Source organism: Ovis aries, chromosome 15, assembly GCF_016772045.2.
Source record: "Ovis aries strain OAR_USU_Benz2616 breed Rambouillet chromosome 15, ARS-UI_Ramb_v3.0, whole genome shotgun sequence".
Taxonomy (NCBI): domain Eukaryota; kingdom Metazoa; phylum Chordata; class Mammalia; order Artiodactyla; family Bovidae; genus Ovis; species Ovis aries.
Genome location: NC_056068.1, coordinates 63,284,441 through 63,356,307, shown reverse-complemented (window position 1 = coordinate 63,356,307; position 71,867 = coordinate 63,284,441). Strand labels below are relative to the sequence as shown.

Sequence of the window (71,867 nt, the reverse complement as noted above, 5' to 3'; positions counted from 1 at the left end):
GAATATCTAGTCTCAATGGTCTTCATAGGTCTTTCTCCCCTGCATCCCTCAGGCTGACTCTGGCTAGCCCCAGCCCAGCAGATGCGGTAATTCATCCATTCCACAGACACATGTTGATTCTCTTGGTTGTGCCTGGCACTGTGACAGCGAACACTACATTCAAGAGCCTGATAAGATGAAATATTCTTTGACTTGGGACCCAGGAGCCCTGATTCTGCCACTTATTCACCAAGTGACTTTGGACATATACTCAGTCTTCACTGGGCCTCAGTTTCCCCATCTGTCCAATCAGGGCCTTGACCTTGAAGATTGCTAAAACCCCTACAGAACCCCCTGAAGAAAGACAATTCTGGCACACCGGGCTCTCCTAAAATTTCAGTCCTCAACCTCGAGTTTTTATTTTCTGTCTTTTGCCTTTACTGCTGGCTGGCTTACTCTTGCTGTAATTTATTTAACTGAGCCATGCCGAGCAGTTTGGAACTGAGTTTGCATGAATCACTGTCCATAAAATCAAGTTAAGTGGATTTCATTCCACACAGTGCACCTGTGTATATACTCGGGGAGAAGAAGCTGGATTTTCTTGGCTCTTGCAGACCAATGTTGGAATTGCTTCTTTATAGATATAGCATTCATCCTGTATTTATAGTCCATTGTTATAACAGCCTCCTTCAGAGACCTGAAAGTAAAGCGTTGGATGCAATTTTTCCTTCAGATCATTTTATATAGCTGTCCTGTTTCTCTATCTAGCTGAAAATACTGACATTGATTTCCTCTATTTTATCAGAGTTGGCAAATATCAGATTCAACTTCATTCAGTCATTCAACAACTATTTATTGAGTGCTATGTGAAGTCATACTGAGCTAGGTATAGGGGTGGGGGTCAAGGGGAGTGTCCTGCTGCTCAAAGACCCTACAAACTATGAAGTTTTAAGTAACGACAATGCGAGAGAGTGTTTCCAGGCAGAAAATGGGAAATTTGCTGTGTTGCGTGGAAGCAGAGACCATCGAAGGTGAGTGATCTGGGGAGGATTACGGAGAGTTTGGGGAGGATATTGAGCTTGGGAGGGGGATTTCTGTCTGGACCACTGCCCACATTTCCTTCCTCCCTAGCTCCATCCAACAAAACCTGCACCAAAATCATTTCAGTTTACCATTTTGTAAGAGGATATGATTAAAGAAAGAAAGGTTTTGAGTGGAGATGAGCATTTTTATAGGAAAAAATAATGCCCAAAGGGTCTGCTCTGGTGCTTGTGAAAATACTTTTTTGGAGCCAGTATGAAGGATTATAAAGGGATTTATTTCATTTTGTAACACAGCCAAAAGCACCGGCAGACTGTGGCTAAAATGGTGGTGTGAGGGACTGGCTATTTGGATCTTTGTTCTTATATTCTACCTTGATAGAAAACATGCAATTTTTACTCTGCCACAGAATAAACATTTTACAATTTTCCAGGCCGATTTCAAGTGATTTTGGAAATGCTATGACCTTGACCCCTGGGACTCTGGGAGATTTATTGGGATGCTGGGGAAAAGCACGGTGGGGCCTCCCACCTCCACTGACACTATGCTTATGGCCATCTGGTCTTTTTGAGAAAAATGGGGTCGCTTCAGGGCACTCAGAGCCAATGCTCTGGGACAACCCAGAGGGATGGGGTGGGGAGAGAGGTGGGAGGGGGTTCAGAATGGGGGGACACGTGTACCTGTGGGTGATTCTTGTCGATGTATGGCAAAAACCACCGCAATATTGTAAAGTAATTAGCCTCCGATTAAAATTAATTAATTTAAAAAAAAAGAAAAAAGAAGTGAGGGGGGAAAAAAGACTTTAAGCTTTGGATGCACCTGTATTTGTACCCAGGCTGCAAGAAAAGTTGCTTTGCTTACTGGCTTCTGTATGTTGTGCTTTCTTAAGTTGAGACACACCCACGTTTCCAGGCAACCATTTAGGAATTTTGTATTTCCAGAAGGTGCTTAAGCCTGAGTAGTCTCTGCCCTGGACAGAGACCCTGAACAGCACCACTTCTGCCCTGAGGAGTAACATAATGGTCTACAGAGCCATGCTGTCCCAGGGAAATACGCTGTGAGTCATGCGTGTGATTTTCTAAGGAAGAATTTACTATTTTAAAAAAATATATTTATGTATTTATTTGCTGTTAAGTCCTGGGTCCTGGGTCTTAGTTGTAGGGTCTTCAGTCTTCATTATGGCATATGAGACCTTTAGTTTGGCATGTGGGAGCTAGTTCCCTGACCAGGGATTAGGCCAGGGGCCCCTGCATTGGGAGCATAGAGTCTTAGCCACTGGGCCACCAAGGAAGTCCCCATGTATGTAATTTAAAATTTTCTAGTAGCTATATAAAAAACTAAAATGAAATAGGTGAGTTTAATTATATTTATTTGACCCAAAATATCTAAAATATGAAGATTTCAACATACAATCAATAGGAAAATGATTGAGATATTTTCATTCTTTTTTATTCATACTCAATCTTCAGAGCCTCATGTGTATTTTACGCTTTAGCACTTCTCAATTCAGACCAGCCGCATTTCAAGTGCTCAACATCTACATGGCTAGTGGCTACCATGTTGGACAGCACTGGTCCAGAGTTCTCCCACAGACTCCGTGAAGCCCTGGAGGGTCTTTTCTTTTAACCTTTGTAGGCAATAAAGAGCCCAACTTTTTTTCTTGCCTACGCTAGGTTTCATTCCAATCCCAAAGAAAGGCAATACCAAAGAATGCTCAAACTACCGCCCAGTTGCACTCATGTCACACGCTAGTAAAGTAATGCTCAAAATTCTCCAAGCCAGGCTTCAGTAGTACGTGAACTGTGAACTTTCAGATGTTCAAGCTGGTTTTAGAAAAGGCAGAGGAACCAGAGAGATCAAATTGCCAACATCCACTGGATCATGGAAAAAGCAAGAGAGTTCCAGAAAAACATCTATTTCTGCTTTATTGACTATGCCAAAGCCTTTGACTGTGTGGATCACAATAAACTGTGGAAAATTCTGAAAGAGATGGGAATACCAGACCACCTGACCTGCCTCTTGAGAAACCTGTATGCAGGTCAGGAAGAACTGGACATGGAACAACAGACTGGTTCCTAATAGGAAAAGGAGTACGTCAAGGCTGTAATATTGTCACCGTGCTTATTTAACTTATATGCAGAGTACATCATGAGAAACGCTGGGCTGGAAGAAGCGCAAGCTGGAATCAAGATTGCCAGGAGAAATATCAATGACCTGAGATATGCAGATGACACCATCCTTATGGCAGAAAGTGAAGAGGAACTAAAAAGCCTCTTGATGAAAGTAAAAGAGGAGAGTGAAAAAGTTGGCCTAAAGCTCAACATTCAGAAAACGAAGATCATGGCATCCGGTCCCATCACTTCATGGGAAATAGATGGGGAAACAGTGGAAACAGTGTCAGACTTTATTTTGGGGGGCTCCAAAATCACTGGAGATGGTGACTGCAGCCATGAAATTAAAAGATGCTTACTCCTTGGAAGAAAAGTTATGACCAATCTAGATAGCATATTCAAAAGCAGAGACATTACTTTGCCAACAAAGGTCCGTCTAGTCAAGGCTATGGTTTTTCCAGTAGTCATGTATGGATGTGAGAGTTGGACTGTGAAGAAAGCTGAGCGCCAAAGAATTGATGCTTTTGAACTATGGTGTTGAAGAAGACTCTTGAGAGTCCCTTGGACTGCAAGGAGATCCAACCAGTCCATTCTAAAGAGATCAGCCCTGGGATTTCTTTGGAAGGAATGATACTAAAGCTGAAACTCCAGTACTTTGGATGCTGGAAGGGATTGGGGGCAGGAGGAAAGGGGGACGACAGAGGATGAGATGGCTGGATGGCATCACTGACTTGATGGACGTGAGTCTGAGTGAACTCCAGGAGTTGGTGATGGACAGGGAGGCCTGGCATGCTGCGATTCATGGGGTCGAAAAGAGTCAAACCCGACTGAGCGACTGAACTGAACTGAACTGAACTTAGGAATAGCTTGCTAGTTAGCCCTTCAGCTGTATGATTGTCTCTGCTGCTCTCCCAGATGGAGTCTGATACATTTCAGGGGCCCTCCATTAGGGTACCATCATCCCTCACCCCTATTTATGCTTCATTCATACCTTGTCTGTGTTTCATGCTCTGACACTTTCCGTACTTGCTTTATCCTTTCAAAACTTCCCTTTCCTGGGCTCCTTTTCCCTCAGAACCCTACGAAGGGTTTAGGGTATGACAGAAATAAGGACTAACAGTCAAAATAGACTGTGGGACTCTTTCTGGGTACTTGCACACATGAACCCACTTGAAAATTACGATCCACTTGCAGAGGCTGCGTGGCAGTGGGCCTGGATGGCAGAGCACTGGAGCTGGAGAAACTTCAGAGAGCTTCCGGTATGATGTTTTGTGTTTGAATTGAGGTACAATTTGTATAATATGAAATTAGTCTTTTAAGGTATACAGTTCAGGGCATTTAGTATGTTCACAACGTTGTGTGACCATCACCTCTATCCACTTCTAAAACATTTCCATCACTTCAAAGGAAACGGCAAAATTGAGCAGAAAACCCACAGTTCCCATTTACCCTGTTCCCACACATGCACACCCTTCCCCACTATGGATATCCACACTACAGGGGACCACTTGTTACAATTAGTGAAGCTGCATTGATATCATTATCACCAAAGTCCAGAATTTGTATTCGGGTTCTCTCTTCATGTTGTACATTCTATGGAATTTGACACACATACAATGATGTGTATCCACCACCGTAGTAACGTACAGAATAGTTTTAGTGCCTTAAAACTCCTCTGTGTTCCCCTTCATTGTGGTTTTGATTTGCATTTCCCTAATGACAAATGACAGTCAGCACTAGTCTAGTGGTTTTTAAGCAGTGCCTCCATAAGACCCCTGAAGGGCTGCCATGGTGAGGAAGAGAAGGCCAAGCATATAGCAGCGGTACTCAAGGCCCCCATGCCTTCTCCTGCCACAGTCATCCCCTTTGTGTCTATTTGACATTGACTTTGCATTGAATATTTTATTGAGCAAAGGGTTCTAAAGCTAATATAAATTTGACAATCATTTATCTGGTCCTACGTTTTCCACATCTTCATTTATCATATGATGAAACTGAAATCACAAGAAGCAAAAGGTGTTTAGCTAGTGTCTTGAAACTGGTAACTTCCAAAACCAGTAGTAGAGCCCTCTTTTTGACTCCTGGGCCCACTGTCTTCCTTTCTTTCTTTCTTTCTTTTTTTAATATTTGCATCAGATCTTCGTTGTGACCCATGGGTTCTCTAGTTGTGAAGCGAGGGCTTCAGTAGTTGTGGCACTTGGGCTCCAGAGGGTGGGGGCTTCAGTAGGGTGGCACACAGGCTTTCTAGTTGTGGCACGTGGGCTCTGGGGCACTTTGGGCTCAGTAGTTGCAGTGTGGGCTTAGTTGCTCCAAGGCATGTGGGATCTTAGTTCCCTGATTAGGTTTTGAATCCATGTCCCCTGCATTGCAAGGCAGATTCTTAACCACTGGACCATCAGGGAAGTCCCCAGTCTTATGACTATACCGCCTGCAGTTAATAACAAGAATAATGATAATCACCACATAGGAAATGCTTACCACGTGACAGGCACTCTGGTAGGCACTGTCGAATCTCGTAACACTATGAGGTTCACGCCAACATGAGATATATGTCTTCGTGGGTTGTAAAATCCCTCTTCCCCTCCATAGCTCTGCTCCAGCCATGCGACATTGCTGTCGCTCCGTGTGAAGGCAAGTATGTTCTGACCTCAAGACCTCCTCTGCCCTGCTCTTTTGTTCTCCTTCATGATAAACTCTTACTTTATAGTTTTTGTAGATCTTTCAAGGACAGATCATTGGTTTTTCTCAAAAGCTCCCGTAGTAGGTATTGCTGTATGTGTTAGTCACTCAATCATGTCCAACTCTCTGTGACCCCATGGACTGCAGCCTGCCAGGCTCCCCTGTCCATGGAATTCTCCAGGTGAGAATACTGGAGTGGGTTGCCATTTCCCTCTCCAGTGTGAATTTTAGTAGTAGTAGTTTAGTCGCTAAGTCGTGTCTGACTCTTGCGATCCCACAGACTGTAGCCTGCCAGGTTCCTCTGTCGATGGGATTCTCCAGGAAAGAATACTGGAATGGGTTGCCATTTCCTTCTCCAAGTAGGCATTGATATCTCCTTTTAAAATTAAGGAAATTAAGCAGAATCAGTTGTTTAAGGTCAAGCATGTCTCCATATTCATGTTTGTTCATTATTTTTAAAAATGTTTTAAAATCTCTATTTTGTGCCAGGCACTGTGGATAGGTATGATATGGGATAAAAAGATAAAATAGAAAGAAATGCTTGCTCTGAAGGAGTTTACAGATTAGTAGGAGAAGTGAAATGGAAATATGAACACAAGCTAAGAATTCAAACTGCTATACACAAGAATGCCCATGTGCAAAGATTTCGTTAGAGCTAGGTTCATCTGCATACAAAGCCAAATCCCCTAATAAACACATAAATGGCATAAATAAAACATTTATTGCTTTGTCACCTGAAGGAGGTCTGGAGGTTAACAGACCCCTGACTCTAGGATCATCAGAGACCCAGACTCCTCCTAGCCTGCTCTACCATGCTACAGCGTGGCTTCCATATTCGTAATTCAAGATGATGCTGGACTGCCAGCCAGTCTACTTGAGTCCAGGCAGTAGACAGGAGAAGAAGAAGGAGGGCTAAAATACAGCATTTCCCAGCTAAGCCAATTTCCTTCAGGCAACCTTCCCAGAGGCCACACTTACCATTTCTATTTATCTCACTAACTAATACATGCTCTCTTGACCTCAGTTAATTGCTGGGGAAGCCGGGAAATGATATTCTTTAGTTTATCTTTTTTGTCTCACCAAAGTAAAATAGGGATGCTATTCTAAAGAATAAGGGGAGAATGGAGCCTATCACAGCCTTTTATCGGAGAAGTGAAAGTGAAAGTTGTTCAGTCGTGTCCAGCTCTTTGTGACCCCATGGAATAGTTCGTGGAATTCTCCAGGCCAGAATATTGGAGTGGATTCCCTTCTCCAGGGGATCTTCCCAGCCCAGAGATTGAACCTAGGTCTCCTGCATTGCAGGTGCATTGTTAACCATCTGAGCCACCAGGAAAGCCCTTTTCAGCGCAAGTACCTTTTAATAGTAAAATTAATGTAAATATCTATAAACGGTGATTGGCTCAGCAAATTAATGGATTTATTAACATCATTTGTGCTTATATGTTACAGGGTTTTGAAGAATATTTAATGACATGGTAAAATGTTTATGATACTACATTGAGTAAAAAAAATTACTGTTGTTCAAAGAAAACAAGATACATAAGAACTATAAAAGAGGAATAGCTACTTGATGATATAAAAGAATTCTGGTACTGTACTTGTCTTTAAAAGGGTCCTTATCATCTGGTGATATATTTATGGGTGAAATAATATAATAACTGGAATATGCTTCATAAATGAAGGAAGATAAAAGGTTGGTGGGGGAATATAGATAAAACAAGAGTGGCCATATGTTGATGATTGTTGAAGCTGTGAATAGATTAATGAGGGTTTGTGATCCTATTCTTTTCTTTTATGCATGTTGAAATTTTCCATAATAAACAAATTTAAGGATAAAGTATAAGTCATTTAACCTCTGTCTCATTTCTCAAATGGACTAATAATAGTAATTAGCTTGCAGGGTGGCATGGAGCTTAAATGAAATGAGAGGGTATATAAAAATACTTGCGCATGAGTAAAGGCAGTCAGAAATGCCAATTACTCTCGTAAAGATGTGGCTGGCATAAAGCCAAGTTAGAGACAAAAGCCAGGTTCTCCAAATCTTTATCCCTGGGGTCTTTCACTCCCTCTGCCCACCCCCACTTTGACTTGATACTAACACTAGCTAATGAGAGTTAAGTGTTAGGCAAGTTCTAAGCTGATCAGGGGTATTATTGATTCACAGCCACCCTAGAAGGCAGGTGCTACTAAAATTCCCATTTGATAGATGAAGAAACTAAGGCACTCCCTAAGCTCCCCAGGGGGTGGCAAGAGGTGCTGGCACAGCTCAGCTGTTCACAGTCAAGGGTGAGGCAGGTTCTATGATACGTTTTCCCAGGCTCCCGATACCACCCCTGTAGGTACCCATCTTCTTGATCTATACAGGAGGTCAATACGACCACTGTCACCCCTTTTACTGCCACAGGCTGGGTCACAGGCAAGGTACTCCACCAACCAGCCCTGCAGCCTTGGGCGAATGACTCCCTCCCAGGGCCTCAGAATCCCCTCTGTCCAAGGAAGCAGCTGAACACACTTGTTTCCAAGGATCCTCTGCCCCTGATGTTTTCAGAAGATAAATGTTAATAACATAATAATGACAACAGATAGCCTTTGTTGAGTGCCAAGTATGAACCAGGCATAACACTAAGCACCTTATAAGCTTTAATTCCTGTAATGCTTACAACACTCTTTATGAGGCAGGGTCTATAATTATCCCCTTTTTACAAATGCAAAGGTACATTCAGAAAGGGTAAATCACTTGCTCAAGGTCACCCACCTGGTAAGCAGCAAAACTGGGTGTTGAATCCAGGCCCCAGAGTTCAATAGGCAAGAGAAAGCAGCAGATTAAACGTCACGTCATTGCAGCTCTGTTAAGCAGGCTGCATCCAACTTAGAGTTGCCACACTAAATCCTGAGGTCCCAGACAAAGCCATGGGTCTGTGAAACTCAGGAAAGAAGACCCCAGTACTTCTCCCAAGGGATGAGGAAATGTTCTCGGCCTCCATTGTGAAGATCAGAGGGAACAGGTTTCCAACACCCCACTTAGGAGACACCTGACAGATGGTCGGATTGTATGGGCTGGTTTGATCTTATGGGTTCATTATATTTGGGATAGTTTTGATTAGTTCATGCCCAGGGCACTCCAGTTGCCAATTATTTACTATCACCCTGATAGAATGTCTTGTTTGCAAATATTAATATTTAGTAGTTGGACAATCTTCTCAAAGGAGTTTGGGGGATATTCTTAGAAAATGATAGACAGCTCCCTGGCTTGGGTAGATAACCAAGCAATGTGCTTCATGGCCCTTCAAAGTCCTGCAGAGGCCCCAGGATCTCATAAATACTCATAAATATTGCTAGATCGGTTGCCTGTTTGGAGAAAGTGATGTCAAAACCAGGAGAGAAGAGTTCTATAGTAGAAACATATTTTTGCCAGTTCAGCTTTGCCATTCCCTTGTTCAGTTACTCTAGTTTTCCTTTGGGGAACTAGCTCTCCCTCCCCACTTACTGTTGGTGGGACTGTTCATCAGGGTGCTCCATCCTCCCGGGCTAAAGGAGGACCATGTGACCCACGGAGGCTGCTCAGATGCTCACTTGGAATATGAATCCTGAATCAAGACACAATGACAGAAAACAGCACAGGTGTGCGCCAAACAGTGCCTTCAAGAGAGCCACCCTGGTTTTAAATATTTTTGAGACCCAGCCATTTAGCCTTTTTCTTCAATAGTTGTATTTTCTGAAGTTATCCAGAGTCTGTTTCTGGCTGTAACAAAAGCAACAACAAAAAAAGCCGAACAAACCCGAAACCCCTTACTCACATAAGGGTCAACATCAAATGAATGTCAGGGCTTTTTACTTAAAAGCTTTTAATCCTGAAAGACAGACCCTTCCTCTCTGGTTCAGCCTCCCCCGTTCCCAGGACCCAGGTCCTTCCATTTCCTTCCAGAGCTTCCCAGCTCAAAAAGGGCTAGAAAAGGGCTCCTGTCAATGTGCTAAGCTTTACCTTGAGGGATGAGTGAGGACACCCTTTAAATTACCTATAAAACCCTTTGATTCACTCAGCAGAGGTTGCCATGGGCAATTTGCTAAGCTTATTGATTATTTTCTGTTTAAATTAAAGTTTGATGTCCTGGAACAGGCTGTGCAGTGTATGGAGTTAATGGAAAAGGTTGAGATCCTGGGGAGAGACACTCGCTGGGGAAATGGAGGGTATTCAAGGGGAAAACAGAGAGTCTATGAAGAGGAGATTGTCAGTGCCAAGTTGTAGTAAATATGATGGCGATTAAAAAAGATAGAGAATGGAATTCTTTTATGGAGAAGGGTAGCTTCCTGGACCTTTAAAGCCTCAGGGAGACAGTGGGAAAACTGTATTCACTCCACAAATATTTGTTGCATTTGTGCTTGTAATATGCCAGGCATTGTGCTGGTCATCAGGGACAAACAGCATGGAAGGTACGATCTTTGCCCTATGCTTAAAATCAGTGCTTCTGAAAGTGTGGTTCCTGGTGGGACAACAACCCCACTGCCTGGGAATGTGTTAGGAGTGCAAATTCTCAAGTCCTACCTCGAACCTAGGGCTTCCCAGGTAGCAGTAGTAGTAAAGGACACACCTGCCAATTCAGGAGACAAGAGAGACCTGGGTTTGATCCCTGGAAGATCCCATGGAGAAGGGAATGGCAACCCACTGCAATATTCTTGCCTGGAGAATCCCGTGGATAGAGGAGTCTGGTAGGGTACAGTCCATAGCGTTGCACAGAGTCAGATACAGCTGAAGCAACTTAGCATGCACCTCAAGCCTACTGAATCAGAAACTACGGATGTGGGGCCCCGTCCCTTCCAGGTGAATCTAAGGCTATGCTAAGGCTTGAGAACCACTGCTCTAGACCCTTAGGGCTCGGAGGAGTGGAGCTCAGTTTGCATTGATTTGTTTTATGGCCAACATCTGTTGAGTATTTATCATTGCCAGGTTTTGTGCTAAGCATGACATATAGGTTTCATTTCACCCTCATGACAACCTTTTTTTAAAGGATGAAATGGAGGTACTCTGGAATTAAGTGGGACTGCTGGATCATCAAAAAAGGAAGAGAGTTCAGAAAAACATCTATGTCTGCTTTATTGACTATGCCAAAGCCTTTGACTGTGTGGATCACAATAAACTGTGGAAAATTCTGAAAGAGATGGGAATACAGACCACCTGACCTGCCTCTTGAGAAACCTATATGCAGGTCAGGAAGACAACAGTTAGAACTGGACATGGAACAACAGACTGGTTCCAAATAGGAAAAGGCTGTAATATTGTCACCGTGCTTATTTAACTTATATGCAGAGTACATCATGAGAAACGCTGGGCTGGAAGAAGCACAGGCTGGAATCAAGATTGCCAGGAGAAATATCAAGAACCTCAGATATGCAGATGACACCACCCTTATGGCAGAAAGTGAAGAGGAACTAAAAGCCTCTTGATGAAAGTGAAAGTGGCGAGTGAAAAAGTTGGCTTAAAGCTCAACATTCAGAAAACGAAGATCATGGCATCCAGTCCCATCACTTCATGGGAAATAGATGGGGAAACAGTGGAAACAGTGTCAGACTTTATTTTGGGGGGCTCCAAAATCACTACAGATGGTGACTGCAACCAAAATTAAAAGACGCTTACTCCTTGGAAGAAAAGTTATGACCAACCTAGACAGCATATTGAAAAGCAGAGACATTACTTTGCCAAAAAATGTCCGTCTAATCAAGGCTATGATTTTTCCAGTGGTCGTGTATGGATGTGAGAGTTGGACTGTGAAGAAAGCTGAGTGCCGATGAATTGATGCTTTTGAACTGTGGTGTTGGAGAAGACTCTTGAGAGTCCCTTGGACTGCAAGGAGATCCAACCAGTTCATTCTGAAGGAGATCAGCCCTGGAGTTTCTTTGGAAGGAATGATGCTAAAGCTGAAACTCCAGTACTTTGGACACCTCATGCGGAGAGTTGACTCATTGGAAAAGACTCTGATGCTGGGAGGGATTGGGGGCAGGAGGAGAAGGGGATGACAGAGGATGAGATGGCTGGATGGCATCACTGACGTGATGGACGTGAGTCTGAGTGAAATCCGGGAGTTGGTGATGGACAGGGAGGCCTGGTGTGCTGCAGTTCATAGGGGTTGCAAAGAGTCGGACCCGACTGAGTGACTGAACTGAACTGATAGAATTCAAATGCAAGAATTAATCTCTCTTCCCTACTGTCTCCCCAACACCTAACACAACTCTCTGATTCATCCTGTCTGGTTAAAGCCAATCTTCAGATAGACACAGAACCCTGGTTTTCTGCAGATGAATATATGGCAGAGTTGGGTTTTAGATGCTTGGGAAGTAAAAAAGGAGTAAGAAGTATGAAATGTGGGATGAACTGGGAGAGTAGCATTGACATATATAACACTACCATGTGTAAAATAGCTAATGGGAAGTTATCATATAGAACAGGGAGCTTAGCAAAGTGCTCTGTGATTACCTAGGGGTTTGGGATGGGGTGGGGGGAGGGAAGTTCATAAATGTACACATATAGCTGATTCACTTTGCTGTACACCAGAAACTAACATAGTATTGTAAAGCAATTATACTCCAGTCAAAAAAAAAAAAAGTGTTTAATGGACTTGGCAGAGGGCATAATGGGCCCCAAGGAGAAGCTAGTCAACAGTCCCACATGCACAGTTCTGCCTCTCTTATGGGAAGGTAGAATCCACAATCACCATAGATTGATTGAGTATAGGGAAATCTTGTCAATTCAGTCAAAATGAGACTTCATATTATGATACCTAAACCCAAGGTCTTTAACTTTTCCACTGTTAGTGTGTATTGGTTGCCCCACTGCTGCTGTGACAAAGTCAGTATTCGTTTCATGCAACCACTGAAGCAAATGACCACAAATTGAGTGGCTTAACACAAATTTATATCTTACAGTTTTGGAGGTCAGTTCAGTCCAGTCACTCAGTCTTGTCCAACTCTTTGCGAGCCCATGGACTGCAGCACACCAGGCTTCCCTGTCTATCACCAACTCCCCGAGCTTGCTCAAACTCATGTGCATCCAGTCAGTGATGCCATCCAACCATCTCATTCTCTGTCATCCCCTTCTACTGCCTTCAATCTTTCCCAGCATCAGGGTCTTTTCCAATGAGTCAGCTCTTTGCATCAGGTGGCCAAAGTATTGGAGCTTCAGCTTCAGCATCAGTCCTTCCAATGAATATTCAGGACTGATTTCCTTTAGGACTGGTTGGATCTCCTTGTAGTCCAAAGGACTCTCAAGAATATTCTCCAACTCCACAGTTCAAAAGCATCAGTTCTTCATTGCTCAGCTTTTTTTATGGCCCAACTCTCACACCTATACATAACTACTGGAAAAACCATAGCTTTGACTAGACAGACCTTTGTTGGCAAAGTAATATCTCTGCTTTTTAATATGCTGTCTAGGATTGTCATAGCTTTTCTTCCAAGGAGCAAGCATCTTTTAATTTCATGGCTGCAGTCACCATTTGCAGTGATTTTGGAGCCCCCCCAAAATAAACTGTCACTGTTTCCATTGTTTCCCAATCTATTTGCCATGAAGTGATGGGGCTGGATGCCATGATCTTAGTTTTTTGAGTGTTGAGTTTTAAACCAGCTTTTTCACTCACCTCTTTGACCTTCATCAAGGGGCTCTTTAGTTCCTCTTTGCTTTCGGCCAGAAGGGTAGTGTCATCTGCAGCTTTGAGGTTATTGATATTTCTTCCAGCAATCTTGATTCCAGCTTGTGAGTTATCTAGGCTGGCATTTCACATGATGTATTCTGCATATAAGTTAAAAAAACAGGTGACAATATATAGCTTTGACATACTCCTTTCCCAATTTGGAACCTCTCCATTGTTCCATGTCCAGCTCTAACTGTTGCTTCTTGATCTGCGTACAGATTTTATTGGAAGCAGGTAAGGTGATCTAGTATTTCCATCTCTTTAAGAATTTTCCACATTTTCTTGTGATCCACACAGTCAAAGGGTTTAGCATAGTCAATGAAGCAGAAGTAGATGTTTTTCTGGAATTCTCTTGCTTTTTTTATGATCCAATGGATGTTGGCAATTTGATCTCTGGTTCCTCTGCCTTTCTAAATCCAGTCTGAACATCTGGGAGTTCTTGGTTCATGTACTGTTGAAGCCTGGCTTGGGGAATTTTGAGTATTACTTCGCTAACGTGTGAGCTGAGTGCAATTGTGTGGTAGTTTGAACATTCTTTGGCATTGCCTTTTTTTGGGATTGGAATGAAAACTGACCTTTTGGAGGTCAAAAGTCTAAAATCAAGGTGTTGTCAGGCTATGTTCCTTTTGGAGGCTTCAGAGGTGAATCCATATCTCTCTTTTCCCAGTTTTTGGAGGCTGCTTGTATCCCTTGGCTTTTAATCCTCTTCTCCATCTTCTCTGCTGCCATTCTACATCTCCAACTGACTCTGAGCCTCCTTTGTCCCTCTTATAAGGACCATGGTGATTATATCAGGACCACCTTGATAATCCGGAATAATCTCATCTTCATATCCTAACTGAATCACATCAGCAAAATCCTTTTGCATTGTAAGATAACATATTCACAGATTCTGGGAATTAGGATGTGAATGTTTTTGCAGAGGCATTATTCTGTCTACCTCATTTTGTGACCTTAGGAAAGGCATTTTTCTTTCTGAAAGCCTCCAGTTCTCTCCAAAAATGGGGATCATTATAATTCTCAGTCTTAATCTTATAGGTCTATGACTGTAATGAATGGGCATGTCATTTCAATCACGGATGTAAATATTATTACTGCCTCAGTTTCCTCATCTGGCAAATGGGTATAAAAGTGGTACTTCTTTTTCTTCAGTTAAAACTATGTACTGCTTACTTGCCCTGAGCTACATGGTGGTCGTGTTGGTTTGGAAGGGACTTGACATGCATCCACCACAGAAAAAAACAGTAAGATGTAGTTACAGTAGTTGTGTAAGTGTTAGGTTTTAGAACCTTAAATATGTGTCAGCAACAGGCAGAGATGAGGCTGATTCTCTTGAGAAACCAACCATCTGATGACTCATATCATCATGCACTGTTTGGAAGAGAAGCAATAAGCCCAGGTCCCAAGATGCTCCAGCGATTGTGAACTTCAGAGTCTCCCCACTGAGCTGAGGGTCAAAATGAGCCTCTTTGCCCCCCATGGTAGGCGACAGGTAGGGGCTGTGTGTGCCCACTGGAGGCTGTTATTGCCAGGTCCCTTGATCTGCATTTGTTGGGGATCGAGAACAAAAAGCAGCAGCCGGGTCCACCAGAAGAGAGACATTAAAGTTGATTAAGTGAAGGGGCCAATTAGCGTCTGGCTTCATGCAGTGTGGAGTTAATTAGCCTCTACAAAACAACAACAGCTGCTTTAATGGTGGGGCAGGAGGCCCAGCAGAGGAGCCATGGGAAGCGAAGTGATAGGGTTAGTGCTTAATAACTTGGCTGCAGTGAGTCCTGCTCCACTAAAAATGGAGAACAAAGCCCTGGGCAAACTTTCCTGCCTGCTTGCAGACAGCGCCTGGGGCAGAGAACCAGACCCTTCCAGGGTCCTCCCCCTGAGGGGGAGACCAAACTCAGACCTCAGACTTGAGTTTCTTTCTGAGCCTATTAAGCACAGCCTAGTTTGCCTTCTAAATCACTATGCGACAGCTTTTGTCTGGATTCTCAACTTTATAATTTGCATTGTTACCTAATGATGATATTTTTTGCCTTATTCCAAAAGTAATATATATTATAGGGGGAACATTTGGAAAGTATATGAAAGAGGATAGAAATATCCCTCCACCCTGAGATAGATTCTTTTTATTAATTAACCATTTATTGTTCACCTGTTAAATGCCAGGACTGTTCAAGGTATTCAAAGTATCCATCAGTTTTGATTTTCTCCATGCAAATAGATATGCTCTTTTACAAACTGGACTCACTATGCATGATCTTTAATAACCTACTGTTTTAAGCAATATGTCATGAACATTTTTCCCACCTTGTTAAAATATATTTTTAAACAATTCAGCCTTTACGGTTCCACTAATTAAGCTACATTTTAGCTGTCCATTTATTGATGCCTTCTGCTTCCTCTTCTAACAAAGTTCTTGAGGGCATAGACACCCACTCTCTCTCTTTTTAAAATCACTATATTCCTAATGCCTAGATGATAGCCAGGCATAGGGTAGGTACTCACTAAAAATGTGATGGATGAGTCAGCAAATGGCTAAACAAATGCAACCAGTCACTTTTTATGGGTTGCTGAGATTGCTTTCATTTCTTTTCCATTATAAAAATGCTTTGTATCAGTTAATATTGGGTTCAACTACAAGTGACAGAAAGTCCCCCAAAGCAGTGACTTAAGATAAAAGTTTGCTTCTCTTTTGAAAAAGTTCAGGAAGTGAGTCCAGGGCTGGTCCAGTATTTTGCTATCCACTGGCATGGACTCCATTTAAGTTACCCCATTGTTCAAGATGGCTTGAACCCTGTCCAACTACATTCCAGCCAAAAGCAAGGAAAGGAAGGGAAGAGAAGGACATATACTCTTTCTTTAAGGACCCTTCCTGGAAGTTCCATATATGGCTTCTGCTTGCATTCTCATTAGTCAGAATTGGTCACATGAGCCTGTCTAACTGCAAGGGAATCTGGGAAATGTGGTCTTAATTATGCAGCTAACATTCAGGACTACTGTTAATGAGAAAGAAGGGGAAGGAAACTAGGGAATCATTAATTGGGATGGCTACTGGACTTCTGCACTGACCCCAACCTGTCAAGCTAGCCCTTCCTTTATGTGGCCCTTAACAATTCCAAATGGGGGTCTGGATATCGATCCAGTCAGCCTGGCTTCTTGGTCTCAGTCCTGGGGCCAGTGCACCAGGAAGGTTTCAGAGCTTTCATGTCTCTGCTGCAAACTTCATCTTGCCAGTTGACATAGCCATGGCCAAAGACTGACTCAATAAAGCTGCCCTGTTTCCCGGAGGATGTTTTTCCAATTAGTGCAAAGAGGAAGTTCCAGCTGTGAGGACAGGAATCGGGTTCTGTCCTGAAACACAGTGATTATTAGTAACAATCAATCAAATGGCCTCTGAGGACAATGAGAGAAAGCCAGCTCTCAAGGATTCTATGTGGGACAAGGAGGACGGGCTGCCTATAACAAGAGGTGGTGTGGCTCCATCGCAATGCTACCAAGCTCCTGAGACAGTGAGGGACTTTGTAACAAGGTTTTACTGCCTGCAGTAAAAATCCTGCCAAAACGCATTCAGAAACGTGCGGGGAGACATGTATTCATTATTGTGCCCCTAGCAGCTATCACAGGAAACCATCTGGGCTTGGTTGGCCTATAAATTTGCAGCTTGCAGTTGGGTGGGCTATGGGGACTTGGCCAAGTGGGAAGGCAAGGTGTGAAGTGGATCTGGCAGTTTCCACACATAGGGCTAGCTCAGAGTCACCATTTCTGGCAGCTACTTTTCTTTTAAATTTTTTTATTGTGAAATATATCACACAAGTTTTTGTGGTTCAGTTGCTAAGTTGTGTCTGACTCTTTGAACCCCATGGACTGTGGCTCGCCAGGCTCCTCCGTCCATGGGATTTCCCAGGCAAGAATACTGAAGCCAGTTGCCATTTCCTTCTCCAGGGGATCTTCTCGACCCAAGGATCGAATATGCATCTCCTGCATTGGCAGATGGATGCTTTACCACTGAGCCACCAGGCAAGCCCCAAATCACACATATAGAAAAGTGAAAAAAACATAAATGTATACTTTAACAAATCATTATAAAGTGAATGCATAGGCAAGCATCACCTTGGTCTGCCAGCCCGCCAAAACTTCCATGTGCCATTTCCTAAACACAGTGCTTTTTCCTCAAATATAACAACCTTGACTTTAATGAGCATATCTTCCTTGCCTGACTTTACTGTTGTCACTTAAGTATTCACCCCAAGATGGTATAATTCAGTTTGTCTATTTCTGAACATTCTGTTGTACAGAATCATCAAGTTCATATGCTTTTGTGTCTAGACTTGTTTTTGTGTGTGTATGCATGAGTGGTCAACATTATTTTTTTTAATACTTATCCATATTCCCCACAACTGAGCAACTAAGCACAGTATAGCATCGCGTAAGACTCTGGTTTCTGCATTTTCATTTCTGAATATTATTCCACTTACCTATTTTACCTCTTTGGAACATTTTACTGATCCTAGAATGGCACCCCACTCCAGTACTCTTGCCTGGCAAATCCCATGGGCGGAGGACCCTGGTAGGCTGCAGTCCATGGGGTCGCTAAGAGTTGGACACGACTGAGCGACTTCACTTTCCCTTTTCACTTTCATGCATTTGAGAAGGAAATGGCAACCCACTCCAGTGTTCTTGCCTGGAGAATCCCAGGGACGGGGGAGCCTGGCGGGCTGCCGTCTCTGGGGTCGCACAGAGTTGGACACGACTGAAGCTACTTAGCAGCAGCAGCAGCAGACATTTGGGTAGTTTTCAGGTTGAGGCTATGACAGACAAAGCTGCTGTGAACATTCCTGTATATACATCCTTATACATCTATGTGTGAGTTTCTCCACAGCTATGCTTCTCAAACTTAATTGTGTATGAAAATAGTCAAGGGCCTCTTAAAATTCAAATTCCTGGTCCGTCTCTCTAACGATTCTCATTAAGTTAAGTCTAGGGTAGTACCCACACAATTTCATTTCCAACATATTGTTAGGTGATAACAAGGGGAAGTTGAAAGCAACTTAAATGTCAGGTAATGGAAGAAGAGATATCATTTTGTCAACAAAGGTCTGTATAGTCAAAACTATGGTTTTTCCAGTAGTCATATATGGAAGTGAGAGTTGGTCCATAAAGAAGCTTGAGTGCCAAAGAACTGATGCTTTCAAACAGTGGTGCTGAAGAAGACTTTTGAGAGTCTCTTAGATGCAAGGAGATCAAACCAGTCAATCCTAAAAGAAATTGACCCTGAATATTCATTGGAAGGAATGATGCTAAACTCCAATATTTTGGCCACCTGATGTGAAGAACTGATTCATTGGAAAAGACCCTGATGCTGGGAAACATTGAAGGCAAAAGAAGAGGGCGGCAGAAGATGAGATGGTTAGATAGCATCACCAGTTCAATGGACATGAATCTGAGCGAAGTCCAGGAGATAGTGGAGGACATAGGAGCCTGGTGTCCTGCAGTCCATGGGGTTGCAAAGAGTCAGATGCAACTTAGTGACTGAACAACAATGAAGGAATGGATAAGTCAACCATAGAATATTGTGCAATTATTCAAATAAAGACAGAAGCAGCATGAATAAGTGAATTGAAATTAATTAATGAATTAGTATGATGCTAATTGAAAAAAAGACAATGAATTTCTGTTCATTAAAAGACACCATCATGAGGTTTAAAGACACATCTTAGCAAGGAGAAGATATTTTCACACATATGAATGACAAAGGAACTGTATTCAGAATAGATAAAGGACAGATAACATAATAGAAAAGGGGGCAAAAGATTTGAACAGGCATTTCCTGAAGTAGAAATCCAATAGCTAATCAGGAAAATGCAAGTTAAACCACAAGGAGATACCACTGCACACTCAATAGACTGGTTAACATTTAATTCAGATAAAGCCAAGTGTTGGTAAGAATGTAACGATGGGAATATAAAAGTGGTACAACCACCTTAGAAACTGACATTGTCCAGGAAAGATGTTACAAGTGCATACCCTGTAACATAGAAATTCCACTCAAGAGCATATATTCTAGATAAGATATCCAGCAAACCTTTTCTGTCAAAAACCAAATAGTAACGATTATAGGCTTTCAGGGCCAAATTCTGTCTCACAACTACTCAACTCCACTGAGCACTAGCTTGGTCATAAATAATACATAAAGAAATTGGCATAACTGTGTGCCAAAAGAACTTTATTTATGGACACTGAAATACAAAGACAAAAATAAATATATCTGTAAGAGAAGAAAGATGCATTGGAAAAATACTGGAAGGAATTCCAGTGATGATAAGAGTAGTTATGAATATGAGTGATATTTCCTTTTTTCTATTTTCTAAACCTTTGGTAATGAAGTTATATAAATTTATCATCAAATTGAGTTAAATAAGTTAAAGAGCCACTTCCTATTAGTAACTGACTCCTATTTTCAGTACCTGTCATGTATCTGGCAAGATGCTAAATGCCTTATGTATGTGATCTCGTTTAATCTCCAGAGCCCTTGTGGGAGGAGTGTTTTTTATTGTCTCCTTATGAATAAGAGGAGGAGGAGGAGGCTTAGAAGGGCAGGGACTTCCCCCAAGTTACACAGTGAGAGCAGAGCTGATGCACAAACTTGGCACCCTCTGGTCTTCAGCACTACACCAGCCTACCTCCACTTGCTAGAGCAGTGGGCTCCAAACTGGCACCTGGGACCAGTTCCATGGAAGACAGTTTTTCCACAGACCAGGTGGATCGGGGATAGTTTTAGGATGATTCAAGTGCATTACATTTATTGTGTACTTTATTTCTATTATTTTTACATCAGCTCCACTTCAGATCATCAAGAATTCGATCCTGGAGGTTGGTGACCCCTGTACTAGAGAACCATGGCATCTTTCAGAGGGAAATGAGGCTAAGAATGGTTAAAGTGCAGTTCAACCCGAAGAAAGTAGGTCATTAGCTTTCAGACGCCCCCCTTGGCCCAGTGCCTCTGATTCTCAGTCCCGTCTCATGTGAATGAGCCAGGTGATTTTAGATGGTGCCCGATCCTGCTGAGCCCCAGCTTAGTCTTCTATCAAATGCAACGACGCAGCCCACCTCGGAAGTGGTTGCATTGATTCATGAGATAATATATAACCCACGTCCTTCAAAAGGGAGGCACTTGTTAATTTATTTCCCTCCACCCAAGGACACAGGAAACTTTAAGAAGCCTTTTCCTGTCACTTGGTCTCTGGTTATTGTCCTGGGTGTAATGGAGTGGAAAACTCTATACATGGCTCCCTCTGACAGTGAATTTCTAATCTTAGAAAACTTAATGGTTTTTGTCAACCTGATTGTCCAGTGAGAGCGGATTAGGAGAATGACTTCCTTGTCACTGGGAAGTTGACTTGCTTCACAGCGTTTTTCCTGGTGCCAGTGGGAGGCATGATCGATACAACACAGACCTAAATACTTACCTGCGGTTTCAAAGTGAGGACAAAGGTTGGGTGTTCCATTTATGTGCCTTCCGCCATTTCCATGTAGACCCAGGCGTGATGTGCATGAAAGCGGTTTAGGCGGGCGACCCGCAGCTCTGCAGTCTGAAAGGCAGACCAGAAATCGAGCAGTTGCTTCCTCCTGACCAGCAAAGCACAGGCCCCTCAGGCTCAGGCTGGGTTTGTCTTTTCTTGCCCTGTTTTTCCCGTCTGGGGAAGGAGGGTCCATTAGTTACTGTCTGTGCTACAGGGGAAGGATGGCCTTGCTTTTTTTTGTATCAGGACATCCCAGACATCATGCACTGGGGCAAAAATGGATGGTGACTGCTAATGGAGACGCAGTTTCAAATCCCTACCCACTGTCTGCCTATCGCCGGGAGCATCTCTCACACCAGGCTACTCTCTAAAGCAGATGGAACTCAGGCAGCTTCAGCCAGAATTCAGTCACCCAGGAAAACTCCTGCCCTGTCCAGGGAAGCCCTCTCAGTCCTGGAGGGCAAAACAAAGCCTCATCTTATTTGAGGTGCTTAAAATGATGTCATTTCCTCAGGGATATCAGATGAGGCAGGTCCCCTGTACTTTTACTTCGTGCTACTTATTTTAGCTAGAAATAAATCAGTATTTACATCATTAGAATGTAATCTTCTTGAAGGCAAAGCTGTCTACATGCTTTGTTCACTGCTGAACCGCAGTGCTTAGAAACACTTGTGCCATGTGATAGGTACTCAGCAAATACTTGTTAAATACATGAATTAATAAATCAGTTATATATAATCACTTGTTTATGTCCTGTCTCCCCTGCTTATGACAGACCTCTATGAAAGAAGGAACTGTTTATCTTATTCATCCTCTGTTCTTAGGACCCAGATGAGAACCTGGCACATAGTGGGTGCTCAATAAACACTGAAGAAAAATAAAGTATTTAAATTTTTTATATTGAATTAATGATAACAATTTTATTCATGTAACAAATGGTATCACAGTTATTTTTAGAAAAAGAGAGTAAGGTAAAAGACATATCTCCCACCACTCTTAAGCAGCTACTTTAATTATTTTAACGTTTTTCCTTTCAGGGTTTTTCCACTGTGTGTTTTACACATAATTTTAATCAGGTCACTTTAAGTGCACACGTGTGCACACACACACACGCACATCAACAGCTGTCCAGGTGGCAGGGATTTTTATGAATTTAAGAGCAGGAAGGGAGGACTGGATGAATAATGTCTCTCTTATTGTTATAATTAATTGTTGGTCCTACAATGGGATTGATAGCATCATGGGAACAGCCAGTGAGAAACATTGCTCACTAAAGGTTTACCCCTGGGGTCAAGGCAAATCTGGCTATGGAAAAAATTTGCAGGTTAGAAATAATCCACAGGAAAAATGCTTCATTTTTATGCTCACAAATCAGGGAAACTTGCCATGGCCACTGCTAAACATAAACCGGTTATATACACTGCAGTGGGCTTAGCGGCTCAGGGCTCATTTCTCAGGCTTTTTTATTTGGATCATTATGTAGAAATCAACCCAGTTTCTATCTTTAAGCCCCTAGTGATACAGTGCCAACAAGTGACTCTGACTGTATTTATGGAAGTGAGGAAACCACTGTATACTTTAAAAAACAAAACAAATCCACACCCTGCTCTGTTATTTTCAAAATACCTTTTTGAATGTTTAGAGGAAAATGGGTCTACTCCCTTTAAGATGCAGCCCATAATAGTAGAAAGCCTCTTAGGTTACAATGAGGAAAATTCATGCAAATTCCTTATTGATAAATAAGGTAGGCAGGAAGTTGAGTGAACAAATTATCTATTGTTAGGGGAACTACTTTGAGGCTTGGATACAGACTGTGTTGACTGGAGGATAAGAGATTTATCTTGATCTGGATCTTTTGTCTTTTTTTCTGTTCCTTATCTGCAATAGCAAACAGGAGTAAACAGTGAAGGGAGGGGATTTATTTGAGATGAATAAAACAACGCTCTTTCAGGAGATGGTTCAGTGCAGCGGTCCCCAACATTTCTGGCACCAGGGACTGGTTTCATGGAAGTTAGTTTTTAAAAAAATCATTTTAATTAATTAATTTATTTTTATTTTTGGCTGTGTGGATCTTCATTAGAGCCCACTGTGACTCAGATGGTAAAGAATCCATCTGCAATGCAGGAGACTTGGGTTCGATCCCTAGGTTGGGAAGATCCCCTGGAGAAGGGAATGGCAACCCACTCCACTATTATTGCCTGGAAAATTCAAGCTACCAGGGAAGCCCTGTGAAAGACAGTTTTTCCTTGGATGGGGTGGGAGGATGTTTTTGGAAAGATTCAAGTGCCTTACATTTATTGTGCACTTTATTTCTATTATTATTATATCAGCTACACCTCAGATTATTGGGCACTAGATCCCAGAGGCTAGGGACCCCTGGTTTAATGGAAAGGCAGATGAACTGGGTGCTGGTTTCTAGCTCTCTGACCACCTTAATGTGTGCACCTGGTCACCCTTCTGGGAGCTGGGGATAACAGTGACCTCATCTCACCTTCACAAAGTTGTTTTGAGGATCAAATAAAACCCTGGCAGTGGAAGCACTGTGAAAACATGTAGTTAAATGGTTTTTAAATGAGCAGTAAGGCTCAGCATTGCAGGAGGAAGCCATACTATTGAAAAGCCCTGGTGAGGAATTTCAATATTCAAGCTCCAGCAGCCATAAAGGAGAGAAACCGAGCCCAGCTGAGAACTTGGGACTTTTGTATATTAGAGGCACAGAAGGAGAGAGAGCGAGAGCAGTTTTCTCAAGCATTCAAAGGATTCCCCTTGCATGCTAAGTCACTTCATTCATGTCTGACCCTTTGCAACCCTATGGACTGTAGCCTACCAGGCTCCTCTGTCCATGGGGATTCTCCAGGCATGAGTACTGGAGTGGGTTGCCGTGCCTTTCTCCGGGGGATCTTCTGGACCCAAGGATCAAACCCTGGGTCTATCCAGCTTTAGGAAGCAGGCTCTTTACCACTAGCACCACCTGGGAAGCCCAAAGAAAGAGAGAAAAGTTTCAGTAGTAACCGGCTGTGTGTGTGCTAAGTAACTTCAATGTCTGACTCTGTGACACTATGGACAGTAGCCTGTACTTGATAACAGTTGAGTTAAATGGGAAAGAGCATGTGTATTTGCTTCTACTTCTTTGATTTTTCCTTTCTATGATGTTGATGTTATTCGTAAAATGAAGATGGGAAGAGATGTCCATTTAAGCAGAAATTCTAAGAAAATTAGATTTCTAGGGTTAAATAGTAAATTTTGTCTTATTTTCTCCAGTTTTTAATAACTGAAACTGCTGGATCTGTTAAACAATATATTACCTTCAAACAGGCTTATTGAATTCACTTATCCATTCAACAAATGTGAATTGAGTATCCAGCTGAATGTACATGGGAGAAATAATTTGCTTCTCTTGGGCAGTTCTTATAGTGCCAAACCCACTGGGCATTGCAAAGTTTCCCAAGAAGAAACTAATAAAGAAATTTCAAGATCAAAGCACCATTCAGAATTCAGAAAAGAAACATCAAATGCAGTTGCAGGGACTGACGACACATATTTTCTGTTCCTTCCTGGACACACAGAGGGACTACATTCCCCAGTTTCCTTTGCATGTAACAACAGCCACAGGACTATATTCTAGTCAAGGAATAAGAAATTGCTCATCACTTTCAAGTTTGGCCCATAAAATCCTCTCCCACAATGCTCTTTCCTTTTCCAGCTGGCTAGAATCCAGGGGATCTCACATGTTGAAGATGGCAGAACCTCCATCAATCTGGATCTCTGAATGACTGCACAGAAGAAGCCTGCCCTGTGAGCTGTTCACCAAGCCAGTGCCATTATGAGAACATGAAGTCAATCTCAATTATGTTGCGTCATTAGGCTTTTGGGGTCTGTTGGTTCAGCAGTTATACTAATTAAACGAATTCATATGGCAACCAAGTCTTCACATTTTAGGCCTATAAGAAGGAAGAAATCAGGAACTGTGACAGATATCAGCAATGGGTGCTTTTGCTGTCATTAAAAATTTCAATTTAATTTGGTGCATGGGGATGACCCAGAGAGATGTTATGGGGAGGGAGGTGGGAGGGGGGTTCATGTTTGGGAATGCATGTAAGAATTAAAGATTTTAAAATTAGAAAAAAAAAAAGGAAAAAAAAATTTATTTGGCTCTATCAAAATAAATAAATAAATAAATAAAAATTTCAATTTTTAATGGGGTTCTTAGTCTGATTGTTCCAGGGACTTGCCTTCTAGGAGAATCATCTACACTTTTCTCTGCCTTGGTTTTTCCATGGCAAGAGAGTAGATATATAGATAGAGTTATACAGATATAAAGATATTTTTGAAGGTATAGTTTAAACATAAACTCTTTCAAGGGTAGATAAATGCAGATACAAAAGCAGAGTGTAAGGCATTAGAAAGAACCTGGCTTTTTGTATCTCTGATCATTTCTCTGCCAACTCAGCCTTGCCAGGGTATCCACAGTGATGTCTGGCTTCTGTAGCCTGAGTCTTACCCAAGCCCTGAGCCAGTGGGAGCCTGGCCTCGTACCACACCAGGAACCTGCTATCTATCAATGAGCAAACCTGTGCCTGAAAATAGGCTCTCCTCAGTTGCTTCAGCCTTCAGTTCGGATGCTTTGGTTGAAAGTGATCGAAAATGCAGATCAAGCTGATTTCTGCTAATAGGGAATTTATTAATATATGCAACTGAAAACCCAGGACCAGGGACTAGCTCCAGGAACAGCTGGATTTAAGGGCTCCAACAGCATCATTAGAAACTGTCTCCTCTTTGCTCTGCTCTTTTTCTTCCTTCAGTCTCCATTTTGCCTGGTCACAAATGCTTGCAGCAACATCAGCTATCTAAGGTGACTGCTCTTCTCTGAACCAATCCCTGTGGCCAGAGAGGCAGTGCTTTGATTGGCCAGGTTTGGTCATGTGGTCTACTCTGGTGGCTGGATGTAAGAACTCTACACAGATGGCAGGGACTGAAAGCAGGGAAGAGATAGCTTCCCGGGGGAATGGCAAGGGCTGTCACCAAGAAAGGGAGGATGAGTGCCAAAGAGGCAAACCTTACTGGGTACAGAGAGGTTAAGGTCATAAGCACTGTGCTGTGCCTTTCTGCCTCCTTGCTCCCTGTGGTGCTCACCCACCTCCCTGGCTCTTCTAGAACCTAGCGAGAGAGACCAGAGCCCTAGTTCTGAACCCCAGCAGCAGGCTACAACTCCTGTCCCACTTGCTTGATCCTTTTCCCAGCGTTGGTTTCTAGGTTTCCCTAATGCTGCAGGAGACCAGGGGCAGGGATGGGCAGCTTTGGGCTCTATAGCAGAATTCCTGCCTATGCATCTTGCTACTGGCTTCTTGCACTGCTCTTCTTTCTGATCCCTGGGGCCATGCAGTCCACATACACCATCTGCCTGCTCCATCAGGTTGGGTTCCTTGATCATCATCATCTGCCTACATTGCACTTGGGTTTTGTTCTTACTCTTTCGGACATAATTGTCAAGTTCTCAAGAGATGAGCTTCCATCTGTTTGGTCTCACGGTATCATTTCTGGTTCCTGCCTCCCTTCTTCTCCCAACCTCACTCCCACCTGCTCCCACAACCAGCCCTGCTCTGTACTTCAGACACCTCTAGATTTTGTCAGCCTGATCGGCTCCTAGGATGGGAGGCCTGGGCATCCAGCAGCTCTGAGAGGGACAGTCTAGTGTCTTCTGGACCTCCCTGGGCCAGAGGCACATTCTCTACAATTGGGCTAAAGCTCTGACCTTGTGACCCTTCTCTGGCCTTATAAAGTGGGAAGACTGGTGCTGTTTGTAGATCTGAAGATAAAATCACTTGTAATGCATATGTGTTACAGCTCATCAGCATACAGGCCTGGAGACAGCTCATGAACAGAAAATATCCTAAGCCCTGAGTTGGTTGGAAGCAGAGGAAATACTGTGGGTTCCCCAGAGGTCTGTGTAGGAGCCATCCCATGTGGGGAGGGCCTTCTTCATCTATCTTGGGGGAATTCAGGATGCTTCCATGAAAACCATCCTGAGCCTGTTAGGTTTCTAGGTTTCCCTAGAAATGTTCCTTATTTGGAAACTAATGAAAACACTTAAAAAGATAAGAATAATGGTATTTTATTGAGTCTTTTCTATAATATTAATATGTTCCAAGTATGTTAGAAGCTCTTTACATATCTCATTTGCCATGAATCCTTACAGCACTTTCATGAGACGATGTTATAATCTCTACCTTTTATAGGTAAGAGGTAGGAAGCTTGGGAAGGCAAAATAATGTATCCACAGCTACACAACTAGTAAGTGACAAGGACTAAGGTTCAAATACAACCAGTCTCACACTAGGGGCTGCATCAAAGAGCTTAGTTTTAGAAGAGGTTCAGGCTTTATAAAGGGCTTACATGAGCTGGGGACAGTCCCAGGTTGAAAATGCTAAATCAAAGCAGAGGAGACAACAGGTTGTCAGTCTGGTCCTCAATTAGAGATTAGGCTCAGCCAATGTCACACACAGGGACAGAGACAGACCAGGAACCCCAGTGCTCAGAAAATCAGGTTGCCAAGGTCTGAATAACAAGTGCAGGAGGCCTGAGGTAGGGCGGGGGGTCAGGGCAGGGCCAGAGGCTATCTGCCAGAAGCCAACTGACCTGGCTCTGAATGTGCAGGTGTTTCTCCCCGTCAGTGTGTATCTTGGCTCACAGTTCAACCCCTTTGTGCTGAATCAGGACCTCAAGGCATAGTTCATGGAGGGTTGAGAGGGGGCAGAAGTGGTCAGCCAGAACTCAGAGACCACATCAAAGCATTTTCTGTGTTGAGTGTCCCACCACGAGGCCACACAATGCCAGGGGGATTCTGTGAGAGATTTAAGGTGTGTGCAGAAGAAAGAAATGGGAAATAAGAAAATGAGAATTTGCAGGAGGGCAAGAGCAGAGAAGGACAACACCAAGGTGATTGTGAGGTTAGAGGATCGAGCTGTGTCATTTACTGCCTTGCCCCACAGTACTGCTCCCAGAAACCCGTTCAGGGGTCAAGGTGGGAGGGCAGGCTGTACTGAACAACCTGGGCTTCCTTCCCCCACAGTTGTCCACTCTTTTGAACAAATTTTGAGTATAAAATATCTCTCCCTAGGCAGGAAGAGTTCTAGTAATAAGATGCCCGGAGTTAGTTATGACACTGAAGCCTCTCACAGGGAGGAAATATTTTTTTATGTCATCATAAAACTGCTCAACTCCTCTAAACCTGCTGTGGAAATGGTGACTCTGAGGACAGAGTGGAGATAAGAGCATCTGACCTGAAGCCGAGGCAGAAGGGAAAGCGAGGGACACAGGTCCCCTCCCAGTTCAGAGTCACACTGGCTTTTCTACTGCATCCCAAGTCAGTAGAAAAAAAGAACACAGAGAGGAAAATAAAAGGACAAATGGGAGTCCCTGGACTAGGCCCAGCCCTGTCCAGAGGAATTAAGCCTGTAGAATCTCCCAGGGTCAGTCATCTCCCTGGTAGGGGCAGGTGTCGGAGGGTAGGGGCAGGTGTCTGTGTATAGCTGCCTAACTCTCTGCTTAACTAGAACACCCTGTCCTGTTGTTGTCCAATTGCTAAGTTGCATCTGACTCTGCAACTCCGTGGACCGTAGCATGCCAAGCTCCTCTGTCTTCCACTATCTCCCAGGGTTAGCTCAAACTCATGTCCATTGAGTTGGTGGTGCCTTCTAACCATCTCACCCTCTGCCAACCCCTTCTCCATTGCCTTCAATCTTCTCCAGCATCAGGGTCTTTTCTAATAAGTTAGCTTCTCACATCAGATAGCCAAAGTATTGGAGCTTCAGCTTCAGTATCAGTCCTTCCAGTGAATATTCAGGATTGATTTCCTCTAGGGTTGACAGGTTTGATCTCCTTGAAGTTCAAGGGACTCCCAAGAGTCTTCTCCAACATCATAGTTCAAAAGCATCAATTCTTTGGTGCTCAGCCTTCTTTATGGTTCAACTCTCACATCTGGACATGACTGTCCTAGTCACACCTAAAGTAAGCCAGTGTAGGTCTGCCAGGCTGCGTTCACAGACCTCTCCCTCAGACAATAGGTACCCCAGCATCTGAGCTTTGGAGGCAGCGAGACTTCTGTCCAAATGTCACTCTGTCATTTCTAGCTGAGTCATCTTGGGTGACTGCCTCTCTCCGAACCTCTATTCCCTCATGAAATTGGGGAAAACAGTGTCAGTCTCCCAGTGGTTTGAGGCTCAGAGCCAGAGAGGGCAAAACACTGCTGGTGAATCTCAAAGCTTTGTATCTAAAGATATTATTACACAGTTGTCCCACCCAGAGCCTTAATGCTATGTTCCCTTCCAGAGATGCAGCTTTGAGGGTCTTTGTTACACAGGCCCTGGAGACAGAGGTGAAAAAGGCCTGCCCACCAGGGCACGCAGTGAGCAGGGAAAACAAGACAGGCAGACACCATTAGAATCAACACGAAATGTGCTGAGATGAATGAGCAGCTCTGGGAGCTCTTGAGAGTGAAGAGTGTCCACCTAGGGGATGCAGCAAATCAGCATAAGACCTGGGATTTGAAGGGTGAGCAGGATTTTATTGGACAAAAAGTAATTAGTAGAGAAAGGGAATTTTAGGAAGAAGGAGCTACATGAACAAAAATATAGTGATTTGATATGACCCGGAGTATTAGGCGGAGAAGGCAATGGCAACCCACTCCGGTACTCTTGCCTGGAAAATCCCATGGATGGAGGAGCCTGGTAGGCTGCAGTCCATGGGGTCGCTAGGAGTTGGACATGACTGAGCGATTTCACTTTCACTTTTCACCTTCATGCATTGGAGAAGGAAATGGTAACCCACTCCAATGTTCTTGCCTGGAAAATCCCAGGGACGGGGGAGCCTGGTGGGCTGCTGTCTCTGGGGTCGCACAGAGTCAGACAAGACTGAAGCGACTTAGCAGCAGTAGCAGCTTAGCAGCAGAGTATTAGGAGCAACACGAATGGTCTAAAAGGCTGGAGAATGTAGGACATAATGGGCAGTGACAAGAGGGAGGTGAGAAAGGCAAGCTGGTCAAGACTTAGAAGTAGTTAATACAACCAAGAATGATCCCATGAAAGTAAGAATGCTATCCCAGAGCACTTCCTGTGATGGGAATGTTCTGTATTTGCACTGTCCAATATGCTAGCCAGTTGGCCTTGTGTGGTTTGTTGTTCAGTCGCTCAGTCATGTCTGATTCTTTGCGACCCCATGGACTTGTAGCACACCAAGTGTCTCTGTCCCTCACTATCTCCTAGAGTTTGCTTAAATTCATGTCCATTGGGTTGGGGATGCTATCTAACCATCTCATCCTCTGTCACCCCCCTCTCCTTTTGCCTTCAATCTTTCCCAGAATCAGGGTCTTTTCCAATGAGTTGGCTCTTCACATCAGGTGGCCAAAGTATTGAAGCCTCAACTTTAGTATCCGTCCTTCCAATGGATATTCAGGGTTGATTTCCTTTAGGATTGACTGGTTTGATCTCCTTGCAGTCCAAGGGACTCTCTAGAGTCTTCTCTTGCGTGGCTGTGTTTTGTTGCTCAGTCGTGTCCAACTCTTTGCGACCCCATGGACCCCACCAGGCTCCCCCATCCCTGGGATTCTCCAGGGAAGAATACTGGAGTGGGTTGCCATTTCCTCCTCCAGAGGATCTTCCCAACCCAGGGACTGAACCCAGGTCTCCCGCATTGCAGGAGGATTCCTTACTATCTGAGCCACCAGGGAAGCCCTTGTGTGGCTATTGAGCACTTAACATGGAGCTAGTATGACTGAGTGGAGAAGGCAATGGCACCCCACTCCAGTACTCTTGCCTGGAAAATCCCATGGGCGGAGGAGCCTGGTAGGCTGCAGTCCATGGGGTCACTAAGAGTTGGACACGACTGAGCGACTTCCCTTTCACCTTTCACTTTTATGCACTGGAGAAGGAAATGGCAACCCACTGCAGTGTTCTTGCCTGGAAAATCCCAGGAATGGGGGAGCCTGGTGGGCTGCCGTCTCTGGGGTCGCACAGAGTCAGACATGACTGAAGTGATTTAGCAGTAGCAGCAGCAGCAGCAGTATGACTAAGAGCTGAAATTTTTAGTTTCAATGAATTTCAATGTCAGTTTATGTAGCTCCATGTGACTAGTGGCTACAATACTGGTCAGTGTTACCATCAAACTTATGACAATAACTTTGAGTGTATAGAGGGAGCCCTCAAGATCCCCACCTTGCTGTTCTGTCCTCAGCCCCTACAGTGTGAGCTCCTAAGCCAGCCATTGCTGTGATCATGCAGCCAAGTGGTTGAGTTGGGCTTGTTTCCTGCTTGCCAAGCTGTGACCCAAGATGTGGTTGTGTCTGCTTGGAGGAAAGGGAAGCTTTAAAAAAATTCTTCCAAAGGCACCATGTGGACTAGCAGCAGCCCTGTTTCTGTCCCTGGTGGCCTCTCTGCAGGCAGAGTCAGGTTTCCTCTCTGCTTCTACTTCCTGGAGCTCCTGGTCCAGGTGAGCACACCTGGGGCATGACTCGAGGGGGCATGCTGGGTGCTGGCTGTCGCTCAGGAACGCTCCCATGAGATGATGAGGCCAGGTTCTCATTAAGAATGTCAGTGTCAGGTTCTGTTCTGCAGCCCTAACTGTCTGCAAGCAGGTTGCTGGGCCTGAAGTTGGGAAGAGGTAATGGGAGGCTCTGACTCTGGCCACAGGTTAAAAGCAAGGTCATTATTTAGCTTTACCTGCCATAAAACATATGTTGCAATTTAATTCCCATTTGGCCTCCTGGTCTAGTTCTCAGTAGTTTCAAAATACAAAAGGGAAGAGGAGGAAAGGTAGGCCATTAAGTTCCTCCAGAACCTCCTTGCCTCCCGACCGAAAGGACATGGGTTGCACTTTCTAGTCTTGAACACAAAACAGGGACATAATCATGAGCCAACATGTCCATTCATGATGCCCTGCTCTAGAACATAGGCACAAGCTTTCCGAGTTGGAAGGAATATTGAATTCTAAAATCTCATCATAAAATGAGGAAATTTAGGTCCCAGGGAAGTTTGATGACTTGGTCAAGGCCATGCAGAGATCAGAGGAAGGTATGACTGGATTCCAGTTCTCCTAACTCAGTCCAGTCCTAATTATAAAAATCAGATTGCAAACCAGATACACTAGGTTAAAGTTAGCTTGCTCTTTTTGTTGTCGTTGTTGTTTGATTGTACACAGTGTTGGCCCATGCAAGGTTTTAAAGATATTTTTGAATCATTTGCCAATATTTAAAAATCAGATGAATTCATTTTGAAATCCTTATTGGCTATTATCTGGGGGACTGTAATTCTACATGGCAGCAAGGGCATACAGCGAAGTAGTGCCTGATCCTGCTAAAAGAGAGATAAAAGCAAGAAGGGGAAGATGTGGACCGTTTCAGAAGCTGATCAGCCAAGGCCATATCAAACTGATCCCAAAGTAATATATGCTGCTTTGAAAATGCCAGGTTAGTGATTTGTTACTGCTTACTTTGAATTTCAGTTTGTGGACGTTCAAACAAAATAGAGATCTTAGAAATCACTTGGTTGAGCCGGTTTTTTTTTTTTTTTTCTCACAGATAAGAGTTATGTGTCTAAACCACTGCGCACCTAAGCCTGCAGATAAAACAAGGTCACAGCGTGTTGTAATCAGGTATGATTTTATAGGCTCCCCTGCCTCCAGCTCTGCGGGGGGCTCCAGATCCATCACATTTCCCCCCAAAATAGTCTTGGCACAAAATTTCCTAGGAATATTTCTTGTGGACTTTGTGTATTGACAGCACTGATGTCTGCACCAAACACACTGATGTCCAACTTGGCACATAACAGGTATTCATGCAATAAATGTGTTGAACAGGTGAATGCATCTGTGGGTCAAAATTGGGTGTAGCTTCCTTATACATGTTGCTGTTTTCAGTACATAATCTTTTCAAATTAATATTGATGAATCTTGACAAAATCCTGATATCTCTGTCAATTATAATCTGTTCTTCTTTAAACAGATGTGACATTGCTCTGATTTGGAGAAGTAGAGAATCAGAGCACTGGTGTTTTGTTTTTCAGGATGTATTTTGCAGTCTCATAAAATATTAATATTTTAATTGCCCCCAAATGAAAACTAAATAAATCTTCACATCACTAGGTAGGAAAAAAAAATCTAAAAACAAATCAAAAACACCATGCTGTTGCCCAGACCAAGGCAATCATCTTTTGAAGCCACTAGTACCATCTTTGCTCACAGCCAAGGACCTGGCCCTGATGTCTTACGTCTTTCTATCCCCCAGATATTCCAGTGAGAAACCTTTGATTCAATTTTCACTCACTCTTATTATAGCTCTCTTGTTCCAGGGCTCTGTTGTGGATGCTTTAGCTGTCGTCAGAACCAATTCTGCCCTCTCTCCACTGTTACCCATTGTCCTTGAATTGGACAAATAGCCCTCAACTTTGCCTCTCCCTGAGACAAGTCATCTTCTGAGAAGCAGCTTAGTCCTGCAGGTAATTGGATTCTGGGCAGGGATGGTGCCCCACAGGTCCTCTAGCCTGGTTCCAACATGTCTGGGCCCAGCTTAAGCTATGTTATCTGATACATAAAGGTGGTAACACACTGGAATCAAAATGACACAAGTGCTTTGCTCTTCCTTTGCTGCCGTCTTCTAGAGCAGTGCAGGGACCTTGCTCAGCTCCACTTCACACGGGAGTTATTGCTGATTTGATCCCTGTACAAAAATGAGGTTATACAAGTCCAACTCTTTGTGAATCCATGGACTGTAGTCCACCAGGCTCCTCTGTCCGTAGCATCATCCCAGCAAGAGTACTTGAGTGGGTTTCCAGTTTCTTCTCCAGGGGATATTCCTGACCCAGGATCAAACCCAAGTCTCCCACATTGCAGGGAGATTCCTCACCATCTGAGCCACCAGGGGAGCCCATACCAGTTTGAAAGCCTTTGCCAACTAAGGCTTTTTCTCCATAAGCATCAATACACTAGAGAGAAATCTCACAGTGAAAACCCCTTTTTTAATTTTTAAAAATTGTCACAGGTTGCATAGAGGGGCAATAAATTACCACTTACTATGTGCCAGAAATTACACCAATTCTACGTCTTACTAAATCCTCACAACAGCCTGAAGAGGGCTTTATAATCCTCATTTATAGACGAACAGTGGGAATTCAGTGAGTGAGTGGCTTGCCTGTACAAAGGGCTGAGCCAGAATTCAAATTAAGGTTTTTCTAACTACAGCGTCCTTTGCTTAGTGTTGCCTCTCCAGAGAGATTTTTTCCTTAAAGCACCCCCAAAGCACACAAAACAGCCTCCTTGTTTGTGTGTTACCATTGAGAGCTCATAAAACAACATATTCCCACCGTAGTCTGAGACTTCACAAAATGCACTTATAATTAACAGGGAAAATATAATGTTTGAACCATCCCAGTAGAGAGAACCTCAAAGCAATAAGCCCATGGCAAATGCCATCTGATGGCCCAGCCCAAGGCTCAGCCTAAAACTTTCTGCAGGGTGTTACTCTAAAGATAACCCAAAAGGTCTCATAGCTTCCTGGTTGTTAAAACAACAACTACAGTAGCAGGAATTGAGACCTAAAGATCAGCGGAGTAGAAATGAGGAAGGAAATGGCATGTTAAATGACTATTTTCCCCCAACTGGCCCTATTCTTTCTAGATACAGTTCCAGAACTTGCATAGTTACAGTGGGAGAATTTGATCGATCAAAGGCTGAAAGTTTTCTGCCAAGGTTCAGGCTGTTCAAACCTTGAAGTACTTCGAAGTTTGGGGTGTAGTAGAATTCCTAGGAAATTTATGCCTCTATCTCTGTTAGGCTGGTTTGACACAAATACCCTCTTAGGAGGCCCTTCACAAGCCACCGTGTAAATTCTCCTAGGCCAGCAATAAAGTGTGTCCTCGTAGTCTTCTGCCCTCCGAGGATCTCATTTTAATTCCTGCCTCTTTTTGTCCCTTTCTGGTTTCATTAAATTCGCTGTCACTTCGGTTCTTTTCTTTCTTTGTTGTTTTCATTTTTATTGGCATATGATTGCTTTCGATGTTGTGCTAGTTTCTACCGTACAGCAAAGTTAATCAACTATATATACATATACCCCCTCTTTTTTGGATCTTTCTCCCTCTCTCTTCCCATTTTTCTACTGCAGTTCAAAGGAGTTCCCCATTTTCTCACTTCTGAAATTACTCCCTGGAAGGCAAACCCAGTGATTTCCCATGTCCTTTTCCAGGCACACAGGGTGCTCCTTAGCCGAATAAGATCCCCACCGCAGCCCCCACCCCGAGAGCTCTGGCAATTTCAGGCTTCTGGGTTGTAGCAAGAGTAAAGCTTTAGTTTGATGTGGTTAAACCAGTCATCACGGTGTCTTCAGACTCTCAGCCCCAAACCACTCTGGGGTACATCACCCTCACTTTCCATTTCTCTGGATTATCTTTCATCTGTTCACCACTAACCCTCACAGCCTCAACCAAGGCTGAAGCGGGGGCCAGCAGGGTGGGACGCTTCCTTTCTTGGTTGAAATACCAACTGCTGTGGCTAAAGCCATTCCCTTTCGGACTCATTACAGGGAACAAGAGAAAGAGAAAGCAAGAGTGAGCGCTGCAAAGACTGCTGTTACATGGTTTCACTTAAGCCCCAGAAATAGAAAGCCAGACTTCCGACTTGCAGAGCCTCTGTGCGAACCACCAGACCACACTGCCAGATAAGAAAAATGTTCGATTGTGTCATATTTCCTTCATCAGCGCTAGTTTCTGAAAATGGCCCTGAGTTTCAGAGAGCCCAGCCATGATCCTAAGATTAAGAGAAGATGAAAGAGGAAAGAAGAAGGGATCAGATCTCTTTCTTTTCGGGTACAAGTTTATTTTCAACCACAGAAGTAAAGGGAAGGAAAGATTATGAGAGATTAGACGTGAGCTAACTTTATTTGCAAAAGAAATTTCTTATTTGCTAGAGAAATGAATTGGACATCAACAGGCATTGAGAAAGGGTGCCTGCTAGTTTAAAAAAATGTGTCCTTGGTCTTTTCAATTCCCCTGTGTTTATTTATTGAGTGCCTGCTCTATGCCAAGGGCTGCACTTATTGAGGCAGATCCAAAGAGGATGAGGCGTCTGTTCACAAAACAAGGAGGCTGGGCTAGATTCAGATTCACCTAGATTCCAACTCATGTGTTCAGCATGACCTCCACCACCAGAATAATTTTACTCCACTATCCCAGAGCAGACTTGGTGGGTGCCTGTGTTATCAGCCGCTGCAGGAAGAGCGATGGCCCAGTTATTGACAAGCTCCTAGTTGGATGGTAGGCGGTACCGTCAGCTATAAAAGGTTATCTTTGGACCAGGCTGGGCTGCTTATGCTCAGAAGAGACTTGGAGGGTGAGGCCTGGTGAGCTGTCAACCTGAGGTAGGCCTGGCCCAGCAGACAGATGACAAACGTTGGGGAGGCAGATGAGAGACAAGGCTCTCGTGGGGAAGTAGCCATTTCAGGGATACAACGGTAGCATGGAGACCAGGACCTCAAAAGCCGGTGAGCTCACTAGGGGCACAAAGAAAGGAGAGCCTGATGTGGCCCCAAAGCCCGGGGCCAAAGAGCCGAGGTTTAGAGAGCTGCTGATAGGAGCCTTGTGGTGAGGACAAAGGAAGATGAGGGGACTTCCTTGGTGGTCCAGTGGCTTAAACTCCATGTGCCCAGTGCAGGGAGCCTGGGTTCAATCCCAGGTCAGGGAACTAGATCTTGCATGCCGCAAATAGACCCCTGGTGTCCCAACTAAGATCCAGCACAGCTGAAAAAAAAAAAAAAAGACAAGGAGAGGTAGGAGTCAGGAGTCTCTTTTATCAACATGTAGCCAACACAAACCCAGCTACTTATGAGTGACTTCTGTTTGCCTATCCATGTGCCTTGGGGCTTCCCTGATAGCTCAGACAGTAAAGAATCTGCCTGCAATGAGAGAGACCTGGGTTCGATCCCTGGGTTGGGAAGATCCCCTAGAAAAGGGAATGGCAACCCACTCCAATATTCTTGCCTGGAGAATCCCATGAACAGAGGGGCTTGGTGGACTATGGGGTTGCAAAGAATCAGACAAGACTGAGCAACTGAGTGTGCACACACACACACATACACACACACATACACACACACATACACACACACACACACACATACACACGTACACCCTGAGGGGTTCAAAGGAAGAGCCAAGTTAGAATTTCACATCTAATGAAGAGCAGATCAAATCCATGCATTGAAATTACTGCTGGCTGAGACAGTCCTGCTTGGGTCATGCCATACTGGCACTCGCACAAGCTCTTTCTCTCCTTGCCTTATCTCGTTTAATCCACCCGACAGCCCTGCAAGGTGGGGACCGTTGTCCCTGTTTTAGAAATGAGGGTGCTGAGGTTCTGAGAAACCGTGTACCTTATCTGAATTGGTCCAGCTAGTAAGTGGCTGAGCCAGGCTTCAGATCCAAGCCTGTGTTGAGCCTCTGAACTTTCTAGTATAGCCTGCAGCATCCCTGTACTGGAATAATAGGGTGCTCCATTGAGTGAGTGTGCTTAGATGTTCAGCTGTGTCTGACTCTGAGGAAAAAGTAAAGACCTGCCGGAGGTGCAGGGGAGAAGAGCAACAGGAGGAGCCCTAGGAGGCGGGGGGTGGGGGTGCTATGCAGGCACGGCGTCAAGGATGGCTTCTTGGAATCAGAGGGCCTGTTGGAGCTGGTTCAAAGCTGTAATCATGAGTCTTCTCCAGTTTCTGAGGCAGAAAAGGAGGGTCTGAATTAGGATGTGCGCCATCAGGCAGGTGCCGTCTGCAGTGGCCCTGCCCTGAAGACACAGGGATGCCACGCAGAGCACACATGGTGTGAGAGCTCACGGCGGGAGCCACATCCATCCGGTCAGACAGACACCCAGGCGGCCCACAGGCCCAGCCCCCGAGCCGTGGGCTTGCAACCCCCTCGCAGAACAGCCACTGACCCTGAGCAGAAGTGAGAAGGAAGTATCCGCTCAGCCCCAGGCTGTGGAGGGGGCCTGGCTGTCCACCAGGGCCTGCGGGTGTCCTGGCAGAGACAGGAGGTAGCACAGGCCCCAGGCGCTAGGGTGCCAGAGCCTCCCAAGAAGGAACAGGTGCGAAGCAGGGCAATTAGCTGGGAAGACGTCCGGGGGGGCAGGCGGCCTAGAGCTGATTGGGGAAGTCACCAGGATTACATCATCGGCCGGTGAGTAGGCTTGATTAACTCTCCGATGAGTGCAGTGTCGAGAGGGAACGGTTTTTTTCTTCTTCCAGGAGCCAGAAGAAGTGATCGTTAGATTTGTCTTGTAAAATAATACTGTTCCATAGCAGGGACGAGCCTTTAAGCTTCTCTGGGGTATTTGGCACCCTGGCTTCTCTCTGGGAGGAAGGAAGAGCATCTATTCATGGGCTGTGACTTGGAGAGGCCTCACGGTGAGTCAGGCGTTGTCTGTGAGTGTGCGCCCCGTGGTAGCTCGTGTCATGGGGGAACTGCTAATTTACTCATGTAATGTGTTCCTCTAGACCAGCCACAAAGACCACTCAGTTATTTTGATCCAAAAGAGAGGCTGGTGTCTACCACAAACTCCCCAGCAACCCTGTGTGTGTGTGTGTGTGTGTGTGTGTGTGTGTGTGTGTGTGTGTGTGTGTTTGTACTACGACCTCATACAATGAAGAGTTGCCCTGGCTGGCAATGACAAACATTCCCACTCTGAATTGAGGGCAGAGATCGTCCTGGAGTGACCTCCAAGGGCAAGATGACTTGTATGTCTTCTAAAAATCCAAGTGCATGGAGAGAGTGGTCACGTGTTCCGGCCACCACGAGGGACCTGAAGGAGAGCAAACATTTGAGAATACCGAATTCTTGCCAGGCACGGGGCTCAGGTTTTACATATCTTATCCTGATGACTTCTCTCAACTACCCTTTGAAGCAGGTATTATGCTTCAAATGGTATTCACCATTTGTAATGGTATTCACCATTCCAGATTCTTGCCCCAGTGTTTCTGCTTCGAGGACGCTCATATGTCCTTAGGTGCCCTCTGAAAAATCCTGTAAAACCTTTTCTGACTTTATCACAGTTAGTTACACTCTCCTTTGTGCTCCCAGAAAATCATAGACTTTAGGGAGACGGTAGCTTCAGTTTCTTCCTCTGTAATATTGGGGTAACCATAGGGTCATTGTAAGGAATATGTGAAATAAATCACATAAGTGTTTTGACAGCAGTTGGCACTTGGCCCTTGCCAGTCATTGCTGTTATTAGTAATAGTAACAATAATACCACATATAATTATGTACCACTTGTAAGTTCCTTGAGTATAGGGATGTTAACTACTTGGTTCATTGTTTTATCCTCAGAGTCTAGCAGTGTTTGGCACGTGGGAGGCACTTGTTTTCTAGCTGGGGAATGAATCAGAGTGAAAGCTTTGCCTCCTCTTGCTTCTGCACGCGCCTGAGAATGGACCCTTGTCTAACCCGCCTCTGTATCTGTAATATCACCACATCATCTGGTACAACCCACGTGTTCAGTGACTGTACTGAACAGATGAACAGGACCATGAGATGCTGCTACTCAGCCAGTGCCTGGCTAAGGGAGCCGGCAGCATGCCTATGTGATGCTGTGTGGGGGCTTGGGGATCCTTCCTGCTCCCTGAATCCAGTTAAGTGTACCCTCGACACACCACCCCTGCATGGTAAGCTTTTCAAGATGGGGACTGTGTCTTGTTTACTTTTAAATCCTTGGTGTCCAGCACTGTGCCTGGCACAGCATGCTCAGATGGGTATCCAAGGACTCTCCTGTCCTCCCGGACTCCAAGCGTGGAGTCAAGTGGATTTTTCATCTCTCTTCCATCACCACCTAACCCTCTTCTTCTGTCGAGGTTCCCACTTCAGTTTATTAAAGACCCTTTTTCTCAGTTATAATGGTCTAAGTCTCCTCTGGAGTATTGTACACTATGGGAAGAGCAGTCTTTGTAATCAGGCTTTTCTGGACTCAAATCTTGACTCTGGCAACCGCTAACTGTCTTATCTGGATGAGTTGCTTACTTCTCCTGGGCATCAATTTTCCCTTTCACCAAATGAGGCAATAATACACTCTATTCACCTATTCACCTTAGGACGCCTAAGACATGGCGGGACCTGTTCTAGGCCCCCGAGATACATTTATGTGAACAAAACAAACAGTGCTCTTGCCTGAATGGTACCTGCAAACTAGAGAGAGAGAGACCAACACTAAACAAATAGGCCAGTGAACAGATAGGGGGTTGGATGGTGCATGTGCTGTGGGGAAAGGAAGTGGGCAGTCAGGGTTATCAGTGTCTTATTCTGGGGACGAAGGGAGGCCTTTCTAATAAGGAAAACCTGCATCCGGAGAATAAGATTCCAGGGAGAGGAAGACAGCAAAGACACCTCCTGCCTCTCCCACCCCAGTCCAGCCCCAGTGCAATCCAGTCACATCCCTTCTTCTGCTCAAAAGTCTGCAAAGAACTAATGGCTCATTAAGTTCATAGTCTTAGAGACTGACATTCAGAACCACCTCCAATATAAGGCTACATTCACCTTTTCCAGCCATATTCTACTGCTCTCCCAGAAATATTTAATCCTAGGGGAGAGAGCTGGGTGCGCTTTGTCAGTCTCAGCAGAATGACTGAGGAAAAAAGCCTGACCACACTCCCAGTGACGAACAGATTGAGATGGGCCCTTATCCCAGGTTCCCTGAGCCAGATTCGCACGTGCCGGTCATGGTGGACAGGACCCCTGTCTATTACTGGCTTGCCCCTCCCATAGCGCTACCATGGACTTGGCGATAATGCATCTTTTTTTTTTTTTTTTTTGAATAATAAGCATCCCTTTATTTGCTGACGCCATTACAAAAACTGATTACATTAGCAACAAAAAGTGTTTTCTTGAGTTGAAGTCAGGCAGTTACTCCCCAAAATGTTAAGTAAAACAGTGTACTACGTCAGTATTAAAATGTTAAATTTTACATTGTCTTTACCACGTTTGATTTTCTGAACAATTTTATTGAGCAAGATGAGATAAAAGAGTACATGTTTATTTTATCTTCAGGAATGTGAAGGTCTAATTATTCAAACAGTTTTTATTATAAAACTAAACTCTGAAGATGTCTACAGAGTTGGCTTTTTTTTTTTTTCTTAAAGCTACAAAATGGCATGTGGTTTCCCAAATCAGTTTTCTTTTACTACTTTTACCTCCCTTGATCCCTGCTCCTATGGGCCCCTCACCCATAACAAAATGACCTCATTTGCCTTTACTGATTCTAATGGGAGATGCAGGCTCCAGTCATAAATTCCTGTATCCAACGGCTGCAAGCGCCCCTGGTCCTGCGTTCTTCTATCCTTTTTCAATCAGCACTCAATCCACAAAGGATTAATGTCCAGACCAAGGGCACATCTTAAACTGGGACCCTCTGGCCATACGCAGTACAGTAAAATCCCCAATACTATGTTTTTACCAGCCTGGTGAACAAGCACCACCAGCCTCTAAAACGTCCCCCAAGATGGAATTTATGATGAATTTAAAGCCTGGCTAATTTCAGACCCTTCTTGTAGGGAAAGCCCTTGGACCAACACCTACCACCATGTGGATCTTGGAGAAAAGCAAAAGAGATCCTGATCCTCAACACTGATGTTCTAAGAGAACCTGTCTGAGGCTTTCTATTCCCTACCACACGATGTTGAAGCAAGGACAGCCCTTCACACTGTGGGATACAGATGCCCCCTAGCATTATGAATGACATCCCTGAATACCACTGCGGAGCCTACACATCTGAAAATGTTAGTGCCAAACCTGTAGGTTTTCTCTAGCTGGCTCCACCTGATATGGCTGATGTAGGCTCAGTCTGGGACACAGTTTTCCTACTCAGTGCCAGGACAACTGGGCAATGTGGCACCCACACTGGCATTCCTATCTGTTTGGAGTGTACCATTCTTCTTCCCCAGCACCACCGGCCAAACAGATTACATTATCCTAAGCAGCCAGCAGGAAAATAAAAAAGGAATGTGACTCTGCATTTTAGTGTCCACTTCTGAAGATTCCTCTACCATAGTTACAATGCCCAGTTGGATGCCCAGCACATAACAACTTGTGCCCTCTAACACGCCTTCTACCCTGTGCATCCTTGTGACAGCCTTTCTAATATCAGCCTATGCATCCACGACCTGGGTCAAGAGCTGCACTTGCCCAGGGAGCCTATCACAGCCTTCCAGGTTATGACCTGATCCCAGACAACCACCACTCAGAGAATGACTACCCAGTTACCCACATCATCTGCCAAGGTGCCCCTGTCAGAACACAGGGATCTTCCCCTCAGGGGAGAGCCCACTCAGCATGTACTCAAAAGAGGTGAACACCAGACAGACCTCCAAACTTAACCGTCTCCTCCCCATTGGGCATAATAAACCCCATTACCACTGTGGCTAACACTTCCGCTCCTAAACCTCCTAAAGCAAGCCTCCTGCTTGAGGCCCTCCCCAAGCTAGTCTGTATGTAGACATGATCAAGGCTACATCCCAGAGACCCAGTCACTGGGTGCACTCAGCCCCTATGAGCAAGCCACTTCCTTATTCACACCATGCCAGATGACCCAAGATTCATGAAAAAAGGCTCCCCGCTACACCCACCAATACTAATGCTACTGGTCTAGGTCTCTATGTCTTGCTCTGTCTTACCCAGGACCCGACAGGACATTGATTGAATGTTATCAAGTTTGGTCCCTGGCCCATGAGTCCAGATCATGTAACCATTCAAATCCACATGCCTGTGTTGGTGACTTCCCAGGCCCACACAACATGATGGGAGGCACAGCTCTCCAAGATAGTAAAGGCCCAGATAGTAAAGAAACATGAGTGATTAGAAGCTATAGAAGGAACCTGGTTCTCCAGTGTCTCCCCTAGATAACTCACTTCTGATGTCCCAACTCCTTAAACTCACCCGCACACGCTACTGACTCCATTGATCTTCTTAACCTTTTCCAACCACCCCGTGAGGGGACCCTGCTGGTCACAATCCCCAGCAGAAATGATGAGCATTTCCCTGTGCATGGCCCCAGATATAAAAGTGACCCCTTGGGGCTAGAGGAATGGGATTAAGGGCTTGATTACATAAGGAATATATTATAGCCGGTGCAGCAGAGGAATGTCTGAGGTTCTGTTAGAACCTTGTGACGTTCACAGTGTAACATAAACAGTGGCAGCACTTGAGGCTTTCACTGAAGGGCAAAAATCCTAACTGCCAGAGTGGCAGATGACGGACTAGCTCCAGATGACCCGACCACTGTAATATATGTGCCCTCAAAGAGGAGGAGTATGTGTCCTCAAGGGAATTTCCTGCTACGTGTGGATAAGCGATGCAGGCAAAGTCATCTAAATAGCCCAGCAGATGCGCCATCAAACCAAAACCAAAGTTTATACAAAGTACCTTGAAGTCTCTAGTTTCTGAATGTTCCCTGCCTCTTGGGATGACCTGCTCCAGGGACCCTCCCACCAGAAAGGGGACCTCACATACTGAACTGGTTATGTGAAGTCAGTACAGCCCACAGTCAAGTATATTAATCTTTCAGACCACTTGAAATTAATCTCTCTTCTCCATCACCTCCTGGCATTTTTCAGCAGGTGGGCTTCTGTCCTATATCGATGTCCCCAGGACCAGGCTTTCTCTCCCTGAAGAGGCTAGGGAGCTCTCTTGTCAGGGGGCTGCTCACCTAGGGATTCCCCTCACTTTGCCAATGTCTGATTAGGTTATCAACCTTTGAGTCACTTGTAATCACAGCCAAGGGTGGTGTGTTTGGACAGGCAATGTCTTTAAACAAGCAGGAATGGCAGACAGGTTGTCAAGTTGAATCATAACAATATTCCAGTGAAATGGAACCTGAACCTGTCTTTATTCCATCACTACCCCCAGAACAACACCTCCAACTTCTGACCCCACACCCAGACACTTACTCAGGCTCTTTCCTGCCAGTCACACGTGCTTCACTCACTGTGTGCTTAGGACTACGGGCTTTGAAATCTCTGCTGTTTATCTCTACTCATTCCTCAGCTCTGTGACCTGTAGCAAGTTTCTTAGCCTTTCTGTTACTCGGTTTCCCCATCCATAAAGCTATGATCACAATACTTACTCCATTAGGGTGTTGTAAGAGATGTGAATACCCCACTCTAGGTAAAGCCCACAGTACATGTCTGACACAAAGGAAATACCCAGGTATTTGTTCATCAAGGGTACCTCACTTTCTATTAATGCTTCCTCCAGAAAACCTTCCACATCTATTTCCACTCCAATTCCTCCTTAATCCAATTAATCTGATTCCATTTCTGTTCAGCACCTTGCTGTGAGTCATATATCTGTTCTCCATTACATATGCATTCATTTTGGCTTCTCAAGTAAGAGATAAAGGTCCTTGAGGAAGTGACAACATTATACCTGGCTCGCCCACTGACATGCTGCGTCATCTTGCACTTAAAAGTTTTTTAGGATTGAGTTTCTTTCCCTGGAATACGTGGCAAATATGTGGCATGTGTGCCAACATTTCCCCACTCCATATCCTTGGGAGACACTAGTATTTAACAATAAATTCTCTTCCTCTTAACCTGTCTCCAAACTCAGCATCCTTAGCGCAGTGCTTTGGACAGTGTCTACTAATGTATTCAGTAATTACGTGTTGAGTACTTACTAGGTACTACTCTTATTTAGTATTCTGGAGATAAAACTTTGGGTGTGCTGTTGGTGCACTTGTGGAACTTGTCACTTAATGGGGAAGAAAGAAAATATGCAAATTCGTAAGTGAGAAGATCTCAGATAGTGATCAGTACAGGGATAAAAATAAAATAGTGCTGTGTTAGTGTCTGGCAAGGAGGTTGAGTGTCCAGGGACTTTCTGAGAGATTTTGATCTGGTAGATTCGGTGCGGGCCCCAGAATATGTGTTGTTAACAAGAAAATGTAGGAAATGGCAACCCACTCCAGTGTGCTTGCCTGGAAAGTTCTATGTACAGAGGAGCCTGGTGGGCTACAGTCCATGGGATTGGAAAGAGTCAGACAAGACTGAGCGACTGAGCACAGCGTGGTAAGAGTGAATGTCTGGAGTCAGAAGACCTCACATCCACTTCCTTACTACATAGATGTGTGACTTGAGCAAGTTATTGAATTTCTGTGACCCTCAATTTCCTTATCTGTTAAATTGAAATATTACTACTACTCATCTCAGAAGGTTATATTAGGATTAACTAAGATAAAACATATAGGATTCCTGGCACATGGTGCATGCTCAGTGACAGGCAGCTATTAATTACAACAGGCCCATCTACTCCTAATTATAATCTTCAAAAAACAGACCCAACAAGTACCATTTAGTAGGTATTGAATATAGCCTTTAGTTGATTTCTGCCTAATGAAACTCTTCCTCTTGAAAAATAAATTGTCAAAAGACCTTCCTGTCAGCAGGACTGCCAGAGTCCCGTGAATATATATTCCCTGGCACTCTAGTTGAGGCAGGTTTCAGGTTTGGAAGGACTTTGTTCTAATTTCCTCTCCAATCAAGTGGGAGCCTGGCTACTTGCCTTTCTAAGTCGGTGGGCAGGGATGGGGGGATTTCTGAGACCTGCAGGGATGTGAGATTTGCAAAGTATGAGGCACAAACAGGACACTTGCCTTCTCAGAGCAATTGGCCCATCCAGCTGACAGGCTCAATAGCAGTGGTAAGCATGGCTCCTGCTCTGCCGGCCTCCACTCACTTAGAGAAGGGGGCCACTCCTCCTCGTTAAAAGCTGAGCTGGTACATAACGAAGAAAAAAAAAAAAGAAAGCTGGGCAGGAAGCAGCCTTTTCAACCAGTGAAGAAACCGTTAGAATCCATCCCTTTGCCCCGATGCCAAAGCTCAACTTGCCCCACCCAGCCACACTATCAAGGACGCTCAGGCCATCGCAAAGCCCTGGAGGTATTTGTCCCTAGTTTATCAGGGACCTGTGAAAACATTTCCCTAACTGAAGATAAAGAACTCTTTCTCCCTCTCCCTCCATTCTACTTCTAACTACCTACCAGAAAGTTCCTCTCCTTTTCTTTCAGTAACACCGACTCTGAAAAGAAGCTCTTTTTCACCCTGGACTTGAAGTAACTGGTGGAGAGGCAGGTAAGAGCATTTTATTCATTCATTCCTTCAGTAAGTAATTATTGGGTGCTTAATACATGCTGGGCTAGGCTCTTGGACTCACTTCCAATACAGAAGGAGCCTGCAGTGTTTGGGGGAACCCAACAGTACTTAACAACCACAAAACGTAGAATTATCCATTGTGATCCAAACTGGCAATGAGCAGATAAACAACAAAGTCCTACTGAATAGCACAGGGAGCTATTCAGTATCTTATAATAACCTATAATGGAAAAGAATCTGAAAAAAAAAAAAAAAACAAAAACTGAATCACCTTGTGGTATACTAGAAGCTAATACAGCACTGTAAATCAACTCTACTTAAATAAATAAAAAGGAAAAAATATTTAAAAACAAAAAACTTGGGAGCGGGGTCGTATAATGTTGGGTCCTAATACAGTCATGAGGGGCTGGCGCCTTCCCTGCTGAAGTAATGTTTGAGTTGAGAGAGTGTATATAGTGTAATCGTCTAGATTTCACTCTTGCCCTCCCAGTGGGTGTTTTCAGGGTTAAAAAGCTGCCTCAGGGGCGGGAAGACTTGCTGCCATGCCATGCCTGTCCCGTTTTCGGGACCAAGTCACGATTCCTCGATTCTGGTGAAGGTTAGGATGGAAATGACTTATTGGAGTGATGGAGAGGCCAGCATAAACCTGCCAGGACCTCCTTCAAGATTCAGTTCGCTTTGCAAAAGTTGCCAGATAAAAGATATTTCCAGATGGAGAGCCATGCAGGAAATACAAATGGATGAGTTTTTAACAGCTCCTCCTTTTGCAGGCTGTGACCAAGGCAGTTTCTGCAGCGTGATGGGAAGGACTGTAGCCTAATATCATGGGGAGAGCTGAACTGGCCCATGAGCATCCCAGGGGCGTCTGGAGAGAGACTGTGCCCTGAAGGGGGCATTCAAGATGCTCTACTATGGGACCACCCCCCACCACCCCCCAATCCTGTCACCATCACTCCACGTGGAGCCTGTGCCTGCTATGCTAACCCTCGGTTTCTCAGAGGAGAGGGCAGATAGGAATCTATGAGAGCAGGAGTCCCTTTAAGGAGGAGGCTGTACGTAATAACAAACTGCCCCCTTTTCCTCTGTCCTTGGGGCCTAGTGGGCCTGCAAAGAACATCATCTGGAAGTCAGGGACCAGCACTGCTGACGGGGGCCTAAGTGGGCAGGGATTGCCATTGAGGGGCCCAAAGACTGTCTCAGAGCTCATGCAACAGGGCTCACTGTAACCTCGTGTGTGTGCACACTAAGTCGCTTCAGTCATGTCTGGCTCTTAGCAACCCGGTGGACTGTAGCCTGCGAGGCTCCCTTGTCCATGGGATTATCCAGGTAAGAATGCTGGAGTGGGTTGCCGTGACCTCCTCTAGGGGATCTTCCCAACCCAGGGATCGAACCCACATCTCTTGCATCTCCTGAACTGGCAGGTGGGTTCTTTACCACTATCACCACCATAACATTGGATGTTGTTAAATATATCTATGGATGAACCTGAGAAGGTTGCAAGCTCCCTGAAATGAAAGGCAAAATTCTTTGCACCTTGGACAGCTGCGCACCTAGGGAAAGGTCTTTAACTTTTACCAGGTTTTTTTTTGTGTGTGTGTGTGAAAAATATACACGGCATAGCATTTACTATTTTAACCACTCCCAAGAATATAGCTGAGTGTCATTGAGCACATTTGCACTGTTGGGCAACTGTCACCCACTGTCCATCTCCAGAAGGTTTTTTATTCTCCCCAAACTGAAATATGATATCCAGTGAAAAATAATTCTCCTCTCTCCCAGCCCCTGGCCACCCCCATTCTAATCTTTGTCTCTATGAATTTAACTACTCTAGGTAGCGCATATAGTCTTTATCCTTTTATGACTGGCTTGTTTCACTTAGCATAACATCCTCAAGTTTCAACCATATTGTAGCATGTGACAGGATTTCTTTTTTAAGGCAGACCTTTCTTCTTTAAGAATGTAAGTCACTTATGAGGTGGCAAGATAGTGTGCACACATTTTATGCATATTTATTTATTGGGTATATACCCAGAAGTGCAATTGATGAGTCACATATTAATTTATTTTTAATTTTTTGCAGAACATGCTTATACCATAAATTATATTACATTAATACATTATATAATATAATATATATTATATACGTGTGCCTAGTCACTCAGTTGTGTCTCTTTGCAACCCCATAGACTATAGCCTGACAGGCTGCTCTGTTCTTGGGTATTCTCCAGACAAGAATACCAGAGTGGGTTGCTATGCCCTCCTGCAAGGGATCTTCCCAATACAGGGATTGAACCCAGGTCTCCCGCATTACAGGCAGATTCTTTACCGTCTGAGCCACCAGGGAACCCCAAGAATACTGGAGTGGTTACAGGCAGATTCTTTACCTTCTGAGCCACCAGGGAACCCCAAGAATACTGGAGTGGGTAGCCTATCCCTTCTCCAGGGGATCTTCCTGATCCAGGAATCAAACCAGGGTCTCCTGCATTGCAGGCAGATTCTTCACCAGCTGAGCTACCAGGGAAGCCCATATGTTATATATTATATATATATATATTATATTCCCATTAGCAGACCATGGAATTTCCAATTTCCCCACATGTTTGCCAACATTTGTCATTTTCTGTTTGGGGGATAATAGTTGTCTTAATGGATGTGAAGTGTACTTTATTGTGGCTGTGTTTTGTATTTCTCTGATGATTATTATTTCTGACACTCTATCTGCTTATTGGCCATCTGTATATCTTCTTTAGAGAAATATTTCTTCAAGTCTTTTGTCCATTTTTTAATTGGGTTTCTTTTTTTTTTTGCTGTTGAATTATAGGAGTTCTTTAAATATTCTGGATATTAACCTTTTATCAGCTATATGATTTGCAAATATTCTCTCCCATTCCATAGGGTGCATTTTCACTCTCCTAATACTGTCCTTTGATACACAAAATTTTTAACCTACAGTCTAGTTTGTCTGTTTTTCATTTTGTAGCCTGTGACAATAAAAGGTGTCATATTCAAGAAGTCATTGCCAAATCCAACATCATGTAGTTTTTACCCTGTGTTTTCTTATGAGTTTTATGGTTTTGAGTTGGCAGGTTTTTAAAGAGGTCTATGACTGACAATGCATGGCCATCCTCAATACTGATAGCAGGGAGACCCTCACATCTTGATGAATGTCAGTATGAAGCTAGGAATTGGGAAATTGATAACATGGTGGTGATATGTGAACTCTTTAATTCAAAAGGAATTATTGAATATCTCCAAATTTAGTAAAAATGAAAATTATGATTTCTCTTCTCTAAGAACAGAAGTCACTTACGAGATGGCAAGATGATATGCACACATAAAATCATGGCTCTGCAAGGCAGAGTCTAATGAGCACCTACCCAGGCCCCAGAACCAAGAGCTGGAAGGAGTTGAGTTCAGGGGGCAGAGAAACCTTCAGTGCAGAGATGTGGCTTGAGTGGGCTCCAGGTTGATGGACACAATCTGGAGAAGCAGAGAAGACTGGGGAGGATTTTGTACAAACTGCAGGATGATTGCTATTACCGAGCACTCACTGTGTGCCGGGCTCTGTGCTCTGCCTGCTGCATACATTATCTCAGCCATGCCTCTTCACCCTATATTTATCATTGCCTCTATTTTATCACTGCAGGCACTGAAGCACAGAGATTTGCCTAAGATTAATTACCCAGATAGTAAGTTGTAAAGTGGAGACGAGAAACCAGGTTTATTAATCTCTATTCTTAACCCCTCTACAATTCTAGCACCAAAGTTTTGGAGCACAGACAAAGCAGACATTCCTGTTGGAAAGAACAGAATAAAACAGTGCACAGAAATGGGCATGAGCCAGATGTCTGAGGTCAAAGAGGAGCAGCCTGATTGGTGGGAAGGGTCAGGCTCTAGGGGTTTGGGATATGAAGTTGATTCGATGGGATGGGCAGGGTCACAAGCATCTTTCACGGAATCATCAAGAGTTTGTCTTGATCTTCTAGAAGGACAGAATCTCACATAGAGCTGCAGCTCTAACCTTTCAGTCCACCTCTTTCTTCTATATAATGAGAGCATCAAGATCCCAAAAGGTTAAGCTACTTGCCAATGATCACAGGCAACAACAGAGTCATTGCAAATTTTTGAGCAGGGTGGTGACAGTGAAGAAAAGAGTAGTCCAGATGGGTTAGTCAGGCAGCCAGATACATGAGGGCTAGCTGAAGGGAAGCAGAGAAAATTGGCACTAAGAAGCAAGCAGCTCTTTCCCTGGTTTTGGCTGAAAGATATCTCCCTCAGTTACAGATATTTCCAGGAGCATCAGATACAAGACTCATTTCACCTGAGGTCTGGAGCTTAGGAAGTCAAGTGTCTTCAGGAAGGTCAGACTCCCTTCCCCCGCCAGGGTCAGGGCTCTCAGCTAGACACGAATGCCAGAAAACACTGCTTCTCCAGAAGCAGCCCAGCCCCTCCTCCAATGGAAGGTCTATCCGGAGTGAGATGTCTCAGACCAGAGACCCCCAACTCTGAAGAACCAGTGACCAGCACAGGTTCCTGACGCCATCTCTTTTCGTTGCCTTTCTGAGTGTGAAGCTGGGCCAGCTGTCTGTGAGTCTAACCCACCTGCCTCCTGGGGGTTGGGGGTTGCCCGAGCTGGTGAGATAAGGCAGGAGTCCCCCAGGCAAGGAGGCTGACCGCACCTGCTTGGACTGAGCCTTATATTGTAACATAACTCCAGTTATCCACCTGTGTGTCAAGAAGGGCCTGCCCTGGTTGACTATCCTCCTCTGAGGTTCTCTTAGCTTCATTAATTCTAATAATAGCCGCCATCCATTGAGCACTGTGCTAAGCATTTGACATGCATGATCTCATTTTATTCCTCCAACCCTGTGATGAAGATATAATTATCCTCATTCTACACGTGACGGAACTAAGGCTCAGAGCTATCAAATGATTTGCCTAAAACCACATAGCTGAAAGAGCCAGGACTGAAACATAAGCCGATCTATATCCAAAGCCTGTGCCTTTACCCACAGAATTGACTGTATTCTACGCATTGGCCCACTGTAACCACGTCTCCTTGTGGGCATGGGAGACCTGCAGTGGAGAATCAAGCTTCAAAGCAGGTCCTTGTTGCTACTGACACCACCTGTATCTGTGTGTTCCTAGGAGCCACGAGTTTGATCTGGTTCCCAAACCAAATTCCTGGGTCTGAATCTGAATGGTATATGGGCCCTTATTTTCTCCCAATAGCAATGCTCTAGGGAAACAAGTGATCTTCAAGTTCCCTCTCAACTTTTACCTGGAGAGCATAGTGCAGGCATACTTTGGCCAAAGGGAGCAGGGCTGTGATTTATTCATTCCTTCATTCATTCAATGAACAGTTCTTGAAAGCCTACTGTGTGCTAGGCACATTCTAGGTCCTAAAGACACAATTGGAAACAAGTCATATTCTTATGGAGTTTATATTCTAGCTGGGAAGAAAGGTCAAAACCAAACCCATAAAAAACAAACACATATGTAGTAAAGTAGAAGTAATGATGATACTAGGAAGAAAAATAAAGCAGGATAAGGGAATGGAGGATGATAAGAAATGGGATTTTAAAAGGCTCTTATGAGGATAAACATTTGAACCAGAATGAAGTACATGGGAGCCATAGGATGCTCTAGAGGAAGAGCATCTCAGGCAGAGGAAAGGGCAGGTGCTAAAGCCCTCCAGTAGGAGTTGACTTGGTTTGTTTTAAACTTTAGGGAAAACATCAGTGTGGATCTAGCATAGCGAAGGGGTTGTAATGAAAAGGAGTAGAAGGGGCCAGAGAGGATAAGGCTTTCAAGGTCACAGAAAGGAGCTGGATTTCAAGTGTGCCGTTTGAGCATCCTAGGCACTGTGTTGTGTCACTCAGGTAGGGCTGCATCTGAGAAACTAAAGGGAGGATATGAATCTCATGAACAAAGGGCATCAGGACAGCTTTGCGAGTCAGCTCGCCCAGCTCTGACTCCCCCTTGACTTCAGAGCAGCAAATAAATTCAAGGTCTGGTACCCAAGAGAGAAGGTGGGAGAGGGTTTGAAGGGCACAGAGACAAGAAGGAACTGTTGACTCTAGGTCTCACTTGCCTTGTCCATCAATGGGGCCCTGAATCACCAACAGGTGTTCAAATATTTTAAAGCTGGAATCTCTCTGTATAAGCTGAATCTTCTGCAGAAGCTTACTCTGTGCCTGTCTCCTTTCCAAGTACCTTATATAATATGTCTCATTTCACAGAATTGTTATAGCAGTTCCATGAGATAGGTACCCTGAATATGCCCCCTTTACAGATGCAGAAGCTGAAGTCCAGAGAGGCTGAGCAACATGTCAATAGGTGCAGAGCTGCTGTGGCTGGAGCAGGAACGGGTGGAGGCTACTAGGGAAACACTTCAAACTGCTCCAAGGAGCAAGCTGGGAAACCACATTTCAGAGGCTCCTTCCACCCAGACGTGCCATGAGTTTAACTCTGCTTAAGACCTCGCTGCGGACTTGTGACATTTGGGGGCAGTTACTTAAGCAGTTTGACTTTGTCTCTCATCTCAGTCCTAACAGGTGATTTAGAAGTTGCTGGAAAATCAGAAACATGCAATCAGGGCTGTGGCTGAAGCAGATGAAGGGAAGTGATGAAGCTGTCAACAGCCTACCTAGGACCTAAATGGTCACATTCCTGAATTTCTGATTGGAAAGTGGGGGCTTCCCAAGCCTGAAGCCAGCTGATGTCTTAGGTACACTTCAGCTTTTTCTACAGCACCCCAGTCTCAGCATTCTTTGGTGGATGTCCTGACTGGCTAGGAGATTGCTGCTTCCTGATACAGTAGTGATGACTTCTGAAAGATGGGGTAATAACAACAGGTATCATTTCTGAGCATTTACATCACTGTGCAAAGCATTTTTATACACATGACCCTATTGAATCCTCTTAAAACCCCTGTGAAGTAAGCAGATATCCCTGTGACCTTACTCTAGTCCCAACCCTGCTGAGTTTACTGTTGCCTCCATTTGAGAGATATAGAATCTGAGGTTCAGAGAGGTGAAATGACTTCCCCCAAGTCACCCAGCTAGTAAACAGCGGAGTTATGCCTTCTGACACCTATGCTCATCTCCTAAACTCAGTTGATAAAGATTTTTGAAAAAGATTTACCGGGCTTTTTTCTCCTATATAGGAAAACTGGTTTATTTTTCACTAATGTTACTGATAGATCTAACATTCTGAAAATATGTCCATCAACATGCCCTGAAATGTTCTGAGATGAGTTTGGAAACCAGATTCCTGTGAAAACTGAGTTGTTTAAAGGAGTTTCCATGGGAGCTGAAGCCATAATAAGACAAATCTTTATTTTTGTCCCTATACGTGAATGTCATAACTAACAGGTATATGATGCAACTTGGCTTCTAAAGGTTGCAAAAAAAAACAGAAGAGGTAAATTGTCATTCTTGGCATTTTCCCAATGACATTTGCATTTTCCTTTCTACTAGAAGCCCATTTTAGCAAAGAAATGTAGCCTTAGTCACTTGAAACTGCTCTTCCTGAGAAAACAATTGTAGATATAATAAGCAAAAAGAATAGAAAATGCCAACAGAAAGAAAGTAATCCACCTAGAGTCAGAATCATCATGCCAACTGATTCAGTCTTCCTGTGACATTCATAGTCAGGAAGGAAAACTTGGAAATTTTCTAAATTTTAAGGTATGTAAGATTTGCAAGCAGTCAAGGGTGGGTAAAAGGAATTAAATTGCAAACCCACTGGGGAGGGATCAAGTCGAGATTTCCTCAACTCTCAAGAACCATTTTACATGTTCAAATTGCCTCCTAGTTACTGAGTCGTTCTTCTACATAAAGCATAAGGTTGCTATGGAAGGATACAATAAGGTCATGATTGCTTTAAAATTATTCATAATGAAAACACATTTTGAGACTCGATTCTAAATGTTAAACTTAAATTTGAGCAATTTAATTGCCCGTTGAATAGAAATGAAATCCCACCGGCAGGCAGTTATTTCTTACAACCACTGTGTGTGAAATTGAAATCTTAAGATACCATTTCAAATATTCACTTTCTCTAAGGAAGTTCTCCCCAAAGAGTAGTGAAAGATAAGAAACTGACCCAAAGTCATCAGTAATCACTCTTTCTTTACACATTCGGGTCAAAACAGAAGCATATTATTAAAAGGAAACTTCAGGTCCCAAAGTTGGCCGTTTGGAGGTTACCTCCTGAAACCCAAGGATATATTTAATTTAACAACTAACTTAGGCTCCATGCAAAACTATATAGCAAGGAAGGAAGCAACTTATCAGATTTAATAAAAGCAAGCAGATGAAAACACATCACGCAGTCATCAAGATAGTGAACTGGAAAATGCATGTATGTTTTGTATACTAGCACAAGGAGGTGAAGTGAAAGGACACCATTCTGTTTGCTTTTTAAAAATGGGACAGGTTTTCAAATCTAGGTGGGAAATTGGGAAGTTCTTATTTTTAACCTCCATTTCACCTGTGAATTTAATTTCAAACTCTCTAAATTCTCCCAGCGATTTTTTTCTACAACACAGAAATGACCATTTATGAGTGCTTAATATACACCAAATGCTTTGCAGGCATGTAATCTCATATCCATTATTATCCTCAGTTCATTACAGGTCTACGGGCCACACTGCATGCGTTTACTCTTTTAATCCTTACAACAGTTGATGCAACAGGCTCTCATACCCCTACTGACAGATAAGGATCCTGGGAGTTTATAGATTCCTGCTCTTCCACTAGATTCACAGGTAGGAAAGCGTGGGTTGTTATGAAGGCAGCCTGACTCCACAGCCACTACCCAATACTGCCTCTTCAGATTAAGTGACTTTCCTAGATAGGCTCCACTAGCTGATAAGTAAGAGCCTAAATCAAATGCAGGCAGTCCAATGCCGAAGTCTGAGCGTTTCACCACCACACTGATTGGTTGTAAGCAGGTGAATTGCTCATCAAAGCCTATTTGTTTATTTTCATTTTTGATTGTAGAGTGGTGGGTTATATGTTTATCACATAATTTAGACTGACTTAAAAATACTAGACATTTTTCCTTTTTTAATTAAAAACAGGGACCTGAGCAGAAGTTCTTTTTAGATTGAAAGGCTTGAGTTGGACCCAAATCTGCTCTTAAGACTTCCTTTCACACACACACACACACACACACACACACACACACACACACACACACACACAGGAGACAGTGGAGGAATTAGGAAGAGATTTTCATTATACCCATAGGGACCTAAGCTTTGGACATGGACATAAGAAAAGGACAAGAGCATGCAGACAATGGTAAATTCTAGGTATGCATGTAAGAAGTTAGAATCAGCTTTAAACAAGGAAAACGAAGCCTACAGGGATGTACTTCTGACTTCACCTTCCAGGGTGATTTCATCCAGACCCTTCAGTGCCATCTTTAAAAAGGGAATACAGTGTCCATGACCATGATCTAGACTGCTCCTATAAAACCATGGATCCTGAGAATACTGGTAGTTTCTTCTTTACAAGACTTGTGGCACGCTCAAGTAGGCCTTTAGTAATAATTTCTGAATGCAATTATTTTCAGGGATCTCTGATGAGGCCCAAGGGACCTAAAGCTTTGCTCTATTGAAGAGAAGACTTTTAGCTTCCTCCTCTCCCGTTCTACATTCGCCTCTCTTCTTGGAGTTTGCCCTTGAGATTAGATGGGGAAGCCTGAACCAAACAAGTCTGCGTTCTCTCTCTTTTCCTGACCCAGGGCAAAATAGTCTCCAAGCATTGCTCTCCATCATTGGAGAGGCACTTTTCTCTGTGAAGAGTGCTATTGGCCCTTTACGGGGCCAGTTTAACTGTAGGGGTCCGATTTTTAAAGATGCTGAGGGAGGGAATTCTGCCGCCGGCAGATGGAGAGGAGACTCAGACCAGCTTGGTCCCTCCCAAACACCCTCCCTCGGGATTAGCTGCCCCTGGTGCTGCTGAGGCGTACCCAGCCCGTGCGGTCCCTGCTCGCACAGCTCCCGTCGTCTTTTTGGAGCGCGGACGCAGTCACAAGTCCTCAGCCAGCAGAGCCGCGCTGTCTTGGGGGCATCTCCGCGTTCCCTGGCCGCGGACCTGGGACCTCCAACCCCGGACGCGCGCGAAAGCCACTTGGAACGCGTACATCTCTGTATGTGTTTATTTCACATTTTCGTTTTTTCTTTCTTCCTTGAGCGGCCCGCTGGTCACTTTCAATCTTAGTTAACCAAAAGGGGAACGCCGAAGAGGGAAAGCCCTAAAGAATGCTTCACAGGCAACCCAGCCGCCTCTCCAAGGAGAGGTGGTCTCTGAGCGAGTCTCCCTTGTCCCCGACGCTGGCCCCTTTAAGAAGCCAACTCAGTCTTGCTGCGGCTGCCGCTGTTTGTATCGCTAATCCCCAGGAGCCCCGTTTAAAAAAAAAGGGAAGAAAAAAGATGGTGGTGGCGGGGGGGACCGGGCAGCTGTCTCTTTAAATGTGATTTCCTTCTATTGTATTTGAATCGTGATCAGGAAAAAGGAAATGAAACCAGAGACAGAGGGAAGCTGAGCGAAAATAGACCTTCCCGAGAGAGGAGGGAGCCGGGGGAGAGAGGCGCGGTCCCCTCCCCGCCCCCAGGCCGCCGCCCCCTCCCTGCCCTCGGCGGCGAGCTGCGCGCCGCGACCCCGGCTGAAGGTGCGAGGGGCGCGGGGCGGCCGGGCGGGCGCGCACCATCCCCGCGGGCGGCGCGGAGCCGGCGACAGCGCGCGAGCCGAGCCAGACCCGGCGGCGGCGGCGGCGGCGGCGGCGGCAGTGGCGGCGGGACCGGGATGGAAGGTTAAGTCCTGAGCAGCAGTAGCAGCTGCAGCCGCCCGGGGCCAGGCTGCGCGCCCCGGTCCCCTCCTCGGCCGCGGCGCGCCGGCAGCCCGGTGATTCGCTCTCTCTCTTTGGCGTTTGAAGGGAGCGCGGTGACTGTCCTTGAGCGCGGAGGGGCGAGCTCGCCGCCAGAGCGCCGGAGCAAGAAGAGGCGCAGGAGCGGCGGCGGCGGCGGCGGCGCCCGAGCACCCGAGGGGGTCCGAGCCCCGGCAGCCGGCCAGCCCCGCGCCACAAAGGGAGCGCCCCCGCCGCCTGGCACGCCACCTCCCTCCCCAATGTCCTCGGCCATCGAGAGGAAGAGCCTGGACCCATCTGAGTAAGTGTGACGCCCCTGCCACCGAGGGTCCACGGCCTCGCGACCCGGAGCGGCGGGGTGGGGCGGGCGGCCGGCGGGAAGGCTCCAGGTGCGCGCCCGCGGCGTGCCCTTGGTTCCCTCTGCCGTGCGCGGGGCTCCCGCATCCTCTTGGGTGACCCCGGGGACACTGGGAGAGGGGCTGGTGGCGGGCGGCAGGAATGCGGTCGGCCCGGCGCCTCAGCGGGCCCCTCGCGGCTCCCTGGGACGCTCCCTAAAGCCACTTCGGGCCAGAAAGTTTGCACAGGAGCATGCACAAGGGGAGGTCAGAGGCGCGCCGGTGCAGTCCCGAGAGCCTTCAGGACTCGATTCTGCTCCCTTTTCCCCTCTCGTTCCTTCTCTTTGTCCGTTTGGTCCTGGAAAGGGGGACACTACAAGTGGAGCCCCCCACCCCGGGTCCCCGACGGTCCCCTTCCGGGTCCGCAGGTGGAGCGGTTGCCCACGGCGCCGGGGACCCACGGGTGAGGAGGTGCGAGAGTTCACCTCGGAGCTCACCCAGGCCTCCAGAGACTTTAGAGCAGCCGAGCAACACGGGAGTTAGTCTGGATACGCGGACACGCCTCTCCCCTCGGAGTCCACCGATGGGTACCTTTGAACCTCCAAAGTTAGTGCACCATTTTGGATATAGGTGAATTTTTCCGGAGAGCGGAGTCTTAAACGGCTTTTGTCACAATCTCAAAGGGTTTAGGGTCTGGGAAACAGAGCTCTAAATGAACCGCATTTGTTTTCTGAGCCCATTGCTCAGTGTTAACATGGGGAGAGAGGGATGTTTAAGATGTCATTTTCCCGTCAGCGCAAATGCCCTTTTAAGATTCATTAGCTGTCTGGTTTTGAGAATTTTTATTCCTTTGAAGTCCCCATCTAAATCCTTTGAAGGGATTTGTTACACAGACCAAAGGAGCTGGTTAATGACTTGTCCATTTGTGCTTTTAAGAGGCATTTGTTTTGTTTTGTTTTCTTTTCCTGCTTTAAAAGAATTGTGCTTTCCTGATTGAAATACCTCCTCCTCCCAATTTCAGCCTCCTATGGTGTTTATATACCTGGGTTTTACCAGCATAAAAGCTCAGCGTGTTCTCATAAAACACAGGAAGTAACCATGATCCAGTGAGAATATAAACATCACTATTCAATCTTGAAGGTTCAGAAGCCAGATCTACAAGGAGTCAGGTTTGTTCTAACAAAAACCCAGCTTCCTTAAATTCTCAGGGAAAAAAATAACATTGCTTTTTTTTTTTTTTTTTAAGTATTTGTTTAGGAAAACTCTGGGAAGGGTGCTTTGCTCACTTTTTTTTTTTTTTTTTTTTTACAAACCTAGAATGATAACTTAGCCCTGAGTTTTCAGAGCCTGGGCAAGATGATAGTAATACAATAAGAGAGTGCATTGGATGAATTACCTTTGAAAGGTGCCTAATGCCTTTTCGATCAATAGAACTTAGTCACTAATCTTTTTATTAGAAGATAAATCTGGAGGTTTCAGTTCCCTGAAGGAAGGTTGCTCCTTTCAAAGTTTGTGCTTTTTCACAAAGAGACTGGAAAATTGAAACATGTTCACCTCATAACACAGCAGGCATCTGCGGAAGGATGCTCAGTAGGGTGCTCTTCTCTATCCTTTGCTTCACTATTTGCCCAGTGAAGATAGGCTTTAATTGGAGATGGACCAGCTAGCTGAGAAATTATTGCAGAACATTTTTCCCCCATATCTTTCTTGGAAACTGTTGAGAAATTATCCCAGAAATCCAGGCCAAAGTGTATTGAGGTGTAATGTTCAGATAGGCTCTAGGAGAATGTAAAATATTAATTAGAGGGTGAGTCCCACAGTTATTGGCTTGGAACCTCCACCAAAGATAATGTGATATTATCTTTAATTATAGAAAGATAGAGCCAATATCTTATTCAGTCCTTTCCTATCTCATATTAGGCCATCACAGACAGTAGCTTTTTGGCTTAACATTTCCTCCTGTGGACCACTACCCTACCAGATGCTTCAGTGAGTACATACTTGGGTCAGTGTGACTGAGGTCAGTCTGATCAGCAACTCCAAATTACACCCAGAAACTTGCCTAGGCCTATGCAAATGAAACATTTAGACAGAAAGACAGCCAGAATTCACACACACACAGATTTCCTCTACTGTGCCGTCGGTGGCCCCTCCTGCCTCCCTGTGAATAACAGGAGCAGTTCATTTCAATTCCAGGCAGTTTTGCACCAGCTAAGTGCAAATTCTCTTCTTTCACAGTTGGTTGGCAGGATCTGCGTCAGGGCATCCAGTGGTGTTGAGGTTCCATGAATGTTTCTGAAAGCCTAAATAAGGCCACGGGCTGTGAAAAGGGAAGAGAAGTGATTCTGAGGCACAGGGAAATGCTGGGTGTTTTATTTTTTCAGGAGGGAGGGTGGAAGTCCTTATACATAACCTGTGGAAACAAAGACAAGTCAGGCTTCAGTGGATGTTTAAAACTCTATTTAAAGTGTGGAGTTTTTAGGAGATAATTAGTTTGGGTTTTACAGTTCCCTGGGCTAAAAGGAGATCATCTCACAAAGGACCCTCATACCCATTCTGCAAAGTGTGGGCTCGGTTTCAATATGCTTGAATATTCACAGGGAAGCGTGCACTTTAAAGACAGTTCTCTGAAGGTGTCAGAGTGTGTTATCAACACTGATTCCCTGAGCCTCATCCTTCCTAAGTATAAAGGGCCTTAAATGCTGTGGGCACAGGCCAGTCAGGATGCAAGGTCACCAAGTAAGCCAGCATCAGCTGGAAATAGGAGACACAGATTTATATCCTCAAGGTACCAAGGGGGAAATTCCCTTTGGGAGTTTCACAGTTAGAAGCAAGTCCATTTTTCCAAACATAACAGATTTTTGATAAATAGATTTGTGTTTGAGTGAAGTTCAAGAGAGCATTTGTTAATTGCTACAGATCAACAGGTACTCAGTTTTTCCCATGTCCCATCTGGTGCAGGAATCATTTCTCGCACCCTATTATTTTTTTATCTTCTTCTGGCAAGTAGAGTTATTTCTTTTAAAATGTAAAACAAAAGGATTCAGATTCCAGTTAAGTGAACTGGGGACACTATATGATTTTGTAATGAAAGAACACATGTCACAGGCTCACTCTTAACAATTGCCTGGAGGAGATTTCAGTGTTTAATTGCCTTCCACACTCTCTCCCCATTCTCTTTCCTAAATCAACTTCATGCGAATCAGATTTGCTGCTGTAAAAGTGTTCATGTGCAAAAAGTTCTGTTTGATCTTTATAAATATAACAGTGGCTTTAATCAACACCTGAGATTTTTTCCTCAAGGACTCATTCCGTAAGAAGGATAGGATGTGGAGTTTCTGTTAAAAATAATAATAATGAGAATTTCTATTATATCTTGATGGTATTTTTATTTGGGAAAGAGAAAGCAACCTAAAATAATTTGGGGACCCTTTCTTCCTCACCTCTACATTCGTGCAGTTGGAAAGGGATGGAGTCCAGGTGGCGCAGAGATTCAAAAGGGAATTTGAAGATGTTTAATCCGCTAGTTAGTCACTGTTCTGGCCACAAGCAGCTCTTAGAGTCCTGGTGCCTCCTCTGGGGTTGGGCAGTGCCCTTGGCTCCGGGATATGGGGGGAGGAAAGAGATGAGGTGTGGAGGTAGAGTTTGAGGGGAGGGGGGATCAAGAAGAAGAGAGACCACAGGTCTGGGAGGGGGCTGGGCTGTAGGTGGACGGGGGTGTGCAGTACCCTTTGCCTGGGTGCCTCTTGGTGCCCCGCCCTTGCTTCTTCTAGGATCTAGAACGTAGGGGCTAGCCCCTTTCCTGTCCTAACCCAAGGCTGGCGGGGCCTCCCTGCCCATCGTCGGCCCTAGGTGTATGCTCCTCCCCTCCTTTCTCCGATGTCACCAGACAATTGAGTGAGGTTCTCTGCGGGGCGCAGTGTGACTCCTGAGCCCCTGGTGCTGGTCTCCCCGAGGTGAGGCCATCCCTAATGCGTGGCCTTCCTTCCAGGGAGCCGGTGGACGAGGTGCTGCAGATGCCCCCGTCCCTGCTGACATGCGGAGGCTGCCAGCAGAACATCGGGGACCGCTACTTCCTGAAGGCCATCGACCAGTACTGGCACGAGGACTGCCTCAGCTGTGACCTCTGCGGGTGCCGGCTGGGCGAGGTGGGCCGGCGCCTCTACTACAAGCTGGGCCGGAAGCTCTGCCGCCGAGATTATCTCAGGTGCGTCCTCGCCACCCTCCTGGGGCCCTGGCTCTGTCTCCCTGGCCCCTGCCTCCTGGGCCAGCCAAGATCACGTTGGTCTCAGCTGCCCTGTGCGGGAAGCAGTTGGCCGTTCTTCCTGTTAGAGAAGCATGTTCTCAGGGACACATGCCTGTGTGGTCCAGTTCTCATATTTTAAAGGCAAGAGAGTGATGAGCACAAAATTCAGAATAGTGGTTCCCTCTGGAGGTCAGACAAGGGGAGAGGGTGGGAGGAGGAAGATGCGGGGTATGCCAAGGGAACTGGGAGTTTTGAAGCTTGTAAGTTTGAGGGTAGATTCCTAGCAGCTCATTTGAAGATGCGGGGTATGCCAAGGGAACTGGGAGTTTTGAAGCTTGTAAGTTTGAGGGTAGATTCCTAGCAGCTCATTTGATGCTTCAAAAACATATGCATAGGTTCTAAGTATTCTTTTGTAAGATCTCGATATAATGTGATGATATATTTTAAAAGAGTAGCATGGAAACATATACACTGCTGCTGCTGCTAAGTCGCTTCAGTTGTGTCTCACTCTGTGCGACCCCATAGACGGCAGCCCACCAGGCTCCCCCGTCCCTGGGATTCTCCAGGCGAGAACACTGGAGTGGGTTGCCATTTCCTTCTCCAATGCATGAAAGTGAAAAGTGAAAGTGAAGTCACTCAGTCGTGTCGGACTCGTCGCAACCCCATGGACGGCAGCCTACCAGGCTCCTCCGTCCGTGGGTTTCTCCAGGCAAGAATACTGGAGTGGGGTGCCGTCGCCTTCTCCGAACATATACACTAATGTATATAAAACAGATAGCCAGTGGGAACTCGCTGTATGACTCAGGGAACTCAATCTGGGGCTCTGAGACAACACAGAGGGGTGGGATGGGGTGGGAGGCTCAAGAGGAAGGGGACATGTGTATGCCTATGGCTGATCCATATTGATGTATGGCAGAACACCACACAATATTGTAATTATGCTTCAATTAAAAATAAATTTTAAAAAATTGAAAGTACAATCTCACTCCAGCACTCCAAGCAGTTCTGGTCACAGCAGGAAGGCCCTGAAGTCAGCTGTAGATTTGAGCCCCGGCACCACTGCTTTCTAGCTCTGTGACCTTGGACAGGTTATATAACCTTCCTAAGTCTCAGTTTCCTCATCTGTAAAATGGGGTTATAGAATAGCAGTACCTGCTTCCAGAAAGGGGTGGGAATTAGATGGGGTGGTACATGTAAGGTGCTTGGCGTGGTGCATGGGTATCAAATAGATGTTAGCTGCTGTCTTTCAGTAACCCTCATGACGTTTATCATTAGAGTCTTTCCCGACCTAATGAACAAAGTGATGGAAGGAGGGAAAGGCAGAAGAGGAACTCTAGAACACCCGCTGAGAGAGGCACTGAAGATATCTCAGATACTCTGGGTCATACATTTGGCTATGTGAATTTTCCGACTCTCAAACAAGTGCCTTTGCCTGGAATGTTCTAGTTTCATATGAAATTTCCAGTTTCATATTAGCTGCGGCAGAGGTAACTCTATGCCCTCTGCTGTCAAATCTGCTTGACTGTGTAGCTGTCAGTTTTTTTTGCCATCTTCGTGGGGTATAGGGTCTGTGGAGCATGCAGCCTTAATACATTAGGACCACCCAACCCAGGGAAGCTTGTTTAGACTCCAGTGCCCTTGGCTGCCAGGCCAGCTCTTTCTCCCAAACCTGCCCTCAGAGCATTTTACATTAAAAGAAAATTGCAGGCAATTCCATGGTGAAGCAAGCTTATCTATTTACCCAGAGACTGACAGAATAAGCATTTTCTCCCCCCTAAATTTCCTGATTAAAGTCCTTGCAAATTTGGTGGTTCAGAGAAAAGAAGTCAAGTTTCCAAGGATCATGATTTTAATTTTGATCCTTTATTATTATTATTATTATTAAGGAACAAGAACATAGAACTGGGGTAAGTAGAGACCTGATTCTGCTCGCTACTAGTTTGCCAAGTCAGTGCAGAAAAGCAGACGGGTAAATGATTCCCACTGGGCCCCCTGACTACATCCCTGTCAAATCATTTGAATCTTATTAAGTGAAGTACAGATAGAGTAAGGTCAAAAGAGCCGAGGTTTCTCCCTATCTCTGAGGTTTTATATAACATTCAAGAAGAAAACCCTGTGCTGCCTGGGCTTGTTAATCTCTTGCATTTTTAAAAAGGAGAGAAAAAAAATAGTCTGGGAGAACCCAGTGTTAATTAACTTGTGTCTTGGTGACATGAAATAATTCTTTTCCCTGCTACATTCCTAGGCAACATGTTAATTAACTCTGTGTTAGCGCAGGCGTTTCCAACCATCCTTTCATATTCATATTATTGTTATTAAAATGGGCAGGTGGAAGCTTCAGACATGACACCTCTTGACAGAGGAGAAAAATCGTTTCTTGCTGCAGGCATGGCCCTTCAGCCATGGACTTGTTTGCTTGCATTCTTAACGTAGCTGACAGTGCCTTTGCAAAAGGCAAGTTGGAGGAGTGACGAAATGTGTCCTGGGATGGTGTTCAGTCCTTACCCCCGACCCCCCGACCTACCGTCACCCCAGGAGAGCTTCTCCCCAGGGTTTCCAGTTGCTGCCTGGCCTGTTAAAGTCTTTTTCAGACATTTAGCCTCACATAATCAGGAGATCCCCATGCAGGACCTAAATAAACTGTTAGTCGCTAAGTTGTGTCCGACTCTCTGCGACCCCATAGACTGCAGCCCACCAGTCTCCTCTGTCCATGGAATTCTCCAGGCAAGAATACTGGAGAGGGTAGCCATCCCCTTCTCTAGGGGATCTTCCCGACCCAGGGATCAAACCCACATCTCCTGCATTACAGGCAGATTCTTTACCATCTAAGCCACCAGGGAAGCCTGAACCCAAATAAACCCTGTGCTATTTATGTTGTTTTGTTGGGAACTTAACAGTAGCTGTTAATGTCAGTACCGAGTCCAGATCCCTTTTTACAATTTTTGTGCTCAGTGCAGCCCCCACCCCCTATTGTTTTACCTTCAACAGCACCTTTCTGTTAAAGCCAGAAGCCTGCCCAGTACCACCACCCACCCACCCAATGCCCAGCAGACCTTGCCCAGTGGCTGGCACTGCCAGAGACCGAAGTCCAGTAATTTTGCCTGGAGCCAAGGCCACTTGGAGACATAACTTACACCCCAGAGTCGCCATGCATTTAGGCCAAAGCTCCCTTCTGGGGGACTTGGCCCAAGACTGCAAGTTGGCCTGCCTTCCATCTTCTGTCTGGTTTCCCTTGCCACTGTACCTGTTTTCCCTGATGGCACATCCTTAATAAATCCTGGCCTCAGGGTCAGTTTCTGGGATAGTCAGCCTAAGTAACCAATTCTTGGTGCCAGAGGTGAATGTGCACGTTAGATGTCAAGTCCTAGCTTATTTTCACTTAGTGAAGTCTCAGCACACCAGAGCTGGAAGGGGCTGTAGAGGCCTTCCTTCCCTTCCAGTTCTCTTGTCTTACAGCTTAAGACACAGAAGCCAAGGCAGAGGATGTGCCTGGCTCCAGGAGAACTGGCTGATTGGAGGTGATGCTGGGATCTGAAGGTATCTCCAGATATTAATCCTTCATGGTTCCTGTCATTAACTGCCTGACGTGTGTTGTAATTTACCCCCCGATTTCCCTTTAATAAATGCTCCCCTTCCGTAAGGGCCGCGCACCCCAGGAGGTTGGCTGCTTTCCACGCATGCTGTTTTGTGAGTCATTTATTCTCACTCAGGCCCAAACTCCTCTTACTGAACAGTCAGGAAATCAGAACTGTCTTTCCAGCCCATGACCTCCAAGGTGGCAGTTCCCGACAGTTCCAGCATCTGCTGTCTCGGGATGAAGTGTTCTTCCCCCAGTAATGAGTTTGCTCCCAGGTAGAGCCTTGAAAACACTCGGAGATCTTCGCATGGAGAGCGGGATTTGGAGGGAAACTAGCCAGCCTGGCTGTAACCGCGAGCTCTCTACCCACCGACCGTGTCTTCTGGTTTCATGCATTCTGCTCTAAATTTCTCAACTGCTCTCATCGCCCCTACATCCTCTCAGAACCTGCCAGTTGATTCTCTGCTACGCTGAAGTTCCTAAGAACTTCTGAGAAGAATGGGCATTTACCTAAAACTGCCCTGAAGGTTTCCCATGGAAAAGACCTGCTGACATGCCCTGTAATCAGGCAGCAAGACTGGCCCCTTTGGGAATACCCCCAAGATGTGTTAAAACCCAGCCAGTATTGGCTTCACCCTTGAACGCTGGTGCTTTGACTTGCTGCATTCCATCCTCCAACAGCCGGGTGAGGTTGATGCTGTGATGACTGTCATTCCACAGGCTCACAGTCATCAGAGTTCTCAGCAGGGTCACGTAGGTACTCAGGGCCAGTCCTGCCTGAATCTGAGTCTTCTGATTCCAGCGCTTGTGTTATCCAACTCATGCGGGCTGATTCTCAAACTTCAGCCTGCATTAGCATCACCTGGCCGTACTCAGGACCAGACAGAGAATTGGGCCTCTACCCACAGAGCGTCTCAATCAGGAGGGCCTGAGTGTGCGCTTCTAGCAAGTTCCCAGGGGACGCAGTGCGGTTGGTCCCAGGACCACACTTTGAGAACCACTGCGCTAGGCTCCGGCCTTCCCAAGTGGCACTAGTGGTAAAGAACCGCCTGCCAGTGCAGGAGATGTAAGAGACGCGGGTTTGATCCCTGGGTTGGGAAGATCCCCTGCAGGAGACCACGGCAACCCACTCCAGTATTCTTGCCTGGAGAATCTCATGGACAGAGGAGCCTGGAGGGCTACAGTCCATAGGGTCGCACAGTTGGACAGGACTGAAGCAACTCAGCATGTGCTCGGCGCCACCATGGTGCATCTCCTGCTTTGATACCGCATATTGCTTAAAATAAATGACCAGCCAACTGAGACTTGGGAGGGTCTTGATTTTGATGACAGAAGAGAAGTTTTTCAGAGACTTATGCCATTGGGCCGGCGAGGATCTTGAATTAGGATCTTCCATTCCATATGGAGAGATACTGCTCGTCCCTCTGGTGGCTGAGGGACTGTTCACTGTTGAGCTCCCTGCATCTCCCAGAAGCTGTTGTGTGCAATGGCCTGTGTGGCTCTGGAGAAGTTAATGACCAGCCCTCCCCATGGGTGGAATTAGAACCCTTGATGTGATAGTGTGTGGGAGGGAGCCTCAGAAAGATGCCCATTCATTGCATTCCTCTCAAGAAGGCCCCTGGGCTTTACTCCTGCTCCCCTTCTAAAATAAAAGTTCCCTTGGGAGGAAACACACAATCCACACCTAAGCTTTTTTTGTTACCTTTTTTTTTAATTGGAGGAAAATTACTTTACAATGTTATGTTGGTTTCTGCCATACAACATGAGTAAGTCACAATTACATATGTAAAACTATATATAATATAGTTATTATTTCTCAGGGTATATACCCAGTAGGGGGGCTTGCTGGGCCATATGGTAGTTTTATTCCTAGTTTTATAAGGTATCTCCATACTCTTCTCCATCACGGCTGTATCAGTTTACACACAGCTAACCTCTTCAATCACTTCTGTTAAGACTCTTTTCACAGAAGCAGGTCCTGGGGAATCCTAGAAGCAAGGAGAGAGCTCAGAAAAGGAGCGAATTATGCCAAACACAAATGCCCCAGGCATGGTTTCATGTCAGAAGACCCTCTTCCTTCTAGGAAAGACTATGAATTAGTCACAGTCAGTTGTGGTGAGGTGCATGAATTAGTTGGCCGTCTGTCTGGACCCAGCTCTTCCTTGTTTCACGACATCTTGGAAATCCAGCCTACATCATGGAACCCATCCGCAGGCTCTTTCTTCCAGTCTCATCTCTGCCCCTGCCTTTTTAGCTTCTCTCTCTTTCCTCCCCCCAGGCTTTTCGGCCAAGATGGTCTCTGTGCATCCTGTGACAAGCGGATCCGTGCCTACGAGATGACGATGCGGGTGAAGGACAAAGTGTACCACCTGGAATGTTTCAAATGTGCCGCCTGTCAGAAGCATTTCTGTGTGGGTGACAGATACCTCCTCATCAACTCTGACATAGTGTGCGAACAGGACATCTATGAGTGGACTAAAATCAATGGGATGATATAGGCCAGGGGCCCCAGCATCTCGGGGAGGAGACTCACTGAAAAGCCCCTGTCTCTGTGGGGTCTTATGCTCTTGGGCATTCTGGGGATTTGAGGGTGGGCTGAGGCATTTCTTAGGGGATGGTAGACCCTAATTGGGCGCCGAGAACCAAGACACAGCATCCAAGTGACATGATGCAAGAGGGCAAAACTTAAATGTCACAAAATGACTGGCCTTGGGGGAGAACTTAGGGACAGTGGTCCCAGCCTCTGGGTAATAACTGACATGATTAGCCAAGGAGAGAGTCGTGGGGGGCTGCGGTGCCGTCATAATGGGACTTCCATCTACAGAGAGGGACATGTTCTGCCCAGACTTGTTATGTCTTTGACCCTTGAAAACTAGAGATGTGCAATTGATTTATTTTCTCCCTGGTTTTTATGACAACCCTGTTCCAGCCACTGTCCTCCACACGAGAGAAGGACAGAGATAAAGAGTGGCCATCCTCTTCTTCTTGGCCACCTTCCCAAGGCCTTCAGCTTTGGACCCAAGGGATACTGCATGGAGACAACATTTTAGTTGAGAATGAAAATTGCGACTTTTAACCAAACAATTATTTAAAGCAATGCTGATGAATCACTGTTTTTAGACACCTTAGTTTTGAAGTGAGGAGTTCCACAGATTGTTTCTATACAAATGTAAATCTAAAAAAAAAAAGTTGTTCAACTATTTTATTATCTTAGATTATATCAAAGTATTTGTTGTGTGTAGTTTGAAAAAAAACTCTGCGGAAAATAAAAATGACTGACTAAAATGCAGTGTTGTGTATTTGGCAATGACTTACAATTTGGGATGGCAGAAAAATGACTTTATATTAAAAAGGAGAAATAAATAAGCAATTTACCTTTAGGTCAAATAAAACTTAGGTTTATGTGTGGGGTTTATAGGAGGCAGGCACATTTCTATATTACTAGCAATTAGTATGTAACAGGTCATCATGTAAGCTCAGAGGGACGTAGAATAATTAGATTGTTATTGTAAAACAAGCATTTCACTTCAGCATTGTATGGAGTGAATGGAAGGCAAGATCTTTGCCTTTGGGAAACCTGTAACCTAGAAAGGACGCAAATACATAAAACAGATTCCCTTTGGGAGAGAAGGTAATTACCTAGTTTGAAATGTGGCAAAGATGCTGAGCTTGACACTTCGATTTTCCAAGACGTGTGTCTCAGGGTGTTTTATGACAAGTGGTTAAAAGAACCTTGCTTGGAGGATTTAAAGCAGGCACCTTGTCTGGATGTTTGCCTTTCACTGTGTCCAGGCCACCATGAGTTGGCTCAGAGCGCCACCTGCTGGTCATCACCTCTCAGGTCTCTAGTTCAAGAATGTCCCAATGACAGACTAACAGAGGTGTATTTCAATTGTTACATAAAAATATTGGCAAGTACCACGAAGTCTTATCAAGACTTTAATTATCAAGACATCAGAAACATGCGTCTAGTACTACAGTTAATTAACTGTGATATTCCTTTAAAAACTTTAAGGTTTGCTTGGGTTTGTTTGTTTTTCTTCTGGAGAAAGAAGTGATGGCTCCCTTGGTCTGTAAAATACTAACAGTGGTTGGGAAATTTGACTGCTGAGGGTGGCCTGTTTAAATCAAACCTAGTTATATTGAGTTTCAGATCAGGTGGTGGAAGGGACTGCCAGTGAGGGGATGTTTGTTCTAAATCAACAGAGGGAAGTGGTTCTCCGATTGTGGTCCCTGAACCAGCAATATCAGCGTCACTTGAGAACTTATTAAAAGTGAAGATTCATGGGCTCCATCCCAGACAGAGTGCGTTGGAAATGCTGGGAATAGGATTCAACAATCTTTGTTTTAAAAAGCCCTAAAAATGCTCCTGACTCATGCTCAAGCTTGAGAATGTTCTCCAACATCTCCCAGTTTGGCAGAGCATCTGCTCTAAATTGTTAATAGCTAATATTTGACACAATGGTTAATCCCTGAGTAACCTTTCCACATGCAGACAAACACTGTCTACCCCTGGTCTCTAAACTGAAAACTTCTGCATAATTTTGTAACTCAGCTAGCAGTTGTCATCTGCCAGAACAATCACAATGCAATCCCCCATTTTCAACCATATTGACATTATTGATAATAATAATAGATTTTAGTTATGTAAACTATTAGGTAAGAATAAAAATGATTCTTGCTTTAGAAATGTAAATTTTATTCTTAAACCCCACAACAGTACAGCACACATAAGATTTAAGAACTTGGCTAATGCCTTTCCCATCTTCAGTAAAGCAATAATTAACTTTTCTGATTGTCTATAGCACCATCTTGCAGAATTGTGAATGCATAGGCAGTCTCTGTGATGTCACTCCAGGGGGCCAAAAGTCTAACCCGCAACTGACTCGAGACAAGGACATGTAAAGAGAGGGACCAACTTCCAGAATTTACCTGGTGGTCCTTACCTGGCTGTGCAGGCAGTGCCCCAAGACCCAGAGTCAGGACAAGGTACCTACACCCTTCCTCAGTCCATGCCTTAATTCAGCAGTTAGCTAGGATATTTCATTTCCTCTTATCTTGTTCATGTTTTATACCCCAAACCAGCTTCCTTTTATTGCTGTCTGTAATAGAACTACTGTCTGGAGTCACTGGGCTTCCCAGGTGACTCAGTAGTTAAGAGTCTACCTGCAATGCAACAGACGAAGGTTCAATCCCTGGGTCAGGAAGACCCCCTGGAGAAGGAAATGGCAACCCACTCCAGTATTCTTGCCTAGGAGATCTTATTGACAGAGGAGCCTGGCGGGCTACAGTCCATGAGGTCGCAAACAGTTGGACATGACTTAGCCACTAAGCAGAAACAAAAATAGAATCACTGCTTCTCAGGGAATCTTAATCCTATAAAGTTACAACAGAGCAGTGGCTAGGAGCTTTCTCATCATAAGACTGGGATTTGAATTGCAATGACATCACTTGATTACTTAACAAACATTTACCCATCACTTACCATGTGCCAGGCACTATTCTAGGGGCTGGACGAGTATTAACTCCTTTAAGCCATAAAGCAGCCCTACATGGCAGTTTCTGTTCATTATCCTCCACATTGATTCCAGGGAAACTGAAGTACAGAGAGGCTTTGTCACCTGCTTAAGGTCCTACAGTAAATACAGGGCAGAAGTTGGCTGTAATCTAGACCTCATCCTGTGCTCTGCTGATTCTCTTAGACTCACCTCCCTGAACTTCTGGTTTCTCATCTGCAGTTTAGGGAAAATAAATACCTTCCTCCCCAGGTCACTTGAAAATATTTGACTTCAGTCTAGCCAGAAATGTAACCAAAGTACAATGATACCGTAATAAAGGTATGTAAAAAATGTTATGGAGACACAAGTAAAGGAACTGTTCAATTGGCCCACGCGTGGCTATTTGGGGCATTTTAAATGTCCCTGAACCAGCAAGGAGGTGACACAGACAAGAGCAAAGACTCAGAGACCTCGACCTTGTAGAGCAGGCAGTCAAGTGAACCCAGAGTTTTCATGATGGTGGTGATTATGGTCACCTTTGGCTGGAGAGGGGCTGGACCAGTGAGTAAATAAACACGGTAGATAGGGTTTCCCACAGTTTTGAGTCTGCATGGCAACTCAAGATCCAAACCCAGGAATCTCTGAGGGACAGAGGAAGGGTGCAAGGGAGGTACAAAATGGGCCTGGAACATCTTATTACACTAGAAAATAAGGAAGTGCTTTTAAAAATGTAGGCATGTCACGAGGACAAAGAAGCCAGCTTGAAGGGGCTATCAGTGGCCAAATCTGGGGCAATTTGATTACGAAAGTCATGAAGGACAGTAATGAGTTATAAAGTGTTGGGAGAAAAATAAGCATCTGTGGGTTCATACCGATAATAAATAAATGGAGAGAAGAAAGGGCTCTCGTTTACTGCAGAGTCTTGATTGCTGACTGGTAAATGTGAAGAGAGTGTGGGAGCTGGAAAGTCCTCCTTCTGAAACTATCATACTGAAATGACAGAATCAAGCAAGAAGTATCAACAGCTGCTAAATTTCAGCAGAGAAAGAGCAGGGTACTTGGATGGTCTTACAGTTCCTTCCCACGGATTGTTATTCATTGCAAGGGGGAAATCCATAATTACTCAGTGGAGAAATTGGACAGCACCTTGACCAGGTGATCA

General features: G+C 44.9%; 1 protein-coding gene across 8 annotated transcripts; it reads left to right on the top strand.

The window, feature by feature from the left end:
- Positions 1 to 36,352: 36,352 nt before the first annotated feature.
- LMO2 (LIM domain only 2) lies at positions 36,353 to 68,496 on the top strand. Of its 8 annotated transcripts, none has more exons than XM_060399512.1 (7): positions 36,353 to 36,406; positions 46,084 to 46,147; positions 52,717 to 52,898; positions 54,800 to 54,941; positions 57,119 to 57,350; positions 61,376 to 61,591; positions 67,486 to 68,496. In XM_060399512.1, the coding sequence occupies exons 5-7, from the start codon at positions 57,310 to 57,312 to the stop codon at positions 67,703 to 67,705; spliced, it is 477 nt and encodes a 158-aa protein (XP_060255495.1). In that variant the 5' UTR covers positions 36,353 to 36,406; positions 46,084 to 46,147; positions 52,717 to 52,898; positions 54,800 to 54,941; positions 57,119 to 57,309; the 3' UTR covers positions 67,706 to 68,496. The 8 variants fall into 8 exon arrangements, with proteins under 8 accessions (XP_060255495.1, XP_060255494.1, XP_060255492.1 ...); XM_060399509.1 differs by lacking the exon at positions 36,353 to 36,406 and adding an exon at positions 38,230 to 38,440; XM_060399513.1 differs by lacking the exon at positions 36,353 to 36,406 and adding an exon at positions 38,230 to 45,955.
- The last annotated feature ends 3,371 nt before the right edge of the window (positions 68,497 to 71,867 follow it).

Bases quoted from the DNA above. Each gene is read 5' to 3' on its own strand.
- LMO2 (XM_015101110.3), top strand. The intron at 57,351-61,375 runs GTAAGTGTGACG...CCTTCCTTCCAG, and splicing joins AAGAGCCTGGACCCATCTGA to GGAGCCGGTGGACGAGGTGC. The intron at 61,592-67,485 runs GTGCGTCCTCGC...TCCTCCCCCCAG, and splicing joins TGCCGCCGAGATTATCTCAG to GCTTTTCGGCCAAGATGGTC.